General features: G+C 32.3%; 2 protein-coding genes and 1 pseudogene across 2 annotated transcripts; 1 reads left to right on the forward strand and 2 right to left on the reverse strand.

Annotated features, from left to right (window-relative positions):
• Positions 1 to 5,670: 5,670 nt before the first annotated feature.
• On the reverse strand, positions 5,671 to 9,143 carry LOC121253875 (annotated as a pseudogene).
• Positions 9,144 to 15,987: 6,844 nt separating this feature from the next.
• Positions 15,988 to 26,329, forward strand: LOC121255198 (protein FAR1-RELATED SEQUENCE 5-like). Its single transcript, XM_041155476.1, has 7 exons — positions 15,988 to 16,084; positions 23,224 to 23,310; positions 23,760 to 23,848; positions 23,951 to 23,995; positions 24,134 to 24,160; positions 24,258 to 24,383; positions 24,473 to 26,329. Exons 1-7 carry the CDS (start codon positions 15,988 to 15,990, stop codon positions 26,327 to 26,329), a joined length of 2,328 nt encoding a protein of 775 aa, XP_041011410.1.
• An 8,429-nt stretch (positions 26,330 to 34,758) lies between these two features.
• On the reverse strand, positions 34,759 to 35,568 carry LOC121255199. The gene has a single exon (XM_041155477.1). It carries the CDS (start codon positions 35,566 to 35,568, stop codon positions 34,759 to 34,761), a length of 810 nt encoding a protein of 269 aa, XP_041011411.1.
• Positions 35,569 to 56,339: the final 20,771 nt, after the last annotated feature.

The following is a 56,339-nucleotide window of genomic DNA, read 5'->3' on the forward strand; positions in this document are numbered from 1 at the left end:
GGTGTCTATTGCCGAGATCGCCCATCATGTAGGTATCCTCAATGACAAGGTTGATACCTTGACTGAGAAGGTACGCAGTTTGAATTTCGCAAACAATGTTATCATCTGAGTGTTGTTTACGAAATTCTATCATATTTTGTATTTTTCTTTTAATATTTGTAAAGAAAAATATTATTTAATATTTCTATGGAAATATATATTTCAATTCTCAATCTTCTTTAATGTTATATTTTTCAACTTTAATACTAAATGACTGCACTTCAAATATATATCAACATAAATATATATTTATATATTACAAATTGTGTATATATAAATATATACAAGTCAATTTTTTAGACTTGTTCACAAATTATGCACTATAAAAATCACATAATTTTTAAAATAGAGTCATATTTAATTTAAATTTACAATTAACGTCTGAACATTAGTAATTAACGTTCAAACGTTGGCGCAAAACATTTCACGTTCAAACGTTGATTACTAGCGTTCAAACGTTCACGCCAAAATATTTCACGTTCGCACATAAGTAGCCACAATGTTCGAACATATATATGACGTTCGAAAGTAAATTTCTCATACGTTGGAACGTAAAAAAAATCTCATCTGTTTTTAGTGACAATTTCCAGAAACCGTCACAGAAAAGACTTTTTAGTGACGGTTTGGGGACTGTCACAATTTCCCAACCGTCACTATAAAGCAATTGTGTTTTTGTGAGTAGTACTTGGAAGTGATTATGAAACATGATGAATTTAGGGTGGTTGATTATCTGATGATCATGATCTTCTTGATTTAATAAAAATAACATTAATTAGTTTGATATTATACAGGTTAATATATATATATAACTTGTTGATAAATGGGCAATTATGTGTTATTAATACTCTTAAATATCTTGGGTTAAAAGAGCTTTATGTGTTAAAATAAAAGTAATAATTAGATAATGTCTTTTAACTTTGTTTGGCATGTGAATTGATTTTCTTGTGTAGGAGAGAAGATTCTGAGTATAAAAGGAACAGGAATTTCTGGGTAAAGGGGGTTAGCTAGTTTTTTTCACTTTCCTTTATTTTCTTGCTTTGGTTCAAAGGCGATTTTGAGAGTTTAGGGTTTATTTTCTTATGAGCATTCTATTGTCTTATGAGGATGATCGGCTAAGTTTTACAACTTGGGTTGTGATAAAACCTTTCTTTTATCTTCATTTTTGCTAAATTTCTATAGATTTCAAATTCCATACCTTGCTATGTTTGAGACCAAATTTTGGGAAAAAGAAAGTTGGATAGATTCTCTTGCTCTTTTTTTGATCTGTGTTGACATGAGACACAATAGACCCTTGAATTAATCAAGGTTTCTATTAGCCAAATGTTATAGTGAGATTGGTTGATACTTTAGTGAGGATATTTCATGTTAAGAACTGGCACACATACTTTGGGTGTATATTGTTTTTAATCTGTGTTCTATTATACCTTGATTGAGTTAATAGAAGATAAGTAGTGCCCAGAATTCTTGTGGAGTATAGAAATAAAGGAAGCCTAAAACCATGACCCAAGCGTTTCTTTAATAATTTCTTTGGAATTGTTATTTTCAGCTTTATATTAAAATTCTGTTTGTTACTTGTAGGAATTAGAATTACATTTTTTCATCCTTTAGAATATTAAATTTTCAGCAATTATTTCTTTTATGATTCAATCCATCTTTCTAAGATTTACAAAACCGAGATCCTCAAAGCACAACCATATATCCCCTTCTAAGTAGCTTTCTTCGTCGTGGGTCTGACTCTCTCAGTCATTGATTTCTTCCTGAGAAATGGCGGTCTGCCTTTGCTTCTCACTACAAGGGGACTCAATACTTTTTTTGAACTCCCCTCAGTAGTGATATTGACAATTGTAACTTCAACGTTGGAACAAATTTAATGGGGCGACTTGTTCGTGAGGTAGCCAATGTTCATTGCATGTAACTTATGTATCATATACTCGGCATTCTCATCAGATGACGCTGCATTTGTGGCGACGTCATAGCATACCTTGATTATACGTGAATATCTACTCACTTTGGCCTCGCATCAACTGAGTCATAAGAACTTCGTATAAGAGTGTATGTCCTTTTTATGTCCTTCCACCATCGATCTAATATGTATTTCTTTTGGCACCTTTTTCACTTTGTTAACTCTCATAATAGCCAATACATGTCTAAACAATATCCCTCTCATTTCGGACAGTGCACATGAACACTTCACATCACATTCAGCCTCATTGAAGTACACCTTTTGGGTCACCTCCTTGATGAAATCATCAACAGAGACTTCATCTTTTACATGGTACGTTGCAATTACACCATCTTTTTGGTGTAGAGTTGGAAGACCACCAAGCATTCTCATTACCTCTTTTTGAACTTCTTTAAATTTAGCATTAGTCTATATGTTCTGAAATATCTTTTCAAGTGGAGAGACAGAGACGACGGGAATTGTGACGTTGAATGAGTGGAAGTCCGCCCCATTTTCATTATCAATTTTATTTTGCAATGCATTATCAAATTGATCAACAAACACTTTTAAGTTTGTCCTAGAATGTTCGTAGCCATCAAATAAAGCATTCATGTCCCCGCTTCGTTGGAATGTACTCATCCCAGTCCAGAAAATTTCTTTCAGGAATTAATACCGGTACCCAATACGAACGCTCAGCGTATAAACTCTGCAACCAAGCATTCTCCTGCAAGTTGTACGCCGTAATTAAAACTTTCCAACATTTTTCAAACTCCTCTATTGTTTGAGAGTCGTACACACACTTCAGCAAATTACTTTTCAACCCAGTTATGTATGCATGATGTGGACCAAGTTTCTCAGACACTTTTTCAGTATGTCCTATAAGCAAAATCTGTGTCGTATATTGGAAAATAATAGCACAATCGCATTCTTCATAGCTCTATCTTGATCTGTGATTATTACGACAGTCTTTTTCATTGAATGGCAAGTTCTCAAATCCACCCGCTTCTTGCACAAGTGCTACGAAACTCTTGTTCATTCTGATGCCAGCATGATCATTTGTATCTAACACTCTCTTAACAGACTCGCTGACTCTATTGCAGCGAAATAATCTCGACTTTTGCGGACTTAAGTCATGATTGTGGGAATTGTGAACATTAAACAACTTCAACAATCCATCCATGAACGTAGCATTTATCTTTGCCTTACAGTTAGTCTTTGATGTCAGACATGGCTTCGCGGCATTTTTCGTCCGGTTTCATGCCGTCCCACCACGAGAACAACCCAGCGTGATATATCTAAGGCTCCCATCCTCAAACCTATGACTCATTCGTGTCAGTATCTCCAAACCACATTGTTTTCCATATCTTTTCTAATAAGAAACTAACTCGTCTTGAGATTTAAACATCATCCCCACCTTCGGCTCCTCAATGATATCGGCCACCTCGGTATGCACAGCATTTTTTTTTTCTCGACCTCATTGTCATCTTCGAATTCAAAGGACATAGACAAAGTTTCAACCTCCCTCGAGTTAGGTGTGGCTCTTGAATTTCTTCAACTTGGCTGGAGCTTGCAGAGTTTAAACCAATCAAAAATGGGGTTGATGACTGAAATCCCGGCATAAGATTTTCCTGCAGTTTACAACAATAAAAACTAATATTTAAATCAATAGAAACATTTTAAAAAATACACACCCTACTTAAATAACGAACTCATCAGCTGACAAGTCCAGGAAGATGGCGTCCCATCAGGACGAGGTAAGAAAGGTGGTAACCAAGCATGTGGCATTGGTGCATGGCTCCCATGCATATAGCTTGAGAGATCGGGAATTTGCAGTAGATGGAAAAGATGGAGATTTTGTGAACTAGCGTGCAGATAGAGAGTTTCTCAAGAACGAGAAGATGAACCGGTCTCTTCTCTCTTCTCTTCATGTTTTCTTCTTTCTTTCCTCTCTCTCTCTCTTTTTATTAAATTAACATCTGACATTAGCATCCACGTCAAAATCGGTGCACATATCGGTCCGCAAATTCGTTGTATGTAGCAGAGCCGTTCAAATTAAGGCCTAAGGCCAAAATTTTACAAGCTTTATTTTTATTTATTTTGATAAAATCTTGTAATAAACTATTACTTTGAATATAAATACAACAAATTTTTCTTAATAATGTAATTATACAATAACCCTTGTAAGTGCTTTTATTGATCTTCATTTAGTTTTTCCTTAATTACACTCTAATTAACAATTCTTTTCATTTATATAAACTTATAAGTTGTTAATTACTTTTGATATTAATTAATTAAAAATAATATTTCAAGATGTTTTTATTTCTTTAGAGTATTTTTATATTTTTTAGAAAAATTCTTTCTTGGAGGCCTCTTAATATTATTTTTTAAATAGTAATAATATCAATATTATTTCTTAGAGGATTTAAGAATTTTTATTTATTAATAAAGGTCATTAATAATTTTACCTTTGGGAGGGGCGCCCTTTGATACTGATTGATACAATAGCGAAGTATGACTTTGAATGGAAAAATGTCATGTTGTGGTGGAGATGATTGACCTTGACAATTATAAGCCCCAGGCAGTGATACTGCCCATCTACTACTCAAGTGTATTTCAAGTTTTTTTTTTAAATATTTTTTTAACATCCTTAATCACTAAGAAAAAATTAAAACAATATAAAACTTTACTAATACTCACTTCCTTAATCATTAAGTAAAATTAAAAATTAAAAAAAAAATCAAATAGAAAAAAGTAGTAGATAGGTAGTAGTAGGATAGTAACACTATCATTATTTATAAGCCCTAGTGAAAGTGGTTGGTGCCCGGGAACTTATTGAAATAGTAGTTGCTCATGATGGAATTGGACGCCTGACGCAATGCGCTCTGCAACCTGACCTTGCCTAGGTAACTTGGACGCTCCATTTAGATTGAGAGATGAGATAAAATGAAATTGTTTTAAATGAGTTGAATAAAATATTGCCTAGATTTTAGATGAGTTTTAAGTTTATTAACTCCCTATTTGGATTGAGAGATGAGATGAGAATAGATTATTTTATATGAATTGAATAAAATATTATAAAAATATTATTTTTTAATATTATTATTAACTTGGGATTTGAAAAAGTTCAATTTTTTTATATTTTGTGTGAAAATTTAAAAAAATTATAATAATAAGATGAGATGAGTTAAGATCACTTCTCAATCCAAACGGGCCTTAATGAACTTCAATTACATCTCTCACACAAATTTAAAGTTTATTGAAGTCAGTGACTCATGTGCCAAACCCCCTCATTTTTTTTTTTCCTTTTTTAGGTTCTAACTAATTGCACCTCCTAATCCTTAAATCACTTTTGATCAATCATTGAACTATTTGCCGTCGTGACCAACTAATTTTAGTTAGCACCACTCATATTTCAAATTATTAAATTTCATATTGATTGTTTATTTCTTAATTACGGATAATGTTTATGCTACTTTTATATTCCCGATATCGGGACGGTTTTAGAAAAATTTTACTCATCATATATATAAACATGTATATATACCCACACACATATATATACACATGGCTTCTTTGTGAATTCAAATTTTACTTCTTGTCTTGACACTCTCATTGAAATTCCATTGTTGTATGTTGTAAATGGATAATTAAGTAAACACACACACACACACACACATATATATATATAGAAAAGCTTTTATTCATCAAAAGTGATACATTCACCGTTGCTAAAGACGTTGATCATTATTTCACATCAATAGAATAGATCGTCGACGTATGGTTAATTATGGCCAACACTCTAAATAGATAGACTCATATCTGCACTGGATCAACAAGCAATGAAGTGATACCGTCTATCAACAATTGTGTAACCTTTGTGTATGCATCGCCATCCTTGTAAACAACATCCATTACACGTGCGAGATTGAGAACGCGCTCTAGGAAATGCTTTGGCACTTGAGTAGGTTTAAGGAAGTCGCTGTTAATATCTTTCCATGCATTCACGATCTGCTTCTTAAATTCTTCTTCTACCTCATGCTTTGAGACACCATGCTGCTTCATATAGCAGTCGATGGCAGAGGCAACGTGTTCTCTCTTTTGCTCAAACTACAGGAAAAAATAGAAACATTTAGTGATTTTATTTCCAACATCAATGGCACAAGATTAATTTGTGGGACTGCCAAATTGATGTTGGCACATTGCCTACTGAATGTAGAGCTAGGGAAAGGAATTATTAATTAAGGATATATATATTATATAATAAAATCTCCTAATATATTTTATATCTTTAAGCTCCCTCTTGCCTGTGGACCAGACTCCCTTAATAAGTGGACCTCGCCAACAAGTGGATTATTATTTAACTGATATCGTAAAGTATGGAGTCAGAGATCAAATTCAGAACCTTTGCTCTGATACCATAAATGTGAACTTACTACTTATTCCAAAAGCTGAACTTAATGTAGATAATGTGAAATATCTACATGCATGCAATGTTGGTAGTTAGCATGAAGAATATTCTAACTGAGATTACTTTCTTTATTTTTTGCAATGAGAGAGTGTCCAATTTTATCACTATAAACTGAATATATATATATATATATGTGTGTATCTATATATATATATAGATATGATTGAAGTAATCGGTAGTTTGCTTTTTCTTTTCCTTTTTTTTAATAGGTTGTATCGAAATTGGACGTCCCAATTAGTTGTATACCTCAGTAGAAACAAGGTCATCCATGAGTCTGCATATCGTTTCTGCTGCTTTAACAATCTTAGGGTTACCGCAAGCCCAATCGAAGACCTCCTTTGTTGCATCTCCCATGCCAAGAAAAGATAAGGTTACAAGTGTAGCGTAACCACCGGTTACTAGGGCATTCCTTATGTACTCCTCCACCGTGGGTATATATTTTTCCTTCATCCATTTGGCTTCAAGAAGGTAGGCTTGAGCTAGGCATTTGATCTGGTTGCATTAAAAACCTTGAAATTAAACATACATTCAGAGTATAAAAACTCAAAATTTAGTGAAAAAAGAGGCCCGTAAAAGTAGTGATTAATTGTTGGTCATGTCGTACTTTTTCCTTTGTATAGTAAAGGCCGTATATCCTTCCTTCCTTGGACACATCTTCCTCAATTACCTCAGTAACATGCAAGAGTGCTTTGTAGATAGATTTCATGTACTCTGGGAGCTGCTCTATGCAGCGGATATCCCACCTGAACGTTATTAATTTATTAAATAAAAAATACAGATCATCGATTATAAATTCTGGATCCGATAGAAGAGCCATTAAGTTAACCTTATAACGGCATCTGTAAAGAGTTGAAGCTCTTCAAATGTACCGTAGGCATCATATGTATCATCCATTATTGAGATCACGCAGGTCACTTTGCCAAGCATCATCCGCCCATGAGAATATTGGGGTTCAAAGTACGGTCCCAAAATCCATATGAAGTACAACTCCACCACTCTATCTCGGACATACGATATCTTCTCCGGGACCCCTAAATATTCTCTCCACCACCTAAGCAAGAATTGCAACGGAAATTGACATCAAATCTTCCCATATATATTATATATATGCATATACAAAATTAACACCAACAGGTATATATTATATAATGAAGTGCGATACCATGCATGTGATCTATATATATGGCCTTAATTACCTCGAGAGCTCGGCAACTTCCTTCTGGTGTTGCCGTTGTAGCATGTTAAAATCCAACTTAGCGAAGTTGAGAACAACTTCATTAAATGAAGCAGTTTCTGGGTAGGTAGAAAAATAATGCCTCGCCTCTAATCTAGGCAACCATTTTCGAAGAGGCCGCTCCAAGGCACGGCGCACTTGTGCAGCAACAGCAGGGTTTAAATTACTCACCATCGACTCGAGTTGCGTTGTAGTAAATTGAAGTGCTTCATCGAGTATATCTTCTCCATGGACCCTCATATGCGAAGCTTCATAAAGGCTTAAAATACCTCGCACGTCGTGAATAATTGATTCCTTGAAGTTGATCCCTTCACTATCCTTAAACTTGCTGAAAACATCTGCATGATCACCACCCCAACACATGAGCACAAGTATATGATCTGTGCAGCTAAAGTTTCCGTAAACAAAACAATACCAAAATATATTTTCTATGAGAAACAATAGAGTGTCGAATAAGCATTTTGATGAAGCACCCATCAAGTTGCATGCTCTAGTTCCATTTTTTAATGAATTATTGTAGCATTCTTCAATCATTTCTTCACTAAATTTATTAAGCTTTGGCCTTTTAATTTATTCTTTTATTTTAACTGTCTAATGAGTACTAATTAGTAATTACCACTCGGAGTGTTATAACCCTGCTGCCTCAGTAAGCGAAAACGGAGAGAAACAGTGTACAGGTCGTCAAAGTCTCCAGTGTCGATCGTCATCATTGTTGTGAATTTGTTGGAGTATGTTATCAATCTCACTTTCAAATTGGTAAGACACGCCTAAGCGTTGGATCGCATCAATCAGCTCCAACTTTTGTGATATATCACCGACGGGACCCATCAGCAAGCTCTGCACTTTTTCCTTCAGCCTTTGAACTCTCTCCAAGCTCTCAGAGGTAATCTCCTACAGCACAAAGATGATAGATCATAATACACATTTTCATGACCGTAAGCATTTGAATATATATATATATATATATATATAAATGATAAAGTTACAACCTCTTTACAATTTTTCTACAATCTTCAAATAAAATAATATTTTCTAAAATATTCATTTTAATTTTAATTTTGACTTGATGCGTTTGAATTTAAAAAAATACTATCTTATTGATAAGTTGTAAATAATATAAATAAAAACACCATTTTATTTGAAAATTGCAGAAAAATTGTAAAAAAATTGTAACTCTTATCATTTATATATATATATATATATGTATAGAGAGAGAGAGAGGCTTCACAAATATTCAATTACGTACCATGGACTTGCTATTATAAGAGATGAATTTATCTCCCCAAATGCTTGGGTGAAAAGTTGCCAACGGACGTTTTACAACAGACATACTTGGCTTCTGGGTTTGAGAAGGAATAATCGATGAAGGAAGAGACATTTTGTAGAACAACTTGGTGTATAAATGGAGACGGAGTTGGCTTAGTGCTAGTTGTTCTTCAAGTGTTGTGAATGAACAACTTATGCAAGGCCACTTATATATAGATACCTACGTTGCATACGGACAACGCCGCATGCATGCATGTGCATGTGTTAGAATATTACCGCTAGAGAAATTCTATTTGCAATTTACAGTGGGAATTACGCATAAAATTCTATTAATGAATGAGCGTAAAAGGAAAAAAATATAATTTAAAAATGATATTATTATAATTTTAATTCGTTTTTAACTATAACTTTATGGACTTGTATGAACAATTCCTATTTGGGGTCTGTATGTAGACTAACTCTATTATAAAATATATTCATAGTATCTTTGGTAATATGACCTAGTCTTAGTTTGGGGAATGAGATGAATTGAAAAATCTGTGAATAGTGTAATGAAATGGGTTGAGTTAAGATGCATGTTTTATTGGGTTTTGAAAAATGAGAGAAAAAAATTAAATAAAAATATTATAAATTTAAAAATATTATTAGAATAATATTATTTTTGTTTTCAAATTTGTAAAAGTTGAATTATTTTATGTGTTTTCTTTGAAAGTTCGAGAAATTTGTAATGATTAGATAATAATTAGATGAAAAAGTTAAAAACTTAAAATTAAAAAGTGTTTGTGTTTAAGAGATATTTGATAAGGAAATTATAAGAAAGTTTGAGATCGGATAAGATGGGATGTGTTCCCAAACGAAGCATTCTCTACCATATGTAGTTTATAGTGTAAATTAATCAGTATCAATTTGTATCATTGATTTATTGTATTTTCATTCTTTCTCAATCTTCATTCACTTATAAATAAGGACATTTGTTATTTATTTAAGCACAATTGATAATAATAAAGATGTAACCCACAAAGTCTCTTATTCTCCCAACTTCTCCATCTATTGTTTTATTTTATTTCTATTTTCTATATGGTATCAGAGTTATTGGCTAACTCTAGACTCGATTCTGGAGTATATTTCTTTTAAAGCTTTTCTGATAGCTTTACCTCTTTTAAATTTTTTCAATTACAGTCAATTTTCAATTTGATTTTTCTCATATTAGACCATTAATCGACTGTACGAGATGTTATTCGGTATTCTTTTCTATTAATAATGAATGCATTAAGAATTTTGGTACTTATCATCTCCATACATCACACACCATATTTATTTTTATTAATTTTTAGTTTTTTTAATTTTGTTTAAAAAAAATTGGTTTATTTTTTTAAAACTAATTGAGTTATTATACTCATCTTCCATATACTACATATTTTGTAAAATAAAAAATAAAAAAATTATATATAATGTATAGTATAAGAATGATGAGAAAAATTTTTAATTTTGAAGTTTTATTAACCACACATTCTCCATGAAGGGATCGCTGTCGCACTTCCCTATTGTATCAAAATTGTATTTCCCTGTGAACTATTGTATCAATCAGTATCAAAGTTGTATCCATCAAAAAAAAAAAAAATCAGTGTCAAAGTCGGGCACGTTTATCAAAAAGAAGTTGTTCATGTTTAGATCTCTACTTCCCTAGCTATCGACCGATGTTCTATTAATCCAACTGACAATGACGCCGCCCCTAAATAAAAATTCTTAAATCCTTTAAAAAATAATACTGATATTATTATTATTTAAAATATAATATTAACAGGCCTACAAGTAGGGGTGTGCAAAATTCTGAAAATTCTGACTCCGTCCGACTTCCGCTCCGACTCCGACTCCGACTTTGTCGGAGTCATCAGAATTCGGAGTCGGAATTCGGAGTAGCTCCGAATATGTATTCGGAGTCGGAGTCGGAGTCGGAGCTCCAAGAAGCTCCGATTCCGACTTCGAAATTTTTTTTACTGTACACTTGCGCTCGAGCGAGGTGTCGAGCGCAAGTCGAGCACACGTTGTATTGAACATTGGCTCGAGCGACATGTCGAGCGGAAGTCGAGCGAACCTCTCTGGAAGAGTTCTGCTCGAGCGACATGTCGAGCGGAAGTCGAGCAAACCTCTTCCAGAGAGGTTCGCTCGAGCGACATGTCGAGCGGAAGTCGAGCGAACCTCTCTAAAAGAATTCCGCTCGAGCGCCACGTCGAGCGCACGTTGAGCTCCGATCTTATGTCGGAGCTCCTATAGGAGGTCGGAGCTCCGATAGGATGTCGGAGCTCCGACCTCCGATCGGAGTCGGACTCCGACTCCAATTCGGAGTCGGAGTCGGAGCTCCAATTTGGCTCCGACTCTTGTCGGAGTCGGAGGTCGGAAACGAGCACTCCGACTCCGTCGGAGTCGGAGCCCAGCCCTACCTACAAGAGAGAAATTTTCTAAAACAGATAAAAATACTCTAAAGAAATAAAAACATCCTGAAATATTATTTTTGATTAATTAATATAAAAAAGTAATTAACAGCTTATATATAAGTTTATATAAACGAAAAGAATTGTTAGAGTGTAATTAAGGAAAAACTAATGAAGATCAATAAAAGCACTTACAATGGTTAGTGTATATAAATTACATTAATTATTAACAAAAAAAGCAAAAATTTGTAGTATTTATATTCAACGTAATAGTTTATTACAAGATTTTATCAAAATAAATAAAAATAAAGCTTGTAAAATTTTAGCTGTAGCCCTCAATTTTAATTCAGGAGTACTCCAACAAGTACTAGAGAATAGGTTACAAAGAAATTAATTTTCTTTACTGTCAATTGCCAGGTCATCATCACTAAGTAATGACACAAAAAAAATATTATTTGTATGAGTTTTATTTTAGAAAATTGTTTTAATCAGTTAGTATTATGTACTCACAGCCTACGTTTTATGAAAAATATTTTCACATTTTATAAAAAATACTCTTATATATTATAAAAAAAATTGTAAATATAAGGTGTGCAAGTGAATAATAGCTAATGAGTAAAATTGCTCTTTCTTTTATAAATAATGTTATGTAAAAATTTGCAATTTCCTAAAATGGTGAATTTCTTTTAGCGGCAATGAAACTGAGATACAATAGATCCGAAGGTGAGAGGAGTCCAGGTGTCCCGCTGTATTTTGTTAATTGGAGAAATTTCATCTAAACTGAGTTGGATTATAAACTTCACGATATAAACCATTTATAGAAAAGATAAGAAAATATTACACTTCGTTTTGTTCCTAACTTCATCTCAATTCATTTCAATTTATCATTATAATTTTTTTAAAATTCAATACAAAATATAATAAACAATTCAACTTTTTCAAATTTTAAAATAATAATAATATTAAAAAATAATATTCTAATAATATTTTATCAACTCAACTCAACTCAGTTCAACATCTAAATGCAGCATAAACATGTAACTGCATAGTTTTGTGGAAACTTCTACTCATCAATTTCACATTATACAAATTTTTTTGGTATATAATTAAGAGTAATTTTATATATAATCGTGAAGTATGTAAACGTTATATAATCACTTTTAAAAAAAATAAAATTGATTTTTAAAAAAATTATTTTTTTATGTAATTTTTATATTTTATTTATTTTTTTAAAATAATTACGTGATTATTGCATAATTTTTAATTATAAATATCTTTTCTGGTAATTAATAAGTAGACGAATTCTATTAATTTAAAAAGAATAAAATAAAATTAAGCGCGCCCGGGGGCGGCGGCGGCTTTAGTAGGAAGTACGATTTTGAATGGAAAAATGTCATGTTGACATGTTGAAAGTTAAACAGTGACCTTGACAATTATGAGCCCCTGGTGAAGCGGGTTGGTGGGGAACTTATTGAAACAGTAGCTGCTCGTGATGTAATTGGACGCCTGATGCAATGCGCTCTGCAACCTCACCTTGCTTAGGCTACTTAGCTTCCGTTTGAATTGACGGATGTGATTGTATTATATGAATTGAATAAACTGTTATTTAAATTTTAGATAAATTTAAAATTCATTAAAATTGTATGAATTGAGAAATTAAATTAAATGAGATTATTTTAGATAAGTTAAATAAAATATTATTTTTTAATATTATAACTGTTTAAAAATTTGAAAAAGTTAAATTCTTTATTATTTTTTATGTAAAATTTTTAAAAAATTATAATAATAAAATTAGTTAAGTTAAAATTATTTCTCAATCTAACGGAATCTCAATAATCTTCAATTACATCTTTCACACAAATTTAAAGTTTATTGAAGTCAGTGACTCATGTGCCAAACCCCCTCATTTTTTTTATATTTTTTGGGTTGTTATTGCACCTCCTAATCCTCAAATGTCACTTTTGATCAATCATTGAACTATTTGCCGTCGTGACAAACTAATTTTAGTTAGTACCACTCTTATTTTAAATTATTAAATTTAATATTGATTGTTTATTTCTTAATTAGGGATAATGTTTATGCTGCTTTTATATTCCACGTATCGTAATAGATTTTGAAAAATTTTACTTACTATTCTCATATTACATATCATATATAATTTTTTAATTTTTTAATTTTATTTTTCTTATCAAATATGTGGTATAGAAATTATTAGTAGAAGAATTCAATTAATTTAAAAAGAATAAAATTAATATGTGGTGTGTGAGATAATAAGTAACAAATCTCATTTTTTTCAGTCTAAGTTAAAAGCTAGCTAACAATATATTCTTTAATTAAAAAAATATTTGCTTTCTATTTGATAGCACCTCACAGTTTATTAAAAGTCTGGTGTAAGAGGAAAATGAGAAATGATATAATAATAACTATATAATAATTTATTTACAATTAAGGAGTAAATAATTATTTTTTTCATGCACTTTGAAATTTTGCTAGGACAATCATTTTAAATTAAAGTAAAAAAAAATAATTTTTTAGCATGAAATTGTAAATAAATTATAGATTTGTTGGTGTTGTATCATTGTCTGAGGAAAATTCTTATAGCTCGTGCTTTAATGGCTAGTTTGAGTAGGAGAATATTTTCTAAATATTTAATTATTAATTATTATTTAATTATTAATTTTTATATATTATATATTATTTATTATTATTTAATATTTTATTATTATTATTCATAAAATATTTGAGCTCATCTTACTATCTAAACACAACTTAAAAGATCAAGAGCCGTGCTAGTGTGCTGCCCAGTTTTAACCGTTCGGTGTTCCCGCTGATACAAAGTAGTGTTTTTAATTTTTTCTTTTCATATTTTTAAAAAATAAAAAAATATTCTAATATATTAAAAGTCATTTTTTAATTATTAAATAAATAAATAAATACATGAAGAATTCACAACAAAGTCTAATTCCAACACTTCAACAATACAGATTCAGATTCAACAATAAATATCAATTTTCATTTTCTTAATCATTAAGTAAAAAAAAAAAATTAAATACACGACGAATTAAAATGAATGAATAAACTCAAGCGACATACGATTCTTTCTCAAAAGATCAAACGTCTAGTTAGAAGGTTAATTGGCCCGGCCAATCAACCGTCAAAGTCTAATTCTAAGGTTGCGTTTGGATGTTGAGATGAGTTGAGTTTTTTATGAATAGTAGTGAGTTGAGATTGTTAAATGAGTTTGGTGGGGTCCACTTAAAATGAGTTTAAAATATATTTGGATGTTAAGATGAGTTTAGATATATTTATGGGTAGTTGTAAAAGAAATGGGTCCCACCATTATTTTATATTGTTCACGTTACAATAAAAACGGAAATAATTTCCTCATCTGGCGCCAAATGCAGCAAAGGACTAAAAAAAAAAAAAAAAGATTTGGCACTATAGCTAGGCACGCCAAGGAGAACCTACAAAATGGAAATAAGTTATCAGTTGTGGAGCCTAATGGAAATGAATTTACGAATGAAACTCGGCCAAATGGAAATAAGTTGTCAGTTGTGGAGCCTAATGGAAATGAATTTACGAATGAAACTCAGCTCATGGGTTTAGGTGAAAGTGATTTGTCAGTTGTGGGGCCCAATCAATGGGTTCAAAGTTTGAACTGCTCTCACTTGACGACCAACATGTGTTTGGATGAGGAAAGCAGCCTTAAAAGTGAAGTGAACTCAACTGCTCTGTGCATCCAAACGAAGCCTAAATTTCCAAGTAGTAGGTGATAGATCACGGTGGCAATAGATGCATTCCCCCAAGAAGCAGCAGCTTGCAATTCCCGTATTAGACTTGTTTGCATAGCGCCTAAGTCTCTGTCAGGTTTTTGTGCCAAACTTGCAAGAATTTTTCAACAGAGAATGATAGACTATTATTTCTTATCATTTATTTATTATTTTTTTAAATATTTTTTTATTTAATGATTAAAAATTTATGCAAGAAAAATACTATATGCAATTGGCTTGGGGAACCGCGGGGAACCCTTAATCCCATGGAAAATGAAACAGGGCATTTTGGCCCTGTTTTTCTATTTCTTCCCACCATATTTTTTCTTCCTTCTGTTTTCGTGTGTCCCTCCATTCGTCTTCAACAAATTTCGTTTGCACTCCAGCTCTATTCCTCTTCAACCCCTTCAGCATAGTGACTCCCTCCCAACACTTGAGCCCCATACGAATTTCCTTCAGTGTCCGAAAACTATTCCCCACATTGGACCCTCCCCAACACCCATCTTTTGAACTTGATCCAAAACTACCACAGCCGGACCCAGGGCTCGCACCGCCGCTACCACGAACTGCATGCAAGCTCGAATTTCCAGTTCATATCACCATCCCATCCCCAGACCACACCTCCCGTGTGTCCCCATTCGAGCTCAATACGGTACAACACTTAGTGCTCAATTTCTCCCTTGAATTCTTATTAAAATTACAACTCTAAATTATTTTCCGACTGTCATCGGATACTTGGATACACTTTTCGATGAACTCGCAACATAAATTAGACATGACGTCAAAGGAAGTGAATGGCAGGGGGTGTTCATATAGAGGTCATCCCACTTGGTACGATGGGTGCAATGAGAGCTAGCAACGTGATCGGCGTGCATGTAGTTAAATATGAAGCATTGGAACAGAGCGACGAGAATGAAGCCGTTTCCTTGGAAGGTCTGGATCTAAGCATAGCAGCCATGGGGCCGCGATAATTTCCTATCCTTAAAAAAACGAAGAAAAGTGAGGGAAAACTTTAAGCTAATAGAATCAGAAATCTGGGGCTCATAAAGATGTAAAAACGAGCTTTTCTGAAAGAGATTTAAGAGAAGCGAAGTGGAATCGTGTGTTTTAGAATATGGGTTTATTACCATGTATGGTTGGAGAATTTTGAAGATGCAAATGGATTAAAGAGAATAAAAATATCTCGGCTAACGTGGCACAACCGATTCCCCAAGGGTTCCCCACCCCGGTTGCCTGTAGCAGTTTTGTTGTATAGCACCTAACTGCCTCTCAGCTTTTTGTGCCAAACTTACAATAATTTTTTAACAGAGAATGATAGACTATTATTTCATATAATTTATTTATTATTATTTTTAAATATTTTGTATTTAATGATTAAAAAAATAACTACTAATAAAGATATATATTTTTTAATTTTTTTAATAATTAAGAATGTTAAAAAGATACTTAAAAAAATAAAAATTCAAATACACTACAGAGTAGTAAATGAATAGTAGAAAGTAGTAAGCCTATCATTATGCTCTTCTAACATCAATATTTGTAAAGAATAGAAAGGGAGAAAATACTTCTATATATTACTTACTGAAAGTATTACATGTGTGCCTTTATATACAACTTGACAAAAAGGTGGGAAAATAATAAGATTAAATTTATCTAACTCTAATAATCTTTGAAAATTCTTGAGGGACTCTACCATGAATAAATAGTTATTGAGATTCTTTCCGTGATAACTTCAGGAGATACATTTCCTCTAAGTAGTCGTTGAGATTCTTTCCGTGATAACAACTTTCAAATTTATTTATTAGATAATTCTACATACAATCGTAAAGTGCATAAACGACGTATAATCGTTTTGAAAAAAAGTGAGATCTACTATTAAAAACTTAATTTTTTCATGTAGGCTCCATGTTTTATTATTTTTTTCAAAACAATTACGCGACAGTTGTAAAATTCGCGATTGTAAATATATTTTCTCTTATTTTTTTTTTATACCTACCATATGTATTCAAGGGGATACATTTCCTCTAAATAATATATTATTTGGATATAAAAATAAAAATATTTAAATTTCTAATAGTAACAAAATAATTTTTTAAATTAATAATATGGAGTTTACATATTGCTCTATTTTTTTTATCAATATATATATTATTAATTAACTAAGTTATGTTTTAACGATGCTTGTAAATCACATGCATGGAACCGGGAAATAATATTATTAAATTTTAAAATAGTTACAAACATTAATGATGTATTAAAATTATAATATTTACTTTTCAGATTATTTTGGCAGAAAAGAAACTAAAGACTCCATGTATATTACTTAAGCAAATAATTGCTCTCTTTTGTAGGGGAGAATGATATACAAAAATTTGTATATAACAAAAATTAAATGATTATTTAAAAGCGTGCATAAATATTTGGACTGAGTTGGAGAAACCTCGTGATATTAACCACTTATAAAAAAGATAAGAATTTATTAACCATTTATCTCAACTTATTTTATTATTATTTATTAATTTTAACTCATAAATTTTATTATTATTCACAATTTATCTTATTATTATTCATAACTCATCTCAATTCATTTTTAAATTTAATCGAAGTCTAAATACGTGACATGCATACTCATCATCTTGGCATTACAAATTTTTTTTTCTAATATGTAATTAATAAATAGAAGAATTCTATTAATTTAAAAAAAAAAAAAAATTAAGCACGCGCCCCCGGGGCGGCGGCGGCTTTGATAGAAAGTACGACTTTGAACGAAAAAATGCCATGTTGACATGTTGTGGTGGAGATGAGTGACCCTGACAATTATGAGCCCCTGGTGAAGCTGGTTGGTGGAGAACTTATCGAAACAAGAAAAATGGTAAGCGTCTGGGAGCTACCGCTTGTATTAATATGTATTTTATTTAGTGATTAACGAAGTATATTTTAATAATTTTTTTTTACTTGATGCAATGCGCTCTGCAGCCTGACCTTGCCCTGGAACTTGACCTTGCCTAGTTTGCGCAGGATTCGTTTAGATGTTTGAATTGAATTCAATTGAATTGAGGGTAAAAATTAAAAATTAAATAAAATATTATTTTTTAATATTATTAATATTTTAAAATTTAAAAAAATTTAATTTTTTATTATATTCGGTTTGAATTGAGGGATGGGATTATTTTTTATGATTTGAATAAAATATTACTTAAATTTTAGATAAATTTGAAGTTTATTAAGATATGTTTAGATTGATAAATGAAATAAGTTGAGTTTATTTTAGATGAGTTAAATAAAATATTATCAGAATATTATTTTTTAATATTATAATTATTTTAAAATTTAAAAAATTAAATTATTTATTATGTTTTATATAAAATTTTAAAAAAATTATAATAATAAATTAAGATAAATTATAATTATTTTTCGATCCAAACCAACCTCAATAAACTTCAATTACATCTCTCACACAAATTTAAAGTTTATTGAAGTCAGTGACTCACGTGCCCAACCCCCTCATTTTTTTTTTATATGTTTTGGGTTGTAATTGCACCTCCTATTTGGCTCCTAATCCTCAAATGTCATCAATCATTGAACTATTTGCCGTCGTGACAAACTAATTTTAGTTAGTACCACTCATATTTCAAATTATTAAATTTAATATTCATTGTTTATTTCTTAATTAGGGATAATGTTTATGCTACTTTTATATTCTAGATATCATAACAAATTTTGAAATATTCTACTTATCATTCTCATATTACATTTTACATATGATTTTTTAATTTTTAATTTTTTTCTCTTATCAAATATGTTCCTATGTGGTACAGAAATGATGAGTAGAAGAACTCAATTAGTTTAAAAATTATAAAACAAAAAAAATAAAATTAATATATAGTGTATGGGATGATAAGTACCAAACCTCATTTCTTTTTAAGCCTACGTTAAAAGCTAGCTAGCAATATATTCTTTAATTAAAAAAATATTTGCTTTCTATTTGATAGCACCTCACAGTTTTTTAAAAGTGGTGTAAGAGAAAAATGAGATGATAATTTATTTACAATTAAGGATTAAATAATTATTTTTTTCATGCACTTTAAATTGTTGCTAGGACAATCATTTTAAATTAAAGTAAAAAGAAATAATTTTTTAGCATGAAATTATAAATAAATTATAGATTTGTTGGTGTTGTATCATTGCCGGAGGAAATTTCTTATAGCTCGTGCTTTTTAATGGCTAGTTTGAGTGGTAGAATATTTTCTAAATATTTAATTATTAATTTATTATTAATTTGTATATATTATTTAATATTTTATCATTATTTTTTTATTACTCATCAGAAAATATGTGAGATCATCTTACTATCTAAATACAACTTAAAAGATCAAGAGTGTGCTGCTTAGTTTTGACAGCTGGACGTGTCTGCTAGCACAAAGTAGTGTTCTTGATTTTTCTTTTTCTTTTTCTTTTTTTTTTCAATTTTTTAACATATTTAAATCTTCTTAAAAATAAAAAAATATATCAATATATTAAAAGTCATTTTTTCAATTAAAATGAATGAATAAACTCAAGCTCTTTCTCAAAGGAAATGATAGTATGCCACCCCATTTTTACCGTTCTAGTTGACCGCTTACATATATATATATTTTTTTACTTAATAATTAAGGAAGTGATTTTAAGTGTATTGGTATATTTTTTTTTTATTTTTTAAAAGTATTTAAGTATATTAAAAAAAAGTGAAAAAAAAATACTAAATGATACACTCAGCAATAAGAGTGGGACGAGGTAATAATCTCACTCCTTTCTCAAAAGATCAAACTTTTTTATTTTTATTTTTGACAATTCAAAAGATCAAACTTGTATAGAAGGTTAATTGGCCAGGCCAATCAGCCGTCAAAGTCTAATTCCAAATTTCCAAGTAGCAGGTGATAGATCTCGATGGCAACAGATGCACTCCCCCAAGAAGCACGAGCTAGCAATTCCCGTACTAGACTTGTTTGTATAGCGCCTAACTGCCTCTCAGGTTTTCGTGCCAAACTTGCAAGAATTTTTCAACGGAGAATGATAGACTATTATTTCTTATCATTTATTTATTATTTTTTTTTAAATATTTTTTACTTAATAATTAAAAAAATAATTATTAATAAAGTTATATATTTTTTTAAATTTTTTTAATAATTAAGAATGTTAAAAAAATACTTAAAAAATAATAAAAAAAATAAAAATTCAAATACACTATAGAATAGTAAATGAATAGTAAAAAATATTAAGGGTGTGTTTGGATGTTGAAGTGAGTTGAGTTGAGATAATAAAATATTGTTAAAATATTATTTTTTAATATTATTATTATTTTAGGATTTGAAAAAGTTGAATTGTTTATTATATTTTGTGTTGGAATTTGAAAAAGTTATAATGATGAGTTGAGATGAGTTGAGAGGAGTTGAAGATCCAAACTATGCCTAAGTCTATCATTATACTCTTCTAACATCAATCTTTGTAAAGAATAGAAAGGGAGAAAATACTTCTTTATATTACTTGCTGAGAGTAATATTACATGTGTGCTTTAATATACAACTTGACAGAAGAGCGGGAAAATAATAAGATTAGATTTATCTAACTCTAATAATCTTTAAAAATTCTTGAGGGACTCTACCATGAATAAATAGTCATTGAGATTCTTTCCGTGATAACTTAAGGAGATACATTTCTTCTAAATAGTCGTTGAGATTCTTTCCGTGATAGCAACTTTCAAATTTATTTATCGGGTAATTTTATATATAATCGTGAAGTGCATAAATGTCACGTAATCGCTTTGAAAAAGAGGGATCTATTATTAAAAAATTAATTTTTTTTTTCATGTAAGCCCCATGTTTTATTTACTTTTTTCAAAGCGATTATACGGCGGTTGTAAAATTTACGGTTGTAAATATCTTTTCTCTTATTTTTCTTATAGCTGCCTTATGTATTCAAGGAGATGCATTTCCTCTAAATAATATATTATTTGGATATTTAGATATAAAAATAACAATATTTAAATTTCTAATGGTAACAAAATAATGTATTAAATTAATAATATGGAGTTTACATATTGCTCTATTTTTTTTATCATTATATATATATATATATATTGTTAATTAACTAAGTTATGTTTTAACAATGCTTGTAAATCACATGCATGGGAACCGGGAAATAATATTATTAAATTTTAAAATAGTTACAAACATTAATGATGTATTAAAATTATAATATTTACTTTTCAGATTGTTTTGGCAAAAACGAAACTGAAGACTACTCCATATATATTACTTAAGCAAATAATTGCTCTCTTTTGTAGGGGAGAATGATACATAAAAAATTTTATATAACAAAAATTAAATGATTATTTAAAAGCGTGCATAAATATTTGGACTGAGTTGGAGAAACTTCATGATATAAACCATTTATAAAAAAGATAAGAATCTATTAAATATGTGACATGCATACTCATCATCTTCACATAATTTCTCATGAACACAATGATGAGTACTGGCCGGGGATGATCTGCTTCGTGGGAAACCGGCCATATCGAAATCATTTGTGCTTGATTTGATTTGGTAATTGCTTTATCACTGTTTGATTTTTCTCTGTCACACTTGATCAGGCCAAAAAGAAGAAAAAACAATGACAGTGACAGTACTTTCGTTTCCATTTTCTTCGCCCAACATTTCTTTCTTTTCTAAAACAAACTTTAGAATTAATTGAAGGTGGATGCCGTAGATGTCGGTGCCGGTTTTGACTCGTTAGCTAGAGTTCTGCAGGCAAAACGAGAAATTAAGACCAATGCGTGGAGGGAAAAGCTTGGCTCCCTGGCCAGTACGTGACGAAAGTGGTGCAATCAATTTAAAGCCTTTTGGTTGATATTTAGAGTGAAAGGCTACTGAGAATAACTTGGAAACAATAACATGAAACTAAAAATAAATTGGCTAACGGGAGACAAAGGTAACATGAAGATGATCTCGAGATTGACATTTGGATCCCATGAAAAGGATTTTTCAGGTGAATTAATTTCGTCTAAATTAAAGCTGATTGCTACGAAATCAGGACCCTTATAAGCTTAAATATTCTTGCTCTCTACATCAGTAGAATATTCAAAAGACGTACTCGAAGTTTGAAGGAACAACACTAGTACTGGGAGTCTTGTGCAAGTGGGCATTAATGTATGGCTCAAGATTCAAGTTACTGTGGTCCCCCTGAAGAGATTATATATATGACTACATGCATTCAACAAAATTATAACATTCCATCTGCGATTTGAGTGATTTTTGTCGATACTGGCAGGGATCATGACTGGCATTGACCTATATATATATATATATATATATATATATATATATCAGAGCCATCTGGTATTTAATTATTGTGAATTGTTTCTCCTTTATTTTGCTTATTTTGTTATTTGACAACTCCCACCCGGAGTTTCTATTTTGGTTGGTTCAGGATCATCTTTCGACAAGTAGGTCAGAAACCTGGAGGTATAAATCCCGTTTTGAAGCCGGGGAGGCGTTTAGGGCAGCTATAGGTTCAAACCCGAAGGCCGAGAGTGGTAAGTTCGCAGACCCCTGAGATGCGACGGTCGGTGTTGTCCTAGGACAAAATGAGTTGGATAAATAGATCCAATTCAACAATTAGTTCCAGGTCGGCTATGCCACCTGACATTGTAAATGAAGAAGACTGTACTTTTGAAGCAGCAGAGTCGTCTGTGCTGTGATCATGGAAGATTCCAAAATTGGATGTCAACACGATCTATCGAACCACTTAGTTTGAAAGATCCATGCACACACAATTTTGTGTTAGAACTGTTGAACAATCTTATGCTATTTCCAAAGAGAGTTGCTACGGAACGGCCCCATTTAACCAGCCCCGCGGCGCACAGTGACTTGACATCTCCTTTTAGCTTTCTTTTATTTTCTTTCTTCTGACAATTGTACTCATTTTATTTCTTTTCTTATTTTAATTTTTTAAATAAAAAAATTAAAATATCTTAAAAAAAAAACTCTGTATTTCAGTCCGTTTTATTCCTCTTCTTCCGATTTTCTCTCTTTCAGTCTGGAGTGAGGAAGCTAATGCTGTGAGTAGACGCCATGAAGAATTTTCTGCCATCGTGAAAGCAACGATTCTGTCTATTAAAGAAGGTGCTTTCATTTTAGTTAAGTTAAAAAATATATTAGTTTAATTTTAGTTAGGTTCTTTGGAAACCCTTGCTATGTTCATTTAAACCCAACTATAATCACATTGTATATGATACAAGATTTGTTGATGATAAATATTATTGTTTTTTGATAGTTAGCAATTTGATTAAGATCAGGCCAGAGTCAATAGAACAAAAAGTCACAAAAAAAAAAAAAAAAAAAATTAATGCATCTAGATGAATGTGGCGTGCTTAAAATGCAAGGAGATTGGACTATCTTGATTTGCTAATTTCTGGATTTTAGTGACTGCTCAAATAACTTACTTATCTTTTTGCAATGTGGTTTAGTGTCTGCATATGTAGGTTAATTAATTAATATGTCAATTTTTGTGAGCACAAATGAACGATGTCTTTGAACTGTCACAACTTACTATTATTTGTTTTGTGTGATAGTTTTGTCTGAGAGTTTTGTGAAAACTCACCATTCGATGGGAAAAGGAAAAGATCACGTTAGGCCTTTCAATCCCAAGTCTTCAACTCAAGTATATTCTTCTTGAAGAGAATTATGTTATTGATTATTATAAATTTATTTCCTTTAAAAATGTTAATTTGTGGTCATAAATTGCTTATATTTGAAATGACAGGATATACCAAACACAACTCCTCTAGATTACTCAAGCTACGAGCAGGTTCACAATCAAACTTATTTATTTGATTTTATTTAGGTTTATTTGGCTAATTTCTTCATTTTCCGTTAGGCCTATAATGGGGCAATGCCACCTGCATTCTTTTCTCATTGCAATCCTTATTCTCATTTGATTCCTTAGCCAAATGCCAACCCTTATCACCCATGGGTAAGTCAGGTAATATGTTTGTTTAGTTTGTTTTTTTAGAAATTTTGTTTATTTGTGTCACAAGTATTTACACATGAATAATTCAAAATTGCAACAGTCGCTAATCAAACCATTTCCATCATCAACTAATTATCCAAATCTACTCAATCCTTGTTCGTCTATAGAGGTTGAAAAGACTCTCATTCAAGATTCAGATTCAAGGGATGATGAATTTGATCAACAGGTATACCTTTATTAATAATTTTTTTGGATCTGAAGCATTAATAATTTAGCTGCCCATGTATGATTTTCTGACCATATATGATTTTCTAGAACTTGAATGGACAAGATGAGGATTGGGGAACCATTTTAGACGTGGATAACGAACAAGATGGAGTAGATGGACAACATGAAATTACACCTAAAGCTCACATTAAGGTTGAGAAGGAGGATGATAATGAAATTGAAAATGGAAATGTCTTCAACGAGAATTTTACTCTTGAAGAACCCACTCGCGGATTGATGTTTCATACTAAAGAGGATCTCCAAGCTTATTATAAGCAATATGGGAAGCAGCTGGGGTTTGGGGTTAGCATTCAAAGAGTCAAAAAGGATGTGGATGGTACTTTCAAATACTTAACTCTAGGATGTGCTCGTGGCGGTAAGGCACGTAACCGCACACATGATGTTTCTAAGCCACGTCCAACCAGCAAGATAGAATGCAAGGCCAAGATCAATGCAATGCTAGTAAACGGCTTGTGGCGTATAACTACAGTAGAGAATGCACACAATCATGGGTTGAGTCCCCAAAAGTCCAGAAACCTTAGATGCCATAGGGAAATTGACACAATCACCAAGAGGAAATTAGACGTAGCCGATAGAGCTGGGGTACGCATGAACAAAAGCTTCAACACTTTAGTTGTTAATGCAGGTCGGTTCGAGAATCTTCAATTTCTAGAGAAGGATTGTCGTAATTATATTGACAAGGCCAGACAACTTCGCCTTGGCAAAGGAGGTGCTGAGGCCCTTCGTGCATATTTTATGAGAATGCAAGTAATGAATGATGGATTTTTTACCTTGATGGATTTAGATGATGATTTGAGGTTAAGAAATGTGTTTTGGGCTGATGGACGGAGTAGGGCAGCATATGATTATTTTGGGGATGTTGTGACGTTTGATACAACATACCTTACTAATAGGTATGGTATGCCATTCGCACCATTCGTGGGTGTGAATCATCATGGCCAATCGATACTATTGGGGGCAGGATTGATATCATCTGAAGACACAAATACATTTGTTTGGTTATTCCAAACATGGTTGTCTTGCATGAATGGAAAAGCTCCAAAAACTATAATAACGGATCAAGACAGGGCAATGAAAAATGCAATTTCAATTGTTTTTCCCCAAACACATCATAGATACTGCTTGTGGCACATTATGAGGAAATTGCCAGAGAAGTTGGCTTCCAATGCTCAATACAATAGTGGGCTAAAAAGTACATTTCAGCGTTGTGTGTATGACTGTCAAACTGGAGAGGAGTTCGAGAAGCATTGGGGCTTATTTCTTGACACCTACAACTTGCATGATCATGCATGGCTGCAAAGTCTATACAGTGAGAGGATGCATTGGGTACCAGTGTATTTAAAAGATGCATTTTGTGCAGGGATGAGCACCACAAAACGTAGTGAAAGCATGAATGCATTTTTTGATGGTTTTGTTCATTTGAGCACTATACTTAAAAAGTTTGTCGATCAATTTGACAATGCCTTGAGGAAAAAGGTTGAGAATGAGAATGCAGCAGACTTCCACTCTTTTAATTGCACAATTCCATGCATATCTCCTTTACCATTTGAGAGGATATTTCAACATGTGTACACAATTTCCAAGTTTAAGGAAGTGCAAAAGGAAATAATGGGAATGATTTGTTGCAATGCTCATCTTTATAAAAACGAAGGTGCAATTTCAACGTATCATGTGGATGGCAAAATTAATACTGATGACTTTGTCAAATTAGTTGCATTTTCAGTTTACTTTAATAAAGATGAGTTGGAGGTGAAGTGTAGTTGTGGACTGTTTGAAATGAGAGGTATCATGTGTCGACATGCTCTTTCTGTTTTAGATACAAAAAATGTTCAAACTGTGCCTGAAAAGTATATTTTGGAACGATGGAGGAAAGATATAAAATGAAGGTATACCCTTATCAATAGTAGTTACGATGGCTTGAGTGAAGATCCTGAGACACAAAGATATGATCGAATCATGAGGCGATGTTGTGAGGTAGCAAAAAATGCTTCTACAATGGAGGAACATTGTATTGATATGCTGAAGCGGTTAGATATCATGGATGGCGATTATCTTTCCACGAGACTTCCGACCACACCTTCTAGAGGTAATGATCCCACTAACCCCACAATAGTGAGCTCAACAAAAGTGCTTAGTTCTCACGTTGTGCGAGGCAAAGGCAGACCACCATCAAAGCGGAGAGTGCCTCCAATAGAAAAGATTTCCAAGAGGTCGAATACAGGGAACAAGAAGGCAAAGGACACTAGTGGTGTAAATAAAAGGAAAAAAAATCAGTCATGTGAAGCAACAGAAAGAGGTGGAATGGACGAATACTTGATTCCCAATGCAGCTAACTTGCAACAAGATTATATGATAGGAACACAACACAGTGTCATAACTCAGGTGTATGCTCACAACCAAGCAACATTTTACTTGTTATTTTGTTATTTACAGTGCATTGTGTTATTTAACAATGTGTATTATTCATGGCAGATGCATTATATCAGAGATGGAAGTCCTCGAAATTGAAGATATTAAGAAACTTATGCATTGAAGTGATTATGAGAAAGTTTAAATGTATCACTTCATTATTAGTTGAATTTTGATGTAATGTTTGACATATTGGTTGAATTTAAGGTATCGTAGGAACATGTAAATTGCTTAAGTCATTGGGCAAGTTGTTGTATTTTGTAAAATGGCCATGATGATGCATACTGATGCCAATGCTAATGAATTCCAAATTAGTACTAATGAATACAAGTATTTATGAATCAGAATCATGATGGAATATATTTTGCTTGGTAGTTATTCAATGTGGAGACCAATGCTCATGCTTTTTCTGAAGTTTAGATTTTTTTTTAGTCTTATTTTTTGCTTATTTTCATTAGTACAATTGATTTTTCATCTTTCTTTATCCTTGTATTTTATTCTTCCAGAAAAATGCTACTCACATTATCGTCATGTGCCACAATAGTCTTGGCCTTGCCCCTCTATTGACTTTGACTCATTTATTTATTCCGGAACTAAGCCATAAATGAAGGAAAGTTAGAAACTCAATGAATCTGGAAAAAATATAATAGTGCCAATTGCACAAGTTAACACCATAACAAAATCTTATGGAAAATGATAATATGTCCATCAAATGTGTTCACTTATATTTTTTATTGTTTTATTTTTTTCTTAATAGTTAAGGAAATGATTATTAGTAAGTTTATATTTTTTTTTATTTTTTTCTTAATGGTTAAGGATGTTTAAAAAATCATTAAAGAAAAATAATAAAATAAAATAAAAAACTCATTTGTACTAGAGTGCATATTTGATAGTCACTTTAGCATTGTCTAAATTTTATTCTATTATACAAGTTTAATTGTACCATAAAAAGTAAGAGAATTACACCAATTGTACGTCCAAATTTTATTCAATTATCCAAGTTTAATTCTAAAGCATTTGATTTTTTATTTATTTAAAAATTCGAAAAAAAAGGAAAGAAACATGTTTTAGTTTTACACTGTCAGAAGAAACAAAAAGAAAGAGAGAAAAAACATGGACGTCATCTCATGGTGCGCCGCGGGGCTAATTTACTGGGGCCGTTCCCTAGACTTTTTCATTTCCAAAACTCAAGAAAAATGTTATCTTTTTCCAAAAGATCAGATAACTAAATTTTTGAAAGATGGATTTAAATATATTCATATTGGATCCATCCAAATTGCTACCAAACCTTTAACTAGGAAAGACATCAATGCATTTGTCCTATTTGGTTTAAGGGATGCCAGATTCAATAATTTTGAAACTAGTATTCTCGGAATGATTCAATCCTCTCTTACGGATGGATCGGTCCATTTTAATTGTTATCCTGATTTAACTCTTTCACTGGATGATAAACATATTTTAAAGACTTTGACTTTAAATATTTTAACATCTGGGTATGATATGATCGAAGGAAGTAAACCCCTTGCTTTGATTTATCGGATTTATTATCGTCTTTTAAAAACGAATTTAAATCCAAAAGTTATTGCAAAACCCATCCAGGGAAACACTCTACTGATCCAGAGTTCGACCCTAGATGCGGATGTTTCAATTCCAAAGATGATTTTTTGGAAGGATATAACTCTTCCCAAAGAATGGACTTTGGAAGAAGAAGTTCCTCCTATTCCCAGAAATCCTGTTGCAAGTTATCCCAATAAAATTCAACAGTACATGGATGGAACTGTTAAAATTAGTTTTGATCATATCAGATCTCCAGGACTAAGAAGAAATTCTTTTGCTGGATCTAGATCTTCTTTTGCAGGGTCAGAAATTCTAGTAAGAAGAGACCAAAATCTCAAACAATTCTTGAAAGATTCTATTAAAAAGCCCAACCTGCTAATCCTGTTTTAAAACTGAAAGGACTTTCTACGTCCTCTCAAGTTACTTCTGCTTTTAATTCTGCACAGGATGCTGGATCCCCTAAAGACCAGTCTATTCATAATGAAGCCGATAAAGAGGATGATAACTTATCTTTATCACCTACAACTTCAGATATGGTAGCTCCTGTTGCACCACAGGTTCATCACAGTTTAACTGTGCTGAACAATTTGCGTTTGATCTTGTTTACCTTTTTAAAGAATACAAACTTAAAAAAAACAGTGCTAGGCGAAAAGCCTATCACGCAAAGTATTCTGAAAAAGAAAAACAGCGTGTTAAACGGAAATGAAAAGAAGAAATGAATAAGTAGCAAAAACATATTCTTTTCTTTGATTTTGTTGAAAATATTTATGTTTCTAACAATACTTTAAATGTTGTTAAAACTGATTTTGTCAAGGAAGAAGGAAAGATGGTAGTTCATTCTAGCCATTCACCTTTGGAGACTGTTCTTATCACCCATAAAGGGATTGAGATATCTGCTTCACCTTTCAAAATCTAGGAAACTGTTTCCAGAGATCCTGAGAAGGACAAGGTTCTCAAAGAAACAAAAAATGTTATTTTCCAAAATAACTTTGTGAATTTTGCTCTTCATACGATCAGACAACAATTAGATCGGATTGAAGAAAATGTTGAAAAACCTGATCCTATCCCTTTGGTTTTGACTAAAGATCAGCCAAAGAAAATGATTGAAAAACCTTTGATTATCTTACTTGAAAGTCGTACCAAAATTGATTTTAAAAATCCTTAGGCCAAGACTTTAGATAAGATTGATCAAATGCTGAATGATCTGAAAAATAACAACCCTCTACTAGTGTTTTAACAAGCAACGAACTAGAGATAGTTCTTGTTGAAACTACAGATGAGTCTCCTAGCGATCACTCTTCTGAAGAAAAGGATCTTGATCTACATAAAAAGAATTTTCAAGATATTGTTTTAAAACCTGAAATTGTCAGATTTTCTTCAAAAGGACCCAAACCAATGAGTCTGACGAAGAACTGGTATTCCAGGCCTACCCCTCCTGATTTACAGTTTGAAGAAAAAGTTTTTCAAAACCAATCTTCTTACTCTGCTGACAAAGTTTACGAATGGAATATTGATGGTTTCTCTGAACAAGAAATCATGAATACCATGAGTAAAATGTCACTTGTTGCAAATGCTTATGTGAATAACAATATTAGACAACTTGATATTGTTAAGATTTTAACACAAGGATTTTTAGTGTTTTAAGAAACTGGTGGGATAAACACCTAACCAGAGATGCTAAAGAAACCATTTAGAACGCTGCAAAGTGTAATGATGAAGGGTTACCTATTTTTGATGAATCCATTGGGACTGCCCAATCTGATGGAGTTAATACTTTGATTTATACTATTTTAAAACATTTTATTGGAACGCCATCTGATATAACTAGTCGCATCAGTGACCAGTTAAACAATCTTAGATGTCATCAGATGTCTGATTATAGATGGTACCAAGATGTTTTTATTTCCAAAGTAATGATTCGTGATGATTCCCAGAAGCCTTACTGGAAAGAAAAATTTATTGATGGATTACCTCGCTTGTTCGCTTATAAAGTGAAGGATGAACTTACTATTGCTGGATCTCTCAATTATGACGCATACACCTATGGTGAAATTTACGCAGTAATTAAGAAACTTGGTATTGGTATGTGTAATGATCAAAGAATGCTTCGTGAGCAGATGAGAAATAGCAAGAAAGCCAAATACGAAATGAGGATATTTTGTAAACAATTTGGACTTCCTGCTATAGCTCCCTCCAAAAGGAAGCACAAGTTTTCTAAATCTCATGGTGGTACCAGGAGAAAACCCCATGATAAATTTTATAAGAAAACCTATAAAAAACCATTTTCTAAGCCATTTTCCAAGAAAAAGAAACTTAAAAATTCTTCTCTAGGAAAATGTTTTATTTGTGGCAAACCAGGACACTTTGCTGATAAATGTCCTAAGAAAGCTAAAAAACTAAAGAAAAAGCTTAATCAGTTGGATATTGATAACAATGATAAAGAAGAACTATTTCAACTCCTAGAAATAGCTTCATCTTCATCATCTGATATCCTTGAGTTCACTTCTAGTGATTCAGAGTATCACTCAGAAACTGGATCTCCTGATCCTACTGGTCCTAAGATAGGTTGCAATTATACTTGTTGCCAGATAAAAGGAAAGACAGTCCATGTCCTAACTAAATCTAAAGAACAATAAAATCTTTTACTAACCTTGATTTCCTAAATAACAAATCCTGAGCTTAAAGAAGAATATCTTCTTAAACTTAAGAAGACAATGGTTCGTCAAGAACCAGAACCTTCTAAGCAAATGATTAGTTTTCAAGAAACCTTGGAGAGATTCCAAAAGAAAAAACCAAAGTAAATTTCTACAAATGATTTACAACAAGAAATTAATCTTGTTAAAAAAGAAATCGTTGAACTCAGATCTGAGATTAACAACCTTAAGTCTGAAAATGAGATTTTAAAACAAGAGTTTTTAGTGTTTAAAATTGATAAACAACTTGATCAAGATATTCCTTCTGACAATGAGCAAACAAATGATTCTGGTTCAAGCCAACATGAGTTAGCGGCTGATAATCAGATTTGTTTGATCTATCATACCATTCCTCCAAAATGATTTTCCAGGGTCACCATTGTGGTTACTCATGATTTTCAATTTTCTGTTGTTGCTATGATTGATTCTGGATCAGACCTGAATTGCATTCAGGAAGGACTCATTCCTAGCAAATATTTTGAAAAATCTTCTGAGAAATTATTTTCTGCAAATGGATCTCAGATGAAAATCACATATGAGCTTAACAACGCTCATGTTTGTCAAAATAATGTTTGCTTTAAAATCCCTTCCGTTTTAGTCAGAAACATGTCTAAAAAAGTGATTTTAGGCATTCCATTCATTTCTGTTTTATATACTTTTTTGACTGAAAAAGATGGTATTACTACAGACCCTTTTGGTCAAAAGGTCAAATTCAAATTTGCATCTCCACAAGAGATTGATCAAGATAAAGGTTTGAAATCTTTGCTCTTCGCGAAAGAAAAACATCTGAATTTCCTCCAACAGGAAATCAGATACAAAATGATTTCTGAACAATTATTTTCACCAACTTTGATTTCAAAAATTGATGATTTTAACAAGCGTCTTATTTTTTATGTTTGTTCTAATTTACCAAATGCTTTTTGGCATAGGAAGAAACTTATCGTTTCTCTTCCCTATATCAAAAATTTTGATGAAAGCATTATTTCCACTAAACCCAGACCCATTCAGATGAATAGTCAGACTTTAGACTTTTGCAAAAAGAAAATTGCAGACCTTAAGGATAACGACATAATTAGAGACAACAAGTCCCATTGGTCTTGTCCAGCCTTTTATGTCCACAAAAATGCTGAACTAGATAGATGTACCACTCGTCTAGTCATTAATTATAAACCCTTGAACAAAGTCTTGCAGTGGATTAGGTACCCTATTCCCGACAAGAATGACTTAATTCATAGGTTAAGTGATGCTGTGGTCTTTTCCAAATTTGATCTCAAATCTGGGTTTTGGCAAATCCAAATAGCCGAGTCAGACCGGTACAAGACAATTTTTGTAACCCCCTTTGGTCATTTCGAATGGAATCTAATGCCATTCGGTCTAAAAAATGCCCCTAGTGAGTTTCAAAATATCATGAACGATGTTTTCAACTCGTTCACTGCTTTTACCATCATCTACATAGATGATGTCCTTGTTTTTTCTAAATCTATTGATGAACACTAGAAATACTTGAAATCGTTTCTAGACATCATTAGAATCAATGATCTTGTCGTTTCTGCGAAAAAGATCAAATTATTCCAAACCAAGATCAGATTCCTTGGTTATGATATTTCTGAAGGTAAAATCAGGCCCATTCATTTGGGAGGAATTGGAGACCTTGAATACTCCAAGTTGTAGCCATTATCTTTATCTTCTTGTTCTTTGTTCTCTTGTATGGTTTATATTACTATTCTTTCCATTGGGTCCATAACAATTGGTATCAGCTAGCTGTCGATCCTCATGGACGGGATAAGATTCAATGAAGAGCAAACCAAGTTGCTTGAAAATTTTTTGGATAAGTTGCTAGAGGTTAAATAAATAATGAAAGGAACGCAAGAACATTGTGTGAGAATGCAGCAGAGTTTTGTATTGTTGAAACAAACTCTACGGAACTGGCAAGACGAAGAGGAGGAAGAAAATGGACCGAAAGATGAAGATGAACTCGTGGAGGAATACTGCTTGGTCTGAAATTAATATTCAGAATCCAACTCTGAAATTAATTCATAACCCTAGACTCGTTCGTCACCACCATATACCTCCTCCAATATCAGAACCAACCCGAATAATAGACCATCGACATCGTCTTTCTGCCCTTAACCTCCAAAAGGAAAACATTACAATATTCTTATTCTTCGATTATGACCGATGTAGAAAATTCTTGGTGCAAAAGTTAGAGTTAGAAAACCTCTTCTCAGCGTACCGATGCAGAACTCTTAGCTTTGTTGCAAGTATAATTGGTTTCGCTTCAATTATCTCAGAAATTTTTTGGCATTCGTCTTGAACAAAGCGGCCCCACATTGTTAAGCAGATAAGATTTAGACTATGACATATAAAGTAAAAGAATCAATAGAAAATTTTAAAAATAAAGATTGCAAAGTAATTTTAAAACATTAAAGTGAATGAATTTTTTTACCTCTGATCTATAACATAGATTTCTTGAATTACAGTTGGTCCACTTGTTAATGTTATTTCTTTTGATGGCTTCATATGAATGGCAATCACTAAGAGGTCTGATTAATAAGATTTAAATTATTAGTTTGTTGTTAATAAAAAATTTCTAAAGAAAATAATAAATTACCTATTTCTGCAATCGAGTCTTTATAAGGATCTAACTCTTCGATATGAATGAGATTGTACTTTGGCATTCCTACTTGATCTTCATTCTCTGGCACTTCTTCAATGATTGTTTTGGAATTTAGAATCCATTGATATTCATGACTTTCATTCCTATATCTAGGATCCAACGGCTTAACATATGCGTTTGTAATATAATAAGATCAGAAAATTTGCAAAGAATCATCCCGTGATTCAATATCTTTACCAAACAACATTGCTTGGACCCGATTTCCTTGTATCACATAAAAAAATATGAATAATTACTTTTTATGATAAAATATAATTACATAGAACGTAAAAGATATATAATAAAAAATATAATAATTTTTTTTATTGTAAAAAGAAGGATAATCACAAAAATAAATGAAGTACCTCTTGATCGACTAATGTCAAATTTTGGTATTTGACTGGTGAGTGTTGCCCAGTTCATTTGGGGGATTTTTCAGCCACAAGCATTTTTATTTTCCAGTTTCTTGTGGTTGGAGAAATATCTTTAATTGATGTATAAATGGTCCGCATGTTGAAAATTGGCAACCTAGAAACAAATTAAATGTTTAAGTATAAGATATAAAATATACAGTTAATTAAAGTGCATACTAAAAAGGAATAGAAAAAAACTTTTTTTTTATTGATTGACAAAAAGAAATTAGTAAAATATGGAACACAAAAAAGAAAAAAAATGTAATGAACATTTAATTTGTTCGTAGTGGTTAAAAAGGAATTCTAGAATTTTATTTAATTACCTGTATAATATCAATCAGAAGATGCCAATATTAACAATTTTGTATATACAATAGTTTTTCTGCGATTGTTTTCTGATTCTTCAGCTGAGATTAGCCTTATTAAAATATTGATTGCAGAAATAGTCTTAGCTCTTGATAAAACCACATATAATTGTCCATGTGAGAAAATTGGATGAGGTAAATATATTTCAACAAAATCCAAAGTTTGTCCTTGTGATTTGTTTATACTCATTGCAAAGCTTAATTTAACAGGGAATTGAGTTCACTTAAATGGGAAACCGCTATTTTCATCAGGATTTGGTAATAATGAGATTCTTGGAATAAAAGCTTTTTTGCCATTGTGATGACCAACAACAATTTCTGCATGAATGACGTTACGATCAAAATTGCGACAGATAAGTCGTGTTCCATTGCATAATCCTTCTGAACGGTTAATGTTTCTGAGCAACATGATTGGACAATTTTGTTTCAGTAATAACTCATGAGGAGGAAGTCCATTTGGTGTTAGAGTATTCAAGAAATCTTCCATAACTGCCTGTTCAGATGCATCAATCGATTCATCAAAGTTGTAATATCGTTTTAGCTCTCTGGGAAATTTCTGAATTAACAAAGTGTTTATTTCATCAATATAACTATTATTTGGTGTCAATATAGCTCGATTCATCGTGGATGAAATATTTACTGAATAATCACAAATATTATGAAAAACAGCATCCACCAAAAGATTCAAAGAAGTGGCATCATTTTCATAATGGATTAACATGGCTGTAGAGATTTTGACAAGTTCATCAATTGTGATTGGTGGCATCCCTTTGCCTAATTCCAATATATATTTTGAAAAGTCTGGATCAAATCTTGCACGCATATTTTCAGTCAAATGAAACTTTGTCAATGTTGGCCATAGGTAAGAAGAAACCAAGCTAGCATCAATTTGTTGTTGTCTTGTGCCTTTTTGAACCACAGGTAGAATTGGCGAAAATCTCCACCGAATCATTAATGTCTTGTCCCTTTCTGAATCATTAATGTCTTTCAACATTTTATCCAGTGCTTTTATGACTTCTTTTCTTGACATTAGAGCTTCATCCCATATAATTAATCTTGCTTTTTGTAGTAGTTTTGCAAACCCACTTTGTTTACTAATACCACATATGGCATTTTTGTTAATATCTAACGGTATTTTAAACCGTGAATGTGCAGTTCAACCTCCAGGTAAAATTGATGCAGCAACACCAGATGAAGTAGTTGCAAGTACTACTAATTGTTTTGATCTTACTGTTGCAAGGAGTGCTTTATATAGAAATGTTTTCCCTATTCCGCCAGGTCCATCAATAAAGAATACAGCAGTTTCGTTTGACAAAACTTTTTTCAAAACAAAATTGTAAACATTCTGTTGTTCCTTATTGAGTAGCGTTGATGCAATAATATCTTCTTCTGGGATTGGAACAGCCAATTCATCATCAATTTCTTTAGACAAAAATTTATCTTCATCAAAATGAATGTTTTGGTCAATAAAATGGAATGAATTAATGTCTCTACCTATTGATTCAAGTATTGTGGAAATGGAGCGCAAAACTCCTATCCTAACATTCAATGAAGAATGTTTAATTAATTGAAAATTAGCTGATATCTCTGGTTCAAAATGTTCCCAAATATCTCTTGGATTGGTGGAATTACAATAAACCAAAATTGTCGCGAACAGTCTTCTTAAATTGAAAGGCATCTGATAGAGAGAGGCTTCATATAAGCATTCTTCTAAACTATTATCTCTCTGTAACAAACCGTGCATAGCAGCTGCTTCATGAAATGTAGAAGCTGACAAAGGACCTCTTATGTGATTTAGTAATATCTAAAGATAATACATTTTTCATTCAAAAGGATTTGCTGTAACAATTCGACCTATCACAATTTATTTTTTTCGAACAGTCCACATTTTGTACTGCTGGCTCCACACGTAGAACTCTGAAAATTCTTTATATAACAATTTTCTGGCATTCACATCGACTTGATTTGTTGTAAAAAATTCTGTTAACATTGATTTTGCAGAAAGATCAGAGTTCACTATATTGGCAAGTTTTCATGTGCTCGAAAAGCCACTTGATGTTGATTTTCAATATGTAAGTGCAAGCTATAAACTGCTGGATATACCTTATTGACAATAAACCTAAATATTCTCCACATAGCCTCTCGTGGAGCAATCTATCGAGCTGATTGAAACTGTTCAATTTCATCAACTTATTGATTTGATTGTTCAGAAATCAAGTTGAAAGCAACACGGTCATGACCCTTGTAAATATATTTGTAAAGATACTTAACTGCTTTTATTGTAGAACATATTTCATCATTAATATGACAGTCAAACATTGCAAGCAAATAAGGATTATATGAAACAACCTAACGATTATCCAAATCATTATCTCTAATTCTGACTGTTGTTCCATTGTTTGAACGTCTATATATTGGGAAGCAATCATTTCCAACAACAGTGTTTGACACAAACTGTTTCGGGTAATTATTCTTGCAACAACCATTTTTTCTCATGCATACATTTGTTGGATTTAGAATTCCGCACGGTCCATGCATCATATGTTTAACAACAGCTGTATGTAGGTGCAAATTGTTGTCTTTGTCAGGCAATTCAGCAGAGACAATCTCATCAAAAGATTATGGTGAGTATATCTTCCAATCTTGACACAATATAATCAAGAAATGTGCATGTGGTAGTCATCTTTTTTGGTGTTCAATAACTTTTCCAAATATCTCCCGTTTGAATAGCTGATACTTTAGCTCCTCTAATTTTGCTCTAAAGATTCGAGCAATTAAATCAGGTCGATTTTGAGTTTCTTTATGTGGTTGCAATTCATTTGAAATTTCTTTCTAGTTTGGGTTGTATGTGATTGTAAAAAAAATATCTGGTTTGCCGTATCGTTGAACCAAAGTCATCGCTTCCATATATCTTTTTTGCATTCCCTCGGACCTCCAATAAAAGATGAAGGCAGAATCACACGCTTCCCAATTCTAGAAGCATTTGTCTCCCCAAGATTGACGCTATCAACAATACCTTGATATAATTCAGATCGAATGTGTTGTTGATTGCTACGAAAATAATCTAATCTTGATGTTCAATTTTAACATACATATTAATAACAAATTGTTGAAGAAGTCGACCAGATAGTAGGAGGATGGATTTGAAATTTTCTCTGATTTGTAACTTGTAGCAATAATATTCACGATACGAAACAATTGGATCTTTTCTTTTTTTCTTAACACTACAAAAAAAAAAGAAATAATTTAGAAAATTTCATTCCTAATGTGTAAATGGTGGGTTGTTATATAAAAAACGTAGTGTAAAAAATTTAACCTTCTTGTTCTCTTGTAAGTAATTCTTTTGCATATGTTGATTGATACGGATCAATTGATCAGACTATGCAATTATTAGCAGATACAGATGGAGTTCATTTGTTAATTCTTTGTATACCTTGGTGTCATTCGACATCACCAAAGAGGAATAACAATGGACACTGAAGCGGATCATAACATCCGAAATAATACTGAACAATATGACTCCTACCAACATGGTTAAATACAAAAATGTCACGAGGTGTAAACTGTTCTAGATCATCATTTTCAACCCAAATTGCAGCAACTTCTAATGATGTTGGGGCATTAAATACCCGTTGATCTAATCCAGGATCTGATCTTATACGGATTTTATGATATTCTAAATCTGGTTGATCACCAATAGATCGAAAAAATATGGAATATGGATTTACACGAAGAATATCCATAAGCTGAGCAATAATTGATGAATCTATTCTAACTGAATCAAGAATGCGATTTTCAAATTCATGTTCCCTATCACAAAAATACAGTTACAAATTAGAAGGTGGACCATTTGAAGGAACCAAATCAGAAAGGTAGTGATAGATTTGACCTTAAGCTTGAAATGTGTAAATTTCACTATTTCTTCGACATAAATTTCTGTCAAATTTAACTCCAAACGATGTGAAAACAAATTTTTTGTTGTACGTTCGAACGTATGTTCGGAATTGTACAGATTCAGGAGTGTTTGAAACAAACAAACTATAAAGTTGATCAGGAACATCATTTGCAACTAAAGAAATTGACCCATCAGCACAACAAAAACTGTTTCTCTCATGGAAGAATCTCTTTGCTTTACAATGCTTACAATATGGCACATCCGGCAAATAGTTAGCTTCATACGGAATATTTTGTAATATTTGTCTATGCACAACAATACGGGAACGCGATGCACCTATTAAATTGGGGTAAAATTAAGACAATAAAATAAAGTTGATTAGAATCAGATGAATGATTTTCGCTTAGATCGATACTTTAAGTATGGTTAAAAGTAAAACTCAATGTCATAAATAAACCAATTCTATTTTGACTCCTTAAGAAAAAGACTTTTTGATGGAGTCCTTTGAGAAGATGATTGGATTTGATCAACAGAAATAGCCTCTTTTGGAGAAACAATTATTGTTGAATAGAAAGAATATGATAAGATACGATAAAAAAGAGTTAAAATAGTAAACCTGTGGAAATGTATGTTGTTCAGAAACCTCTACTATTTTTGTCAGGGCATTTGCTGATTTTTGTGTCAACAAATCCACCGAGTAATTCAAACTGGTAGAAGAATCCAATAAAATATTTAATTGTGTAGATCCTTTTGAATCTGCCCCAACAATATCAACATCTGGAGGAACATTTGCCTCTTGTGAGGAGGTCATTCCAACAATGTCAACATTTCCATGGGAAATTCGGTATCTTTTTCGTCGAGATTGTTGAACATTATAATTTTGATCATTGCTGATAGATTGAAGATGATCATCTGATGTGTCATCAATTGACATAATCATTTGATCAGCATCAGATGGAATTGAATCTTTCAGCTCAATCACATTTCTTTTAGTAGCCTTCCTTTGAGCATATCTTTCTCTAACTTTTTGTCGAAGTTCAACCTTTTTCTTTTCAGAAAAATCTTTATACGAGATTTTTTTTGTTGAATGTTTTTGAGAAGCTTCAAAAACATGTTTCTAAAATTTAAGTTTAAGGGAAATTTTTTACAATTTATTGCCATAATAAATATTTTATAATTAATTAATAACATTTTACCGCTCATTATATCTGGAGAGCAAATCACAGGCTGAAAAATTGCAAATTACAATAAAACCAAGAGCTAATGAACCAGTGATCACGATTTAATGTAAAATCCTCAACGAACAATGTAGTTTAGATTCTCTAAAATATATACTCATTACAACCTTGAACAATACATAATAAATATGTCTAAGCATATAAAACTTGAACCAATATTATTTCAAAACATAGAAATAATTGGCAAATAAATATTATAGATTAAAAAATGCATGGAAAAAAAAAGAAACAATTTGTAATAAATAGCACAAAAGTACTTACAGTTTCTTTTCCAAAGGAAACAATATTTTGTTGAATTCTAATCTTCTGATTGAGAAAATAAACCGAATTTTTCAAAAAAAACATTTAGTTATGAAATAATATTTTCTTCATAATTTATAGAACAGAAGATTATTAGTTGGATTATCAATTGTTTGTTCTAATTAAAAATGTACAATTAAAAAATAAATATTTTGTAGTAATGAAAGAATGAAACCTGCAATTCTAATTTTCTAAATTCTTAAAATTAATTTTGAAAACAAACAATCAAACATATATTTATAAAAAATTTAAAAAGAATTAAAAAAAGAAAAATTTAAAATCTATTCTTGAATTAATCTAAAATATTTGTTTCTGAAATATTAAATCCAAAACACAAAAAATATTTCTCTACTATTGAAAAAAAAATAATATAAAAAAATAATAAAAAATGACTTAAAGTTTCTCTGGATTGTAAATAAACAATGTATTCTAAGTCTTTTAAAATGTGTGCTAATTTTAACACTGAACAATACATAATAAATATGTTTAAGCATATAAAACTTGAACCAATATTATTTCAAAATGAAAAAAATATTTGAGAAATCAATATATATATATATACAAATCTAAAAAAGCATGAAACAAAAGAAACAATTTGAACAAAATAACAAAAAAATACTTACAGTTTCTTTTCCAGGATAACAATATTTGGTTGAATTGAAATATTCTGAATCAGAAAATAAACCCTATTTTTCCCAAAAAAAAAAAAATTATGTTATTTTTGGGTGAGAATATTTTCTTTATAATTTTATAATTTTTTTTTAAGGTTTTATAGTTAAATTTGAAAGCAAACAGCAAATCAAATATTTATAAAGACTTAAAAAAGAATTACAAAAATGAAAGATCAAAATCTATCTTCAAATTAAATATCAAAATAGAAATTCAAAAAGAATTTATGTTCTGAAATATCAAATTCCAAGAATAAAATAGGCCATACTTTTGAGAATGATGTAATAATAATTTAAATTTATAAAACGTGCAACTTTTTATGAAACACAACTTGTTTGATAACGTTCATAAATTAAAATTAAAAATAATTAAAAATAAAATTGATCATGTCCTTAGTAAAACAATTTTGAAATAAAACATTTGAATGGTTAAATTATTATTATTGAAAATGACAGTAAGTAATAACAGTATATTGGTTTGATCAGATGGTTACAATTTGTATATTGAATTTGAATTTGTTTCAAATTTGAATTCTCATTAACACATTTCTTCTCAATAAATTAATTTTATACCTGTAACATCAATAAATTGTCTTCAACCGTTGAGTTGTCATGGCTTGATAATGGTAAAGAAGTTGTTAAGACTGGCGGCAAGCAAAGTTATGAGATATAAACGCACAATAGAAAATAAGAATTAAACAGCAATTTCATAATTCGTTTTTCAAATAATAAAATTTTGGTTGAGTACAAAATGTAAGATTATGATTTAAAACTTGTTAACTTTCCACAACAATTTTAATGTGGAGAAATCAACTTTAATGTTATTTTAAATACCTCTTACAATTTATAAAATTCATGAAATTATGCTTAAGAAAAAATATATGTTTGTTCAAAAAAGACTCATACATTATTTGAGTGGAAGAATTCAACCAGTTCAAAAATGAAAAAAGAAAAAGAAAAAAGGCTATTTGTTGAAACAAACAACTTTTGAAACAACACTCTTAACAATACTTTATAACTATTGTCCATAATTTTGTCACTTAAAAATACATAATACCCACTCTAAAAAAATAAGCCATATTAAACTTTCCAATTTACAACAAAATGAAATTTGTCCTGAATAGAAAAGTTCATCAAATAAAAGTGTCAATTGTATATTACAAATTTAAATTTAAATTTGTTAAGAAGAATTTGTAAATTCAAAGAATCAAGAAAAGAAAAAAACAAAAAAAATTTTGTAAAATGTTTAAGTGGCATGAATATTTGATGGTGGGACTAATTTCAAAACCCAGGTAATAGAAAAGTTCATAAAATAAAAGTGTACCATTAACCACACTTTTCCAAAACCCAGTTGTACGAAATTTACATTAAGAAAATTTTATCTTTGTTAAATAAAAAAATTTAACTTGAAATAATTTCTAAATTGTTGATTCCACATAGAAATGATTAAAAAAATACTCCTGAAAAATTCAGAATTTTAATCAAAACTGAAAAAAGTTAAATATTAAATAATTTTTTAATTTTTTTAAGCCGTTTACCGATGATTACTTAGCAATACAAATGAAATTAAGAAAAATGAAACCATTTGATACATTGGGCTGTAAAAAGGGAAAATTAAAAGAATACAAGTAAATAACATTACATATGCATTGAACAAAAGAAACAATTGCTCCATTGCAACGAAAATCATTATAATTGCTAAAGCTCATTATAAATGCATTACAGAAAACACTGAGAACATTCCTCTACTGCAGGAAAGTGAACATCTAAATGAAAATTATTTGTCTATATTTTGTGAAAGTTTTAAACAGTAAGACGAGTATCAATTTGAGTTCACAAGTGAATAAACAAATGAATTTTACTTGATATATTCTTGCAATGGAGGAACATCCCAAATGTCTCAAGTAATTCCATTATAATATTAGCTCTTGCATTATAATGTTAACTAATATAACCATCTTACAAATAATAAAATAGATATTTCTTTTATTTAGAAATCTGCTTAGTAAAAAACATTACCAAGCAGATTTTTTACACATTGATTACATATTAATTTGAAACATCCTAAATTTCTACACTTGCAGCTGGGTTTTCTTCCATGCAACCCAATCCTTTACATAAAAATACCAAATAAACAATCTCTCATCGAGCATAAGAGCCATATTGTTTATGCATTTTCCCAGAATGCCATAAATTAGTATATCATAACTTAAGGAACCCAGTAACTGGAGGATTAGTAAAACCACAATTATATCACTGAGGCGTAAATAATAATGCTTAAAACTATATTTATCTACCCAAAGACGCATGAGATCAATGATAGGAAAACAAAATAGACAAAAACTTGAAAATTGGTAGTCACTTCTTTCACGCCTTTTTTGAACGTTTGGACAAGTATAAAAAATTTTAGGATATGGCTTTTTAGCAGTATAGCCACTAAAATAAAAAGGAAAAGCCGATCAATTTAATTTATGCTATTATATAAAAATTTCTCATTGAACCTAGTATCCTTGTGCAGAAATGATTTTTTTGACATCATTTATTTCTCGCCACAGTTAAATAATCATGATTTTTATAAATAATCCAGTCAAAACCTTAAACCATAACCTTGTATTTCATTACAAGTTTATTTCTCGCCACAGTTAAATAATCATGATTTTTATAAATAATCCAGTCAAAACCTTAAACCATAACCTTGTATTTCATTACAAGTTTAATAAAAAAGCACACAAAGGCATGGAAAGTCATGACTAGATATTAGCAAGTTAAAGATGCAAAAGTAAAGAAAATTACACAAAAGCAATGCCTTCTAGGTAATGTAATCTTTTGTAACCATTAATAACAAAAGGTCATAAAACAAAGAAAAACTATATAATACGTTAAAACATATTTGCATCATATAACTATGGATACAAAATTAAAGAAAATAATATAAAAGATTTTAATATTTCGAAAGTATTTAGGAAGGAAGCAATGCTTTGTTCTGAACAAACAAACCCAACAACATATAATCTTGGGAACAACGAGTATAAAAAAAATAAAAACTTTGCGATTCAACAAAACAAAACTTCCAACCATGTTAGACAAAAAGAACAACTTAAATTCAGAACACCAGCGAATGAAACTTAAATATATATATAAACACAAAAATCATTTCAATATTAAACAAAAACTAAGAAACAAAATACATAAAAATTAAGAATAACTACAATATATACATTTAAAATGAAAACATAATATCCACCGTAGGATTTGAAGTATATTCAAATCAAAACATCTAAATCAAAAAGACCAACGTCAACATAACAACAACATCTAATCTGTTTAAATATCAAACCAAAATTAATTTCAATTAAAGAAACATCTAATATAACACAAACCTTAAATGAACAGACCAGGAAAACAGTACTTCAATCTTGCCTACAGTAAAGATAAACAAATTAGAACAATTAAAAGCAGATAAGAAGGGAAGCAAATTTCAAAACCAAGTTAGCACGAGCCAAAAACGACAACACAAAGATGCCAAACAACAAAAACGTATAGAAACATCCACAAAGATCTTCAATCATAAAAAAGATAAGAAATGTTGAAAGATGTGACAAATCTGAATGGAACAACATAACTAAATGTTTAAAACATGAAAAAAATAATTCAAATGCAAAAATGTGAGAAATGAAAAACACAACAAAACTACCGTGTGGTCTCAGACAGAAGCTATATCACAAAAGAAGAGATAAACCGTGGCCTAACATATAAATAATGGAATGTAAAAAAAAAACTGAATAAAACTGAAATTTTCAAAACTGCAAGTATTTAGAAATGAACACTGCACAACAAAGAAACAACAAAAAATATTGAGGAACTTTAACAACAGAAAACACACGCACAACACAAATAACTATTTCCCATCATGAGTAGATAACAAGAGAGAATGATCTTGAATAAATATCTAAATTTTAGCCTAATTACTTAACAGTCACAAACTCCTCGACCTTGACAGCTCTCAAAGCCGGAGAGACTTTGAGAGTCAAGTAATTTGACAGACATTTCTTCAAGATAATTCCCTCGTATTCCCTACAAAACAGGAGGTTTCAAACATTGTTTGACAAAAGAAGACATAGAAAGTGGCCTCAGATTTAAATAAACAAATGTTAAAAAAAAAACTCAATAAAATTCGTTTTTCAAAATTGCAAGTATTTAGAAATGAATTCTCCACAACAGACAAACAACAAAAAATATTGAGGAACTTCAACAGAAGGTACAAACACATAACACAAATAACCAGAGTAACAAATTTGAATAGAATAACACAACCAAACATTAAACCAAAAAACAATATTCAAATGCAAAAATATAACAAATGAAAAACACAACAAAAATAACCCGTGGTTTCAGACAGAAGCTATATCACAAAAGAAAATAGATAAACCGTGGTCTCAGACAAAAAATGGAATGTAAAAAAAAAATAAATAAAACTTTGATTTTGAAAACTACAAGTATTAGAAATGGACTCTACACAACAAAGAAACAACAAAAAAAAAATGAATAAAACTTCATTTTTCAAAACTGAAAGTATTTATAAATCAACTTCGCACAACACACAAACGACAAAAAATTGAGGAACTCTAACAACAGAAGGTACAAACACACAACACAAATAACCAAAGTTACAAATCTGAACAGAACAACATTACCGAACATTAAACCACCAAACAAATATTTCAAAATGTAAAAATATAACAAATGAAAAACACTACAAAAATAACCCGTGGTCTCAAACAGAAGCTATATCGCAAAAGGAAAGAGATAAACTGTGATCTCAGCAAACAACGAAATGGAAAAAAAACAGAGGATAAAAATTCATTTTTCAAAATTGCAAGTATTTAGAAACGGACTCTACACAACAAAGAAATGTAAAAAGAAATTGAGCAACTTTAACGACAGAAGGGACAAACACACAATACAAATCACCGGTGGTCTCAGACGAAAGCAACATAAAAAAAGAACACAAATAAACAGTGGTCTCAGATATAAAAAATGGAAAGTAAAAAAAAAAATAGATGAATAAAACTCGCTTCTTAAAACTGCAAGTATTTACAAATGAACTCTACACAACATATACATCACAACAAAATGAAGGCACATTTAACAACCAAAGGTATCACAAAAATGAATGACAAAATAATACCGCGAAAAAAATACATCAATATCACTTAAAGACAATTTCATATACAGTTTTTTAGGAAAAAGGAGTGCATCATCGACCTCACAATCAAACTGAAAATATCAAACGATAATAAATACAACCCCCAATGCATAGAAACAAACCGTAATAAATCCAAGGGCAAAAAAAGACAGCACAAAATGCACAGAAAGATAAAACGGAAGGGGGGGAATTACTGTAGCGACACTATAGTTCAGAAGTCCAAATCCAATCTTGGGTTTTTAATACAAAACCCTCAACCAAAGAGAAAACAACGGGAGAGAATAGAAGAGCAATGTAGTGTTTGATATACTCGACCAAAGAGAAAACAACAGGAGAGAATAGAAAGCGAGGTAGTGTTTGTTAAAGGATATATAACAATTTATATAAGTGTGGACATAAAGTATGGATCCAGAAGGAAGGATGCACAAAAACAAAAGTAATAAAACAAGAAAAGAATTTTGCACAAAAAATACAAATCAAATGATTCAAATCTCCTTTTCCCATTCCCACTACATTGATGACACAAAAATCCAAACACTCAACCCATCCTCTCAACCTGACAAACACTTCAGACAGATCTAGAAAAGGACAAAAAGATATTTCAGAAGCTTCCTCGGGAACTCAAATTCAGAAACTGAATGTCACATAAATATAAAAATTAAACGAGAATGCACCAACCAAAAGAAAAAAGAATAGTAGAACCAACAAATCTAAAGGAACCAAGAAACTAAAAAGCTGTCAAATTGAATATTAAAAAAAAAATCTTGAAAATCAGAATGTAGCAACCAAACGAAAAAAGAACAGCAGAAGCAACAAAACAAAAGGAACCAAGAAACTAACAAGCTATCAAATCGAATATATAAAAAAAAAATCTTGAAAACCGCATAAAAAGTATCTACTTGATTATTCAGAAAAAAATCTCAAAAATACAATTCTCAAAGCCACCAATAGTAACCGGTGGACTCAGAGCACCATTAATGCACTGACCACAGGATGACACATTCATTTAAAATAGAACTCCCACTTCGTATATATGTAATAGGTAAACATATAACCATAAAAAAAATGAAAAACCAGAATTAAAACAATTACCAAAAATCTACAAACAACAATAGTAACAAAAGACATAACTTTAATAAAAATTCCTACAAAAAAAAGTACATCATCGACCACGAAATTAATACTCATACCCATAAGCAAATCCAGCAAATCCGCAAACAACATTCAACCACCACCACAATAATACGACGGATAAAATATAGGAAGAACACGGAAAGACAATCCACATTCTATATACTGCTTTTCACCAAAAGAAAGTGCATCATCGACCACGGAATGAAACCGAAAATAACAAAAAATGTAAATTTATTGAAACTTAAACAAACCAAACGAAGTGCATCATTGACCAAAGGGATCAAAGCAAAAAAAACTTCAAACCCTTCCAAAACCAATAAAAAAACCTCAATGCATCACCAAAAAAAAAAAAAAAAAAAAAAACACAAGACACCAAAAAAAAACCGAAACCCTTCAAACTCTTCCAAAACTAGCAAAAAAACCTCAACTTTGAACCCGCAACAACATCCCACCGAAACAAAACCTCAACTTTTAACCCACAAAAAATCGTAACTTTCAACCCACAAAAAACAGCAACTTTCGGAAAAACTCTTGCTCTTCGATAAGCACTACCAAAAGGGCAAAATGGAAAAAAACCCAAACGTCCCAAACAAACCAACACAGCACCAAGAGCCATACATAGAAAATGGAAAGGCAAAATGAAAAGCAAGGTAAACGTTCCAAACACTTTCAAACCGACCAAAATGCACCACCCAAAACCCCAAAAAAACACACAAGATACGACCAAAAAAATCCGAAACCCTTCGACTTTGAACCCAAACCCCCAAAAAAACTTCAACTTTGAACCCACAACAACATCCCCACTGAAACAAAACCGCAACTTTGAACCTACAAAAAGCCACAGCTTTCAACCGAAAAAAACCTCAACATTGAACCCACAACATCCCCACTGAAACGAAACCACAACTTTAAATCCACAAAAAAACACAACTTTCAACCTCGAAAAAAACCAAGACTTTCGGAAAATCCTTGCTTTTCGACAAGCACCACCGAAAGGGCAAAATGAAAAAAAACTCAAACGTCTGAAACAAACCCACACAGCACCAAGATCCATACGCAGAAAACATAAAGGCAAAATGAGAAGCAGGAAAAACGTTCCAAACTCCTTCAAACTGACCAAAATGCACCACCAAAAACTAAGGCAAAAGACACACCCAGAAAAATCCGAAACCCTTCAAACTCTTCCAAAACTAGAAAAAAAAACCTCAATTTTGAACCCAAACCAGCAAAAAAATCTCAACTTTGAACTCACAATAACACCCCCACCGAAACAAACAAACCCACATAGAGAGCAAGCCAAATGTCTCAAACAAACTCACACAAAGAACCACATGGAGAGAACGGCTGAGAAGGAGAAGACAAAACCTAGAGAAAGAGAGAGAGAAGACCAAATACAATGGACGGACGAAACGCCAAAATTAAAAGGCACCCAAGCGTCCAAATAAACCCATGGCAGAGAGGGAGAAGGTGAGAGAAAGAGAGAGAGAAGACAGAATGGAGAAAACGTAAAGATGAAAAGCACCTGTCCAAACAAATCCACCTAAATATCTACAGAAGGAAAAGACAAAAAAACCCATACACGGAAACAAAGGGCAGAAATTGAAGGGCAAAAAAGGCAAAACAAACACACAGAAGAAAAAAACTGAATGAGAAGTTATTGTAGCGAACTGTAGCACGCCGATACCCACTTATATAATAACTATATATATATGTCTTTAAAGTTGTTTCGGTACTGAAGATTCATCATCATATATAATATTGGTTACTATTATTTTCAAAGAACTTTAGTTTAAGCTACATGATCATCATGTTAAGAACAAAATTTATATAAGCTGTTGGCATGATATGCTCATGATCAATGCGTTATGTATATTAATATAAACTATATACGGACAACACTTTTAATTATATATACGTTATGGGACAAATGATCATCCAGATCATCGAGGGCTACAATTTGGTCAAATCCAAGTACTGTAAAACGTGGGATATTGATCATGAAGACGTACCGTAATGGTTAAAACATTAATATTGTCTGCAGAATTAATGCCTGCTACTCTAGCTATCAGCTTGGGCCTTATCGAATCGCCCACTTCCGAAATTCAGTAGATGATCGATCGTGTACAAGAGTAGATGGAATGGACGGAATAATAAGAGATCTCGTAAATGGGCGTATGCATGGGAATTAATTTAATAATTAATATTAGAGCGAGCCCAAGATTTGAACTTTGGAGATCATGATTGAAGTAAACCGGCCTAGCTAGTCATCGACATTAACAATATAGCTAGGATGCCACGGGGCAAACACCCTGAAAAGAAAACAAAATGATATCCTGGATCTCGTAATTGAGAGAATGATGTCATGGATGCATGAGACCTTTTTGCCAGAAGAAGACCGGATAGGCAAGCTAGACAAGCTAGAGAAAGCAGATACAACATATAATTTGTTAACTAGTACTTCTCTTTCTTTCAAGGCAAACTGGAGATTTATTAACGTTGTCAATTCTCAAATAGACACCCAGATGATACGGAAAATAAGCTCTGACGCACTTGGGTTATGACCTTGGTACCGGTTTTCTTCTTTTCGTTCGCAGATTAATTAGGGCATTTCCAGACATCTCGAGTCACCATGCACGTCCAATTTGTGAACGGGGCCGGCTCAAAGGGGACTGGAGTAGGCAGCTGCGCGCCAAGGTCCCCACCCCATAATCTATGGCCCCTCAAATAAGAGGAAAAAAAAAAAAGGGCAGAAGGAAGAATTCCATGGATGGATTGTAGTTTAGTATAGTTTTTCATTGGAAGTTTATTTGTTTGTCTAAATCTAATAAAAAAAAAATGAAGATAGACATACAAAGTCAAAGAAAATCAGAAAATGTATTTGAATCTTAAATTAAGAAAGTATAAGAATTTAAGACAAAGAGAGATTGAAAAAATAACTCAATACAAAAAGTTGATAAATAATTATAAAAGAATATTTCATTCTTATAATGAATTTTTCTGGTAGGTAATTAATTATTATGATAAAAATATAAAAGCCCTTCTTCTAATTTTTGCCTAAGGCCTCATTTGACATTGAGCCCGGCAAGTTCATAGCAATTATGATCTCATCGGAGGCTATAATAATAAGTTTCAGATCATTAGTTGTGAACGAAGTGTATGTGATTAGAGTTTTGCTATGTATAAGTAAGTTTGCATACCAATCTGCGTACTAATATTATTACCTTCATATTCTAAATTTAAATTAGCACTGTTTTCAATAAAATATACTTTCTGACCAATCATATTAAATGGGTGCGCGTATTAATGCGCAGAATGGCTTACAATTAGATTTTTTCATGTGATTAATGGATACAGCATGCTGCATTAGTTAGTACATTTGACAAGAAATCAACTAATTTGTTTAAATTCCCAAACATTACCCCCACGATTGTCAAAAGAAATTACACTATATATAAAGGATAATTAATGGCCAATTACGCATAAATGGCCTATTCAGAGCTTGTTAAATAATCCTACATACAGTTATAAGATATGTAAATTCTGCTCAGTTTCTTATAAAATAATAATGGAGCCACTATAAAAGTAGGTTTTTTTCATATACATTTTGGGTGTGTCCATATTTATATATATATATATATATATATAAAAGAACTACATAGACTTGCACTCTTTAAAATTATAAAGGCCGGGCCATCTTTACATAATAATTAGTGCATTATTACCCCTCGAGTGGCTGAGGGAATCCTTCCTTATCCATGCCTTGAGCGTGGTGCTGTCACTGGAGAGGGACGAGGCCGGTTGACATCGTTGAATGATCTTCCTATAAATACATGAGAAGGAGGAAAATATTACCAAACCCTGGCATGCAAATAACGATTCTAAAACAAATCTCATTAAATAAATGTTTTTTTTTTATAATAATCATCTTCATTGAGATAAACACGATTACAGACAATTATCAAACCATAAGGCTTGAGACAAAAAATTTGGAATACAATCCCACCACATTTTAAGATCATCAACTCTCCAAGCATTTCGAGCAAGCTCATGAGCTGCTCTATTACCCTCTCTATACACATGTTTAAAAATAACACTCAAACCAACTACATAATCTTTTAACTTCAGCAAACAGATTACCAAGCATTGAGTTCTGCATATCATCTATTAGCAACGATTGGACCAGCAGAAGGCAGTCAGATTCTACTTCAATTTGTGTAATACCCATGGTGGAATTCAGCTGCAATCCTCTGAACATGGCCAACAATTCGATAAATTCTGGTTCTGCAACCTCAGATTCATGTTTAGAAGCTGCCATCACCACATTCCCTGATGCATCCCTTAAAATAACACCTATACCTGCCTTTTGTAAGTTGGGAAACATTGCACCATCAGTATTTAACTTTAAAACTCCTTGAGGAGGAGGCTTCCAGCTAAACTGATTCTGCATCCTGGAACTGACCGCAATCTCTTTAAAACTATGCAATAAACCCAATGAATGATTAGTAACATGGTGCGGGCTCAATCTAATATTTTCAAACTCCAGCTTATTTCTTCGATACCAGAACCCCCAAGCTAGATAGAAAAATGTCACCAAACTAGTAGAATCTGTTCCCTCCACAAACTGTTGCACCAGATCAGTCACATTAAGAGGCATAAGATTTATCAAAGAACGAAAAAACTACAACCATAAATCCCGAAGCTAGTACAACTGAAAACTGCATGGACCAAGTCCTCAACTGGATGCTGACAAAAACTACAAGGAGCTTCTATAATCACCTTTTTTTTGACCAGCTTATCCTTAGCAGGTAAATTGTCTTTACACATTCGCCAAGCAAAGACTTTGATCTTGTTTGGGGCTTTCATCCTCCACAAAGCTTTCCATAGTCTCTGTTGCAGCCCCCTCGAAGATGACTCTGCTATATTGGAACCCATTTGTGCCATAATAAACTTGTAACAACTTTTCACTGAAAATTGTCCACTCCTTTCCTGACCCCAAACCAATTTATCAGCTGTGCCTTCAGGGAAAATCAAAACTTTGTTTATATCAGTCAACACCATTGGATTGAAGAGAGTTCTAATTCTTGGAGATCCCACCCCCTTGTTTCCTTATCAATAATAGCAGCCACAACAGTCTCTCTATCTTGCACCTGTAACCCAACTTCTTGAGCCAAAGTCGTATGCCCTGGGAGCCATTGATCTGTCAATAACAGGGCAGTCTTTCCATCTCCAATCTGCCATCTACATCCCTCCCACAACCCTTTCTTTACTTCCCAAATACCTCGCCAAGTATAAGATGGGCAATTACCCAAGCTAAACTCCAAAAAATCTGTCTTAGAAAAATATCTAGCCTTCAGAATTTTGTATAACACATACTCCTTATTATGAATTAACCTCCAACCTTGTTTTGCAAGAAGAGCAAGGTTAAAAATTCTGAGCTTCTTAAATCTCATACCTCCTCTACACTTCCCCCTTCACACATATTGTTCCAACTTATCCAATGAATCCTTCTTTCCTCTTGCTTTTTTCCCCACCAAAATCTAGCCATTAAACCTTCCAACTCTGCATAGAAACTTGTAGGTAGAAGGAAACAACTCATGGAATAGGTTGGAATAGATAAGGCATAAGCTTTTAGTAAAATCTCCTTACCCCCTTGAGACAACAGCTTTTCCTTCCAACTTTGCAATTTCTGTCAAACCCGTTGTTTAATAGATTGAAAGGCCTTTGTTTTTTATCTACCCACAATTGGAGGCAAACCAAGATATTTCTCATACTGCTGTATTTCACCATTACCCCATAGCAACCAAATCTCTTCCCTTTTCTCCCTACCCACATTACTAGAAAAAACCATGGATTTTTTTCCTTATTAATTTTCTGCCCCGACACACTCTCATAAACTGATAGGACAGCTTGAACTCTCATATTCTCCTCTACTTCAGCTTTACAAAAGATAACACTATCATCGGTGAAAAGCAAATGATTAATGTTGGGAGCACCCCTAGAAATTTTAATCCCATAAATGTCCCTCCTTATACCCGCTGCATTCAACAATGAAGTGAGCCTTTCGGTATAGAAAAGAAAAAGATAAGGGGACAAAGGATCCTCTTGTCTCAACCCTCTACTAGGGAGAATTGGTCCATTTGGCTCCCCATAAACCAAAATAGAGAAAGTGACCGTTTGAACACAAAGCATCACCAAAGAAACAAATTCTACTTGAAATCCCATAAATTCCATCACCTTTTTAATAAAACTCCACTCAACTCTATCGTAGGCCTTACTCATATCTAGCTTCAACAACATAAACCCTTGTTTCCCTTTTTTTTTTTTGTGCTTTAAAAAATGAACTAACTCATAAGCAATAAGCACATTCTCAGTAATTAAACGATCGGGCACAAAAGCACTTTGACTTTCCCCAATAATACCAGGCAAAACAGATTTCAACCTATTGGAGATAACTTTTGAGATCAGTTTATAGACCACATTACAAAGACTAATGGGTCTATAATCATAAACCACAACAGGATTTTTCTTCTTTGGGATGAGTGTGATAAAAGTATGATTAAGGGATCGAGGAAAAACACCTGAATTCAGAGCTTGTAAAACAGCTTCAAGGACATAATCACCCACCACATGCCAATATTTTTTAAAAAACACCGGGGACATTCCATCCGGACCAGGGGCTTTTGATGGGCTCATTTCAAACAAGGCACTTAGAACTTCAGCTTCAGTATACCTCTGACTCAGCCCCTCGTTCATAGCTGGAGTAACTCTATCAGCAAAAGACTCTAGAAAAGCAGAATCTCCACTTGGATTTGAACTTGTGAAAAGATTCTCAAAATATTGTAAGAGAACCCTATCTCTCTGCTCACCATACTACCAAACCCCTTCCCCATCCTGAATTTTTGCCAATCTATTTTTCCTCCTCCTCAGAGATGCCTTCATGTGAAAATAGCTGGAATTTTTGTCACCATCTTTTAACCACAAAGCCTTTGACCTTTGCCTCCACATCACCTCATCCCTTTCCATCCATTTCTGCACCTCCTCTCTAACCCTCTCATGGTCTTCTTTTTGTTCACCTACTGGATCCGAAGCATGCAACAATTCCATGTTTTGTCTTGCCAAACGTAACTGCTTTTGAACATTCCCAAAGCAATTTTTATTCCAGCTATGCAATTGACTACCACACTTCTTAATCTTGTCCATTAGCTCGACCATACAACTCCCCTCACTCCCTCCCCTCCAAGTGGACTTGATAATATCTTCACAAGTCTGCTCTCCTATCCATATCTCTTCAAATCTGAACTGTCTTCTACCCCTTATAACACCCCTTTCCCCTTCAGTGTTGACCCAAATAGGATTATGATCGGAATAAGCTTCCACTCCATGTGTAACCGAAGCATTGGAATACTTATTCCCCCAAGAAACATTCGCCAATGCCCTGTCCAATCTCTCACTAACACAATGAGACCCACCCCTCCTATTACTCCATGTAAATTTTGTCCCCCTGAACCCTATATCCCTTAATGCACAATCATTCACCACATTTCGAAAAGCATAAATTTGCCAATTCGGCCGTGGCCGCCCCCCCCCCCCCCCCCCCCCCCCCCCCGCCCCATTTTTCATGATGATGCAGGAGTTCATTAAAATCACCAATTACTAACCAAGCTTCACCATTTTGCCTACCAAGAGTTCGTCACAAGTCCCAAGTTTTATAACATTGAGCAATTTCAGGAAATCCATAAATTCCAGTGAAAAACCAGGACCCGATCCCAGAATCATCATCAATCAATGCATCAATGTGACATTGAGAATGAGTAACAATTGACAATTTAACATCCCGACCCCACAACAAAGCAAGCCCTCCCTTTCGACCTCGACAATCCACCACCGAGCAATTTGCAAACCCTAATTTAAACTTACATACCTCGAATTCATGAGCCTTCAAACGAGTTTCCTGTAAGAACAGGACTTCGGGAGCTTCCCTCTTCACCAGATTACAGAGGGTTCGAATGCCTCGTGGGTTCCCAAGCCCATGGACATTCCAGCTTAAAAGCTTCATTGGGTGCGGCGGTGCTGATCAACAGCCACCGCCAATCTAGTTTTTGCCCTCTGAGTTGCCTCCGTTGCATTTCCATCTGCTGGAGTCGCACGCTTAACAGACCCGCCATCTCCTTCATCCTCTCTGGTTAAGACCTTTCTTTTAATAGAAAGAGAAGGTCGTTGAGATGCAACAATCGTATTAATATCACTCGAAGAAAGGGTAGGGGTAGAAAGAAACGACAGTCGTTTCCATTCTCTACTAGTAAACCCATCTGGTAGTTCCTTAGTCCCAGAACCCATCTCAACCTTATTACCGACCTGAACTGGCCCATCCAAAAGAAGCCCATCCTCATCTGAGGCCTTAGGGAATCCAATATTCGCAAACTATATTCCCGCTTGATTCACTTCTCCCCCAATTATAGGAAGCTCCTCCACAACGCAGTCCCTGATATCTCGCTTCCTGTAGCAACGTTCCCAAATTTTGCGAATCCTTCCATAGGCGTCACCAAAACACGTTCCGTGGAAGTTGAGAAACTGTTAGGCACAGTAATCTCTATCCCCTTATATTTTGCCAAAACACCAGGAGCTGTTACACCAAAGAATTATATATATTCACCATCAAGGAGTCAGCTAATTAATGCCTCAAATCACTAAAACTTATTTCCGACGCAATAACTGAACAATGAGAGGGAAAAAATAAACTAGTACTCTCATATAATTGTAGTTTGTTTGATGAGTGAATGGTCCAATTGTTTGCATAAACATAGCTTTAATTTCTTGGGAAAACAAAACTCATGAAGTACTTGAAATGATCTGATCAAATGAATTCGATCAAAGCCAAAATCAGATTGAAATTAAAGAAGCTTGGGTCGATGATTAATTTGTTTTAATACGTATATATCATCAACATGATAAGGAAAAACTGAAAGATTAATAAAAAAAATAGCGAAACGTTGATATTTTAGATTGTAAAATACTAGATTTAATGTATCATACGAAACTATATCAGTTTGTGAATTTATTTTTGTGAGATCTTTTTATGGTTGTTAACACTAGCTTCTCTTCTTCATGTAAAGTAGGATGAAAGAAAAAAGGTGAAAGAACGACGGACCATTTCTTGAAATAGTAAAGTAATTACCTGCAACGACCATTTGCATAAACATACAGATGGTGGCAATAAAGATTAGTAGAATGGAAGCACGGATGTTAAAGGAACGGGCACACGCCATTATTCTTAAAGGAACGTGAAATATCCTTTCAATTCCTCTTGCCACAGGTACCTTATTTAAACAATGCCAAAACAACGTCTTCGATCCATTATTT

The sequence above is a fragment of the Juglans microcarpa x Juglans regia genome, chromosome 3D, assembly GCF_004785595.1.
Source record: "Juglans microcarpa x Juglans regia isolate MS1-56 chromosome 3D, Jm3101_v1.0, whole genome shotgun sequence".
Lineage (NCBI taxonomy): Eukaryota > Viridiplantae > Streptophyta > Magnoliopsida > Fagales > Juglandaceae > Juglans > Juglans microcarpa x Juglans regia.

Bases quoted from the DNA above. Each gene is read 5' to 3' on its own strand.
- LOC121255198 (XM_041155476.1), top strand. From the start codon at position 15,988: ATGGGTGCAATGAGAGCTAGCAACGTGATCGGCGTGCATGTAGTTAAA. The intron at 23,311-23,759 runs GTGCTTTCATTT...TTTGTGTGATAG, and splicing joins GATTCTGTCTATTAAAGAAG to TTTTGTCTGAGAGTTTTGTG. The intron at 23,849-23,950 runs GTATATTCTTCT...TTGAAATGACAG, and splicing joins ATCCCAAGTCTTCAACTCAA to GATATACCAAACACAACTCC.
- LOC121255199 (XM_041155477.1), bottom strand. From the start codon at position 35,568: ATGTCAAGAAAAGAAGTCATAAAAGCACTGGATAAAATGTTGAAAGAC.